At 41.9% G+C, this 71,723-nt stretch overlaps 2 protein-coding genes across 4 annotated transcripts in view; both read left to right on the top strand.

Annotated features, from left to right (window-relative positions):
- The window catches only part of LOC111139102 (solute carrier family 35 member D2), a 47,107-nt gene extending 43,134 nt beyond the window's left edge, over positions 1–3,973 (top strand). For all 3 annotated transcript variants that reach the window (XM_022491253.1, XM_022491251.1, XM_022491252.1), the window contains 3 exons: positions 1,874–1,952; positions 3,007–3,089; positions 3,763–3,973. In XM_022491253.1, the coding sequence (XP_022346961.1) occupies positions 1,874–1,952; positions 3,007–3,089; positions 3,763–3,898 (298 nt within the window). In that variant the 3' untranslated portion in view covers positions 3,899–3,973. The remainder of the gene's footprint in view (positions 1–1,873; positions 1,953–3,006; positions 3,090–3,762) is intronic.
- A 21,397-nt stretch (positions 3,974–25,370) lies between these two features.
- On the top strand, positions 25,371–66,047 carry LOC111139105 (hydroxysteroid 17-beta dehydrogenase 3). Its single transcript, XM_022491254.1, has 11 exons — positions 25,371–25,582; positions 28,911–28,957; positions 51,403–51,478; positions 53,155–53,262; positions 54,514–54,581; positions 55,876–55,911; positions 58,971–59,005; positions 60,090–60,171; positions 60,794–60,859; positions 62,242–62,391; positions 65,922–66,047. Exons 1-11 carry the CDS (start codon positions 25,429–25,431, stop codon positions 66,018–66,020), a joined length of 921 nt encoding a protein of 306 aa, XP_022346962.1. The 5' UTR covers positions 25,371–25,428; the 3' UTR covers positions 66,021–66,047.
- Positions 66,048–71,723: the final 5,676 nt, after the last annotated feature.

Raw genomic sequence — 71,723 nt, 5'->3', positions numbered from 1 at the left:
TCTTTAATCCCCATCAGCTGTTTCACCCATCCCTACACCCACCTCCCCTCTCGTAACCATCAGTTTGTTCTCTATTGTTAAGAGGCTGTTTCTTGGTTTGGTTCCCCCTTCTCCCTCTTTTGCTCACCTTCTTTGTTTTTTTAAATCCCACATACGAGTGAGATAATATGGTATTTGTCTTTGTCTAACAAAACTAAAAGGCAGCCTTTTGAATGAGAGAAGGTATTTGCAAATGATAGATCTGATAAAGGAGTAGTCTCCAAAATCTATAAAAACTTAGTAATAAAAAACCTTACAGTTTTGCTTTGCAGAAGCTCTTTATTTTGATGTAGTCCCAATAGTTCATTTTTGCTTTTATTTCCCTTGTCTCAGGAGACCTATCTGGAAAGATGTTGTTATGGCCAATGTCAAAGCAATTACTACGTGTGTTCTCTTCTAGGATTTTTATGGTTTCAAGTCTCACATTTAGGTCCTTCATCCATCTTGAGTATTCCTGTGTATGGTGAAAGTGGACCAGTTTCATTCTTTTGCACATTGCTGTCTAGTTTTCCCAGCACTGTTTGTTGAAGAGACTGTTTTTCCCTTGACTATTCTTGCTTCCTTTGTCAACAATTAATTGACCATATAATTGTGGGTTTCTTTATGGGTTTTCTATTCTGTTTTATTGGTCTATATGTCTGTTTTTGTGCCAGTACCATACTGTTTTGATTGCTACAACTTTGTAATATAACTTGAAGTCTAGAACTGTGATATCTCCAGCTTTATGGGATTGCTTTGGCTACTTAGGGTCTCTGGTGGTTCCATACAAATTTTAGGATTCTTTGTTCCAGTTCCGTGAAAAATGCTATGGATATTTTTATAGGGATTGCATTAAATGTGTAGATTGCTTTGTATGGACATTTTAACCACATTTGTTCTTCCAATCCACGAATATGGAGTGTCTTTCCATTTCTTTGTGCCATCTTCAATTTCTTTCACCAATGTTTTATAGTTTTCTCAGTATAGGTCTTTCACCTCTTTGGTTAAGTTTTTTCTTAGGTTTTGTATTATTTTTGGTGCATTGTAAATAGGGTTGTTGTTGTAATTTCTCTTTCTGCTGCTTCATTATTAGTGCATTGGAATGCAACAGATTTCTGTACATTGATTTTGTATCCTGCTGCTTTACTGAATTTGCTTATCAGTTCTCGCTGTTTTTTGGTGAAGTCTTTCAGGTCTTCTGTATATAGTATCGTGTCATCTGCAAACAGTGGAAGTTTGACTTCTTCCTTACCAGACTGGATGCCTTTTCTTTTTGTGTTCTGTTTACTGTGGAATCCATCAATTTCAGTCTCTTTTGTCCAAAGCCAGCAATCCCTCGCTGATTTTCCCTTCGACACACCAGTGGTTCTCAGTGGCTGCACATTCGTATTACCTGTTGGAGCTTCGATGCTGCGCCCAGCCAAGGGACCCACCTCAAAACAGCTGAGGGAGAACTGCCATCAGGCATCCTTGTGTGTTACAAAGTGTGCCTGGCGATTCTGATGCACCCCGAGGATTAAAGACCACTGCTGTGACATAGCTGTTAAAAGATTTCAGACCATTAAAAGAAACTCCCCATTCTTCCCGCCTTTACATGGAAACATAATGGGAAATGCACAGACAGAATGAAAAGAAGTCTTAAGGCAGAAAATTTGGCCAGTGCCCGACTGGGCCATTTTCCTATAGAAAGTTGGAATTATAATGGGGGTGTTTAAAGATGTAGGTTATAAACTCTTCATGGTATGTTTGTCTCCATTTGTTTGAAGTACTTGTGGGTCGGTGATACATAGACTTTTCTTAATCTGTTCTGCCCCGCAAGTCAGGCGCGCATCCAAGCGTTTCCTCCTTGTCCCAGGTTTCTGTTGATGTACTCCACAGTTCTATGCAGCTTTTACAATTCGGCCCTCACAACAGCAGTGGTTGGAGCCATCAAGGTAAGCAGGTGAAGCCTTGGGAAACGGGGAACTGGCCGTGAATCCAGTCTTCACGAGAGGAGCAGGGTTCGATTTTATGGTTGTAATGGGGGGCGGGGCCGGGGGGGGGTGGGGGGGTAGAGAAAGCGTGGAGATTTGTGACCCTCGCAGCTGTACCTGGGTCACCTCTTCTTAGATCTTCTCATCCCCTAATCCATGAACCAGAGAGAGGGCTTGCTAATTTAAAAAGGAGAGACAAATTACAACCTTTAATTCAAGGGTGGTCTCGGAGGGGAGGGTCTGAGAAAATGAAGTAAACAAAGCAGAAAAAAATTTCCAAATCTCTGTATTCACTAAGATGCCTTGTTAGGTGCCTTGTTTGTAAACGTGGTCCTGGGAGAACCTGTTGACTAGGAAAGGGAAGCCTTGTGAAGACCTGTTTTTAATGTAGATATATGCACAATGTATAAGGTACTAAACTCATGGACTGTATGTAGGTGTGTCTGTGTCTGTGCGTCTGAATACATACAGCAGTGAAGAGGAGGGCAGGGTGTTCTGTGCTGTCCCACAGTTGCTTTGATTTTCCAATCACACCAATAGAATGAGTTAGAAAGACTGTCCGCTCTAGCAGTAGACTGTCTGTTGGCCGCCCGGCCCCTCCTAGAATATACAGGGCAGGGCACTGCTTGGAATTTGCTGGATGTCTAATCCATGCAAGTTTAGGGTCCAGTATGATTAAAATTTACCAGCCAAAATTTATACTCTTTACCAGTGATGCTAAAGAGATGGGATCTGAAAAGCTGATTACAGCTCAACGCTTACATCTTTTTTTTTTTTCTTTTCCTGTGTATTAACTGTAAGGGGCATGAATGATGCAGTGTTCTGTAATTATCATGCCACGGAAAACCATATGTAATGGTTTTTTCTTCATTCATTCAACATTCTGTGAGCAGCTACTGTGTATGTCTCTGGGCAAAGTAACTAAAATATTTAGTCTTAGGTTTTACCATCTATATGTATTTTCCCCCTAAATCCTTCCCTTTTAAAATGACTAATCCTCTCTCTTTTTCTGCAGAATGTATCCATTGCCTACATTGGAATGTTAGTTGGTGGAGACTATATTTTCTCTATGTTAAACTTTGTAGGGTTAAATATTTGGTGAGTGGGATTTCTAAATGAACTCATTTTAGTAAAATATGAATTTTAAAAAGTGTGATTAATCTGTTGCAAGTGAAGGAACGGGAGGTGTTTTGACATTTTATTTTCTAAGATAATTTTACTTAAATCACTCCGTTCATCTGTTTTTATGACATGCTCCTTCATGTAGATCATGATGTGTGTGATGAAAATTCAGGGGGCTGAGATCCAAATTTAAGTCATACGTCTTTCTCAGAAAAACAAAACAAAACAAAACAAAAACAAAAAACGTCTAAGTTGTCTGCCTCCCTTTTGTGAAGTGGGCCTTCCTGAGGTCCTGCTCCGTCAAAGCACCATACATTAATGATATTGGGAGGAGGGGCTGAGACACTTTTGAAAGGCATTTTGGGGTTCTATGGAACACTGTCTTAGGATAACAGTGTAGTTTATTCAGTAATAAACAAATACTTATTTTCTCTCCAAAGTTTTGTATGGGATTGATCTCTTCTTTTTCTGCCTCCAAAGATTTCTAACCAAGAGGGTTTAATTCTCATCAAGCAAGCCACAAGCTAGGAGAAAAACAGGGGTCTCAATCACTCCTTTCTGGCTAGATCTATAAAGAGGTATATTTTGTACAGACCTGGGGATACTACCTGTGAGGTTTATTTATTTCCACTTTTTTTTCTCCTTTCAGCATGGCAGGGGGCTTGAGATACTCCTTTTTGACTCTGAGTGGCCAGTTGAACCCTAAACAACCCGTGGACGAAGAAAACATTCCTCAGGATTTGAAGAGTTACAATCTGAGGCAAGATTGCAGACCAGGACCATAGGCGGGGCGGGGTGCGGTGGGACTGGGGGGCAGGGCGGGGGGCAGGGCATCCCAGCTGTAGGAACCGGAAGCCAGACGTTCTGGTCAGGGACAACACTCAGCCACCTGGTGAAAGCACAGCAGAAGCGTCTGCCAACTGCGAAGAGAATCTACCTCACACGCTGCTGCACAGCGAGCCATCGCCAGCCCTCGGAAGCTTATTTGGGCAAAGCCTTACCATCTGAAAGCGAATCTTTCAGAGGAAACCATTGAGGAAAGGGACCTCAACCAAGGATTTTGGGCGGGCAGAGAACTGATTGGTCGGCCAGCCGCATCTCTGAGCTGCTGTCCCCCCCAGTACCATGTGCGTTTAAGAGGACGGAAATGGCCGACGGTGTGAGTCATTATTATCAGCACCTTGGCCTTAATTTCAAGGATCCCAGCCAAAGCAGAGTGCCATTAAGAACAGTTTTCTTTTCAGTTTAAACAAACATGTCCTTACTTTAATAAAATTAGCCCATCAACTACAAGTTAGTTGTTAGCTCTGATTTCATCATATATGTTGAGATCTTTTCCCGATCATCAAAGTAAAATAAAAATAATTTATAGGCAGGTGTCATACTGTGACATTATTTAGACAGGCAGAAAGACTCTACCTGAAGGGTGATATTCCTTTTAAGACTCATTCTGGAAACTATTACAAAATAACTCAATGGGAAAAACAACAACAACAACAAAACAAAAAACAAAACCCCAAAAAACTCTCCATGTGCCCTGCTCACATTTAAGTAGCTCATATTTCTCTCCCCATCTCCCCAGGTTTGTTCAGGGGCCTTTGAAATTCCAATCACCTTGATTTTAACCAAAGGTACATTTCATCATAGGTTCATCTGACCTCCCAGACCAGTGATGTGTGGGAAGGAGCCCTGAATGGATAAGCATTATTATTTTCATTTCCATCAAGGAATGGACTGGGGTGCCTGGCTGGCTCAGTTGGAAGAGCATATGACTCTCGATCTAAGGGTCATGAGTTTAAGCCCCACGCTGGGTATGGAGCCTACATAAAACAAAGAAATGGGCCATCCTTGTTGGGGTTGTGGTGTAGGGTAAGGCTCCAGTCTGGGCAACAGGAGCCTTGTAATCCCATCTCTACCACTACCCACCTGATACCTTCTCAGGTTACCTTGCTATTGTGACCTCCATTGTTTTAATCTGTAAAGTTGAACTGGATCTCCAAACCCTTGCTAGCTTTCACTTTCTAAGTTTCTAGAAGCTGAGACAGATGTGGGGCAGAGCAGCAAATGAAGGAGTGATTGTATTGATGCATTGTTTCCAATTATCTTTCAAAAAAATTTTGGCTACTCTAGATATCTAAGTGGAATTGCACAGTGTTTGTCTTTCGGTGCCTAGCTTACTTTACTTAGGGTAATGTCCTCAAAGTTCATCCTTGTAGTAGATGTTAGAATTTTCTTCCTTTTGAAGGCTGAATAATATTCCACCATATGGTTGGCTATACCACATTTGGGTTACCCATTCATCTATCAATGGACACTTGGCTATCTATGAATAACTCTGCTAAGAGCATGGGTGTACTCATGTGTCTTCGAGACCCTGCTTTCAATTCTTTTGGATATTAAAATTTGTTTCTTTTATGTTCAGAACACTTTTGACATCAAATGTGTGGAGTTTTTCCCTCCTATCAAGGAATTCTCCTACTCTCTGGACTCCAACTACATGTCCAACAATTCAATTCAATTCTAACTGCCTGGAGTTAGGGCAGACCCCACAGGTGAAGGGTTCAGTCCCATAAAACTGCTCCCCACTTCAGATGCCAATCCCAAGTCCCAGGTTGTGACCTATGCTTCTAACCAATTGGCCATGAATCAGGGGTTTGCACACTCCCTCCATCAGGTTGGATAATTTTCTGGAATGGCTCACAGAACTCAGGGAGAGTACTTAAGTCTCTGTAACTGGTTTCTTACAAAGAATACAGCTCTGCAACAGCCAGAAAGAAGAGATGCATAGGAAGAGGTATGTGGGAAGGATCTTGGAGCTTCCATGCCCTCTCTGGGCCTACCACCCTCCCACACACTGATGAGCTTGCCAGCCCCAAGCTCTCTAAACCCCACAGTCTGGGCATCCTTGCCATTTCCTATAGCAGCTGAATCATTTTACATTCGCGCAAGGGTTCCAGTTTCTCCACATCTTGTCTAACTTGTCATTTTCTGGGGGGGCTTTTTGTTTGTTTTGTTTTTGTGGTAGCCATTCTGATGGGTGTGAGATAATTGTGTCATTGGAGTTTTTTTTTTAATAATCATTTTTTAAATTTATTTTCAGCGTAACAGTATTCATTTTTTGTACCACACCCAGTGCTCCATGCAATCCGTGCCCTCTCTAATACCCACCACCTGGTTCCCCCAACCTCCCACCCCCCCACCTCTTCAAACCCCTCAGATTGTTTTTCAGAGTCCATAGTCTCTCATTGTTCACCTCTCCTTCCAATTGGAGTTTTGATTTGTATTTCCCTAATTCTTGGTGATGTTGGACATTTTTAATGTGCTTGTTGGCCATTCATATGTCTTTAGAGACGTGGCTTTCTAAATCTTTTGCCCATTTTTGAATTGGGTTGTGTGTTTTGTTGTTGAGTTCTAGGAGTCCTTCATTGGTTAACCTTACTTTGGAAAGACTTCTAGAGTGTGAGGTGGGGCCCCTGAGCTGTTGTGTCCACCTCCTCCTGCGTCTTGAGCATCAGTCCTGAAGCCCAGAGGCCAAAAATGCTAAGATTTGAAAACTGTGAACACCCACTTCTCATTTTCTCAGTGACAAAACAAAATGGCAGCACATTTTTGCTTTCTTCCAACAATTTTTTTCTGGTTTTTATTTTCTGAATCCTTGAAGATGATTTTGCGTTTTTCTACTCTTAATATGGTCAACCTTTGTTTGTTTTCATAGCCAGGATGCCTTGTTGGGGATTCTTACTTAGTTTTTTTTTTTCTTCTGCAATCACCCTGAATCTTTTCCTTGGACTTTTCTTACATGACCCTTTCTTTTTACCTTTCTGTTGAGACTTCTCCTGCTTCCGTGTGTGGCCAGCAGAGGGCACACGAAGAGCAGCCTGGCAGCATTTGCAGTTTCTAGAAGATCCCTAAAGACCCAGCTTCCTGCGCTGAGCGCTGAGATGGTGGTGGGAGATCCAATCTGGTTTTTGAATTAAGATTAGTTGAGGTAGCTGGGTGTGGAGAGGTGGTATGAAAGGGATTCATGAGATCAAGGAGGCTAATGAGGAAATGTAGCCTCATGCCTCAGGTCTCCAGATTTCTTTTTTTCTCACTAAAAGATATTGTAAAAGCCATCCTGGATAGGACAAAGAAATTAGTTTAATATCGTTGATGTCTGGCTTACTTCTGCCTATTGTATTGCAAATAACAGTGACACCATTTGTTAACTTGGACTTTTTCCTGATGTTTTAATATTTTCCCTGCATATCAAATGTATCTCAAATACATGGCCACTGGAGTTTTGGACAGCTGAGTTTCCTTAAAGAATTGAACTTAGTTTAGAGAAGAGTTATATATTATATATATAATGTATATATATACATATACACACAGTTAAATTTGCAGTATGTGTCCCTCAGGAAAATGGTGAAGTCAATAATATGTCAATAATTCCAGAGTGTTAAGTCAGTTCTTTTTTTTTTCCCCCACAATCGTTTGAATTTACTTTTCTCCTTTCTTTTCAACTTCATTGTTTTTCAGCTACGAAATAAGCTTAAAACCACAGGTTTGGGTGTACCCTCTGTGAGAGCACAGGTGTTTGTCTCAGCTCAGGGATAACATCTGGTCACAAAGCACACTCTGATGCTGGAGACCCTGGACAGTGCATCGTCTGCCGGGAGTAACTGGGCAGAGCCTGCCACAGATGCAGATGTTGCCTGGACAAGCTGTCCTAAGGATTGAGGAAGAGCAAGATCGAGGAGAGGGAGCAGATCGCTAGGGAGAAGAGTGCCCACACTCAGAAGCCACTCTTCATTGCCCTCCTTCATATTCTCAGTTACTTCTACAACTAACTGGTGAATACCATCAGTCTCGGCTTCTTGTTGTAAAACCTTCTCTGTGACTAGATTAGAGTCTGGAAATTTCAACCTCTTTTCCTTTGATTTGCCCCACTTCATCCAACAGGCTGTTGATTTCACCGATTAGGCACTGATTTTCTTTTCCAAACATTTGTATTTCTTCTGGGGATAATTCATTTCCCCTTGGCTGTCTCTCCGGGAGCCGGATTCAGGTTGTGCTTTGCTCAGAGTCTTGTTTGGACATTCCTCAGGGACAGATGACTGGTCCAGATCACACTCCTAGTATTGGGTTTTAGTCAGGCATTCATAGGCTTTAGGGGTCAGGGGAATGGGGATAGGGAAAGAATACGTCTTGATTTTCTCTAACCAAATTTAGCATTTTTCACTGGAAAATGTAGACAAAACCATGTATTAACTGTATTTCTGATTTTGTTGTCAGGATATTGAGATAAATATTGAATATTGAGAAAATATTGAGATATTTTCATGTCACTGTAGAGTTTCTGCAGAAAAATCATTTATGTCCCACTGAGGATTCTAAATGATTAGACCTTCCACTAGTTCTTGCTATTTAATATGTTCCCAAAGAAGCAGATGTTTAGTATATCATATTTAGAAAATACTGTGATAGGTTTTTTTTTTTGGTAATTGGTTTCCTTTATATTTTTATGCATTTTTAAGAAAAGATTTTATTTATTTATTTGTCAGAGAGAGAGAGAGAGATCACAAATAAGCAGAGAGGCAGAGAGGCAGGCAGGCTACCCGCCAAGCAGAGAGCCCGATGTGGGGCTCCATCCCAGGACCCTGAGATCATGACCTGAGCTGAAGGCAGAGGCTCAACCCACTGAGCCACTGAGTGAACCCAGGCTCCCCTATTTTTATGTATTTTATTTTAGGCATTTAAAACCACTATTTAGGGAAGGAAGTTGTAACCATCTGCAGGGGTCCGTGGCATGAAAAAAGGGAAGGAACCCCGAATTAGAGGGAAAGAGAAATTTCCAGATTAATGTTTTCCTCAGGAAGTTGTTCCATTATTGGCCTTTCTCCTTGTGGAGGTATGTTGCCTGAATGGGTGTGGATGCACCCGGAGCATTTTTTTGCATCTACCCCCTGGGGGGAGGGGTCATCCTTCAGCCAGTGGTGGCCAGCTGTCTGCAGGGCCAGAAAGAGGGAGAGCAAGAGAGAGCCATGAGGGAGATTGGCAACAGGCAGCTGGCTTCCCTGCCATAACTTCCTCATTCGAAGATCAGAACGAAGATGTGGATCCTCAACTGCGTCACAGTACAGAACCTTATTCTTCAAATTCTGTGACTGCTTGCCTGGAATGTAATGGTAAAAATCTGTGCAGAGGTGGGATGGCAGTGGGAGGAGCTTTGCAGACCCACTCTCCAGTGAAACATACAAAACTAGAGAAAATTATACAAAACAACCATTTAAGATCTCTGGAAATTATCACAGGGCATGTAGCAAATGAGGAAACATTGATTCAGGAACACCTAATAAACTTGGTAAGGAGAGTGTGGCCTTGGAGCCTTGACTCACCTCCATCCTCTTCCCTCCCTCAGCTCAGCTTGATGGAAGCTCCATCCCCAAGTTGGTGTGGCCAAAGAGATGGGGCTCCTCCTCCCAGCTCCTAGTCAAGAATTATCTGATTAGGAGGTGCAGGCCACCAATGTTTCTCATCTTCTCCAAGTCAGAGAGGCTCAATTCCCAGTGAGTGCTGCCTCCGTCTACAAATCCCCACCCATAGGACAGAGTCTCTACCCAGGTGTGCTAAGCCAAGAATCCTGGGTTCCCAGTCACCCTTGCCCCAACTTGATTTTAGAGCAGAGGTTTGACTGAAGCTGACAAGACCAGAGGCTACTGCCCTGGCTCGCATTCAGAGTAGTGGCTTAGAGAGTGTGCCCAGAAGAGGCAGTCTCTGCAGTAAAGAATGTGACCTTACACAAACAGATGTCTGGCCTTTGTTTTGGGCTTCTAGGCACTTCTATGCCCTTTGAGTATTATGTCTGATAGAAAGGTTATTGTTTGCCTGGTGTCTTCAGGTCATACTGGATAGCCTGACAGTGTGATTTAGGATGGAGGCTAGCCACAGTGGGAAGACCAATAAGGTGGTTTAGGGTGGGGACTGTGGGTGAGGCCCAGGGAGGCTGGCGACTGAGATGAGCCATCTTGGCAATCAATCATACCTATGTAATGGAACCCCAATAAAACTCAACACTGAGGCTTGGTTTGGCAATACTCCATGCATATTATCACACACTGATGCTAGGAAAGTCGAGTGTCCTGACTTCATGGAGAGAGAACAATTGAAATGCCACATTTGGTAGACTCCACTCTATGCTCTCTCTTAGTGCTTGTGGCTTTGGGATGGAATGCTATTGTGCAGTCTGGCTTTTTAGGGTGGCAGTTTCTTTTTCAGAAACTTTCCAGCGGATTGGGGACTTCTGTTTTGGGCAACTCTTCTAGACTGAGTTGTTCATGCCTTCCGGTCTCAAACTTACAGTATTGGCTTGAGGAGCAGGGAGCAGATAGTGTTACCATGTGTACAGTTTTGAACAGAATGGTCTAGTACTGCGTATTTTATCTAGGAAGCCAAATGAGGAAATTAGTGACATGTAGACGACTTGCATTTTCCAACTGTGATTTATTCTCCTGTTGTGAAGGCAACAGTTGTGTGAGGATGGCTTCTGGAATCAGATGGTCTGGATTTATGTCCTAGCTCTGTCAATTTAAAAAAACCAGATTTATTAGGGCACCTGGGTGGCTCAGTTGGTTAAGCAGCTACCTTTGGCTCAGGTTATAATTCTGGGGTCCTGGGATCCATCCCTGCGTTGGGATCCTTGCTCAACCAGGAGCCTGCTTCTCCTTCTCCCTCTGCCACTGTCCCCCAGTTCTTGCTCTCTTTCTCAAATAAATAAAAAAAATCTTTAAAAAAGATTTTAGTGAGGTATTATTTAAACATCATAAAATTCACCAATTGCAAGTGTATAATTTAATTTTTTTTTTGATAAATGTACAGAGTTGTGCCAGCATCACCAAATCCAGTTTGAGAATGTATCCTTCACCCCCAAAAGAGCCCTCATCCCATTTCTAGTCAATTTCCATTCCCACCCTCAGCCCTAGGCAACCACTAACCTGCTTTGTTCAGAATGCGTGGCAAGAAAAGTTGCCAGTGATTCCAGGACACCACTAGGGCATGAAGGGAGAGTGTGAGGTTTACTGCACCCTCAGGAGTACTGAGTAACAGCTTCAAGTTCAATTTACTTATTGACATGTATGTAGTATTTTATTCACTTAATTTTCATTTCTAATGATGCCAGGGGGTTAAATATTATTCCACACATTTGCATATTCATTGTGTTTCCTCTGTATTTAATTCTTTGCTTAAGTCTTTCACCGCAAGATGTTTTTTGACCTTTGGCCTCGACCTTGTATCCTGAATCTGAGGCCTCCTTTGGGCCCATATCTGGGCCAGGCCTTAAGCTTTTGCGTTTTTGATCCCAGTTTCAGAGGCCACTTCTCAAACTATTTGTCTCCATACTATGTGGAGTTGCTAGACATGTACAGCAGGGAAATTTTTCATTATTATTTATTGAGCCTTAAGAATACTGTATAGAGAACAGATGGGTTGTTATCAGAGGGGTGGGGGGCATGGGTGAAATGGATGAAGGGGGTCAAAAGGTACAAACTTCCAGCTATAAAATAAATAAGTCCTAGGATATAATGTACAGCACAGTGACTAGTTAGCAATAATGTACTGCATTTTGGAAAGTTGTTAAGTGTATAGGTCCTAAAAGCCCTTATCATGTGAAAAAAAATAACCAAAACATTTTGTAACTATATATGGTGATGGATTAACTAAACTTATTGTCGTGATCATTTTGGGTTGTACACAAATATCAAACCATTATGTCGTACACCTTAAACTACATAATGTTATATGCAAATTATACCTCAATAAAAAAATAAACATTTAAAAAATTTGCTGATTTAAGTATGTTTATGATAGCTTTCCAGCTTCAACAGTGTTTTTTTTTAAAGATTTACTTATTTTAGAGAGAGAGAAAGAGAGAGACTGTAGGGTGAGGAGGAGCAGAGGGAGAGGGCCAATGAGAATCCCAAGCAGACTCCACACTGAGCACAGAGCCCAGCATGGGACTCAACATCATGACCCATGAAATCACGACATGAGCCGAAATCATGAGTTGGATGCTTAACTGACTAAGCTACCGAGGCTCCCCTATACAGTTGTTTAAAAAAAAAAAAAAAAATATATATATATATATATATATGATAAAAAATTTTTAAAAGACTACAAAATGTGTTTAAAAGTTTTACACTGTATTTAATGTTTATTGCTATTACAATAACATCACTCATTTGGCTGCATTTCTTGAGTGGAGGTGATAACAACAGCAAATGTAGACTAGTAAAAACATTTCTACAACTGAAGAATTTGATTTTCAAATGCATGGAGGTACTCGTGTGAGTGGTAAAAGACAAATTAATTTAAAAGTTTTTCTGAATCCACAGTCAGATATTGGCATGTAATTCTTTAACTTACTAAATAGAGTTGAACATATGTGTGTGTGTGTGTGTGCGTGCGCGCGCACGCACGTGCGTGTGTGTATGAAAGATTTATTTATTTATTTAAAAGAGAGAGAGCAAGCAAGCAGTAGCAGGGGGAAGGGCAGAGGGAGAGAGAGCAAGTATCCTCAAGCAGACTCCTCGCTGAGCATGGAACCCAACGTAAGGCTCCAGCCCAGGACCCTGAGGTCCTGACCTGAACCAAAATCAAGAGCTGACCACTGAACCAACTGAGCCACCCAGGCACCCCTGAATATATTTTGTAATATTGAGAGGTAAAGGTGGGAACTTTGGTCTAAAATCAAGCACACAAGTGAGGTGCCACTTCCATTTTTTGGTAATATGGAAGGTTAATTTATCTACATCCATTAATTGTAGAATAAAATTTGTTTGAAATTGAAGTATAAATTACATGCAGTAAATCACACAGACTTTAAGTGTACAGTACAATGAGTTTTAATAATAGCGTACCCCCATGAAATACACATACTTATCAAAATACAGAATATCTTCATCAACCCAGAGAAGTTCCTTATGACCCTAACCAATTAATCCTGCATTTCTACTGAGAAACCAGTATCCTGATTTATTTTACTAATGATTAGATATGCCTGTACTTGAACTTCATGTAATTGGTATCATTTATATGAAGATAGCTTTCCAAGTAGATCTCAATAATCCCCACCTCCTTATTGTCACATCCTTGTGTGATCTCCCTTTGCATGGGGCTGGAATGCGGGTTTGCCTCTCAGGCATAGAACACAGCAGAAGAAATGTGATGTTCCTTCCAAGACTCCATTACAAGAGAGTGGATTCTTTCTCTCTCTGACTCTTCTCACTTGCCCAATCTGATGAAGCAAGCTGCCATGTTGTTGCAGAGGCCCATAGGCTAAGGAACAGCTGTAGATGTGAGTGTGTGAAAATAATTCTGGCAACAAAAAGAGTGAACTTGGAATGCATTTTTCTCAGCTGAGGCTTGATATGACTGCAGCCATGGCTTCACTCTGACGGCAGCCTGTGAAAGATCTTCAGTCAGAGACAACCAGCCAATCCATGCTTGCATTCCTAGCCCACAGAGCTGGCTATGTCTGGCTCTTTTTGGTCAACAAAACGTCTGATTTCGGTCTTGTGTTTTGAGGGGTAGAGGAAGATATATTCTTAAAAATCTTGTGAAAGCATCAAAAGCTATCAAGACAGCAAGATATTCTAGTATAGGTGTAAGATCAAGTCTAGAGAAGAATATTGCTCACTAAAAACACATTAGCCCTACATTTGCTAAATGGGCTGACTTCCAGCCTCCATAAAGATGAGCTCCCAAAAGACTTTTATATACTCAGGATGTAAGTGATCTGGAAGAATAGGGAAAATAATCAATAATATTGTAATAACTTTGTATGGCAACATGGTAACTACACTTACCAAGCACTGAGTAATGTATAAGTTGTTGAATCACTCTATCGTATGCTCAAAACTAATATGACATTGTGGGTAAACCATATTTCAATTAAAAAAGAAAGATAGGGGTGCCCGGGTGGCTCAGTTGTTTAAGTGTCCAACACTTGGTTTTGGCTCAAATCATAATCTCAGGGTCTTGAAGTACCTGGGTGTCTCAGTTGGTTAAGCATCTGCCTTTGGCTTGGGTCATGATCCCAGAGTCCTGGGATTGAGCCCCACACTGGGCTCTCTGCTTAGCATGGAGCGTGCTTCTCCCTCTCCCTCTGTCTGCTGCTCTGCTTGCTTGTGCTCTCTCTCTCTCTGTCAAATAAATAAATAAATTCTTTAAAAAAAAAAAATAATCTCAGGGTCTTGAGATCAACCCCCTGCTGGGCTCAGCGTGGAGTCTGTTTGAGATTCCCTCTCTCTCTCTCAAACAAACAAACAAATAAATAGATTCAAGACTTTCCTGAATGAACTTTTTATTGCAAATTTGACTTTGAAGCCATGTAAATGTTTTATACATTTATAGAACAAAGTTAAACCACAAAGAATTAAAAAAGATGCAATCTCTGAAAAAAATGAAAGAAAAAGAAGCCAATATGTTTACACTTCAGAGGACAAAGCCAATGTATTCAGAATCAAGATATTCAGTATCAGAGAAAAATAATTCAAATATAAAGTAAAAGATAGTAAGTAAAACTCATATACTCCTAACTTTGGCTCATGAAGTATATTCACATAAAAGAGTTTCCCAGTTTCACCCCAAAAATGGTTAGAAATAATGACAAATTTAGTAACAAAGAGTAATCTTGGTGTCCAGTCTATAGTCTCTAGACGTGGTTTTCCACTAATAGGAATCAGGCTCCTCTGAGAAAAGGCACATTCTGTGTCTGAAGCAGTATTTTATTCTGGAAAAACATAGACACGCAAACACTGTCAATTTTGTCCAAAAAACCCAAGGAGGTTTTTTTTTGCTTGTTTGTTTCTGATAGTCAGAAAAAAGAAAAGTGCATTTGTCAAGTACTTCTTATAGCCCAGATATTGATATATATATATATATGTGTGTGTGTGTGTGTGTGTGTGTGTGTATATACATACATACATATACATATTATATATAGAGAGAATATTATATAGAGAGGATATATATAATATAAAATTAATATATAATATATAAAATATATTTATGTATTATATATATTATATATACAGAATGCTGTATATATATTTTAAATTTAAAGTTTTTAGTCTTCATTTTATTTTTTTAATTTTTAAAAATTTTTATTTATTTGTTTTTTAAATTAATTAATTAATTTGACAGAAAGAGATCACAAGTAGGCAGGGAGGCAGGCAGAGAGAGAGAGAGAGGAGGAAGAAGGCTCCCTGCTGAGCAGAGAGCCCGATGCGGGGCTCGATCCCAGGACCCTGGGATCATGACCTGAGCCGAAGACAGAGGCTTCAATCCACCGAGCCACCCAGGCGCCCCTGTTTTATTTTTTTAAAGATTTTATTTCCTTATTTATTGATAGGGAGAGCTTGACTGGGGGAAGGGCCAGAAGGAGAGGAAGAATCTCAAGTGGACTCCACTCCAAGTGTGGAGCCTGAGGTGAGGTTTGATCTCATGACCCCAAGATCTTGAAATGACTGAGTCACCCAGGCATCCAGTCCTCATTTTACAGGCAAGCAAGCTAGGTCTCAGAGTGATTCTGTAACTTGCTCAGAGAAGGATCTCTGCCAATGGGAAGATCTGGAAAGTTTTAATAAAAGGAGTATCAACTCAGCTGTTTCTTAAAGGTTTGATGGAATTTTAATTCAAATTTATGATTTTTAGTTACAAAAGTTATACATGTTCATTGTGGAAATTTAAAAGGTATAAAAAAGCACAAAGATGCAATGAAAAAAATGAACCCTTAAATCCACCATCTCAAGACAAAAATATCATTAACATTTTGGTGAATATCCTTATATCTCTTTTTTGCTAATTGTCACATCTAAATGTACAATTGGGACTACACTGTTTAGTTACCTGCACTTCTATAGATGTTATTTCATTTAAACTTCACAGTAGCTCTGCAAAGTAAGAAGTATTAATCCCATTTTATTTTATTTATTTTTTTTTAAAGATTTTATTTATTTATTTGACAGATAGAGATCACAGGTATGCAGCAAGACAGGCAGAGAGAGAGGAGGAAGCAGGCTCCCCACTGAGCAGAGAGCCCAATTCGGGGCTCGATCCCAGGACCCTGGGATCATGACCTGAGCCGAAGGCAGAGGCTTTAACCCACTGAACCACCCAGGCGCTCCCTTAATCCCATTTTATAAGAATAACTTGAGGGGCAGAAAGTTCAGCCTGTCCAAGTCACATGGCAAAGCCAAAATGCACATCTGGAATGCCTTTCTCAGAGTCCATGCTTTCCTCCTACCTGCTTCCCAGACCATGAACTGTGCCATGGAGATGGCAGGGCATGGAAAGGAAAAGAATCACTGGGTGGGATTGGTCCTAATGTTGGATTTGGTGACCGCTTCTATCTATAAAGGAGAGAGAGAAATTTTCAGAGGACTCTAACACTTCCAGCCTGGATAGCTGAGAGAAAGTTGATCTCATAAATGATACTGATTTCATAATCTGTTTAATGATACATGTAATCTCTAGTAGGTAAAAAGTATTTCCTTGGGGTGCCCAGGTGCCTCAGTGGGTTGAAGTCTCTGCCTTCGGCTTGGGTCATGATTCCAGGATCCTGGGATCAAGCCCTGCATCGGGTTCCCTGCTCAGCGGAGAGCCTGCTTCTCTCTCTCCCCCTCTCCCTGCTGCTCCGCTTGCTTGTGCTCTCTTTCTACCTCTCTGTCAAATAAATAAATAAAATATTTAAAAAAAAAAGTATTTCCTCAACCCAGATTCATTTCTAACTCAGGGTTCTAGTAACCCTGTGATCCAGTGAAGTTTTATAAAATTTGTAATCACCAGTCATTCTGCTCTCAGGACACCTGGCCCTGTCTAAAAATTTTGGGAGAGTCAGCATAGAGGCTGGAACACCTCGTTTGTGCAAGCCAAGATTTACCCACACTGTGCTTTTCCATCATGGCTATTCCATCATGGCTATTCCGGGAACCATCCTGGAGCAGCTATCCTTGGTCTTTTCTCTACAAGACAAAGAAGGAGGAGTGGGCACACGTTTCCTGGGACACTTACGATCCTCAAACCCTTTGGAGGTCTGACAAATTCATCTTTTTTTTTTTAAATTTTTTTATTTTTAAAAGATTTTATTTATTTATTTGACAGAGAGAGATCACAAGTAGAGAGGCAGGCAGAGAGAGAGGGGGAAGCAGGCTCCCTGCTGAGCAGAGAGAACCCTATGCGGGGCTCAATCCCAGGACCCTGAGACCATGACCTGAGCCGAAGGCAGAGGATTTAACCCACTGAGCCACCCATGTGCCCCTGACAAATTCATCTTTGACCAAGAAAACAAGTGATTCCCTGGTCAAACAGCTCCACTTCAACTACTGGCTGGATACCTAACATCCAACTCCACCCTCCACATCCCCCAAGCCCAAGAGAATTTGTTTTGTTCCTTTTTTCTCTGATTTCCTAGATCTTACCACTTTCAGGAAATTCACTCTCAGGGAGCTAAGTTTTACACAATTGTTTGTTTGTTGTGTTTTCTCTGTAGGAAAGCTTGTTCTCCATTTCTCCATAACGCTCACCTCATGAGGATTAAACAAGATATGTAATCCTTGTAAAGTACATAATGCAGCATCTGATATACAAAGATCACTAAATATAGGGTGGCCTGAAGAAAAGGTAAGGAACGGGGAGTGCTATCAGCAAAGGCCATCTTATTTGCCCTAACTTTGGTTTACTCTCCATGCTATTTGTGCTTTCTTGGGGCAGCTTTATGAACAACTGACCCTTGAACTGAGAAGCTGCTCCTAATAAAAATCTTAGCTGAAAGTGATATGATCAACAAATGGCACAGTTTAGGGAGGAATGTCAGCTGAACTTGACAGTAGCTGGCATATCTTACTTTCCTCCCTGGGGCTCCTCTTCGCCCACAGAAACTCACTAGTCATCTGACATATAGGCAAACCTGGAATAGAGGGAGGGAATAGTCCTTGGGACAACCTTGATCAATAGGCATGAGGGCAAATGCACAAACACACTTTACTTCTGTACTTAAGGCAGAAGAGGTTGCTGTGCATGCTATGGTTTCTGAGAGCCTTCCCCAGGACGGAGCCTCAGCAGTGACCAGCCCAAGGACACGTCTGTGTCTTTCCCTCTTTCCTTTTTCAATCTCCTGTTCCCAACCTAAATACTCACTGGAATCACTTTCCAATATAAGTGTCTGCACAAGGCCTTCATATCAAGAAAAATGCAGGCTAAGACAATCTTGCTATTTATGTGTTGGTCTTTCCTTTCAGATTCTTTCAGTATTTATATATATGTTATATATATATTCATATTCATATATATGTGAAATTATCCATAGTCTTTTCTCTTCTTCATAGCTCCTTCAAATTAGAAAGTTTCTCTCTCTCTTTCTTTATTTCTTTCCCTTTCTCCTTCCTTCCTTCTTCCTTCCTTCCTTCCTATCTCGAGTACAGTTGACGTACAGTGTTAGACTAGTTTCAAGTGTACAACACAGTAATTCAACGACTCTATACTGTATGCTATGCTCACAAGTGTAGCTACCATCTATCGCCCTACAACACTATTACAGTACCATTGAATATATTCCGCATGTTGTGCCTTTTATCTTTGTGACTTATTCATTCCATAACTGGAAGCCTGTATCTCCCACTCTCCTTCACCCATTTTGGCCATCCCTCCATTCCTCTCCCCCTGGCAATCATCAGTTTGTTGTCTGTATTTATGGGTTTGTTTCTGCTTTTTGTTTGTTTATTCATTTTGTTTTTTTAGATTCCACGTATAAGTGAAATAATACAGTATTTGTCTTTCTTTGTCTGACTCATTTCACTTAACATAGTAACCTCTAGGTCCATCCATATTGTCCCAAATGGCAATTTTATGACTGTGTATTATTCTATTTTGTGTGTGTGTGCATGTGTGTGTATCCCACATCTTCCTTGTCTCACATCTTCCTTATCCATTCATCTATTGATGGACCAGGTTGCTTCCAGATTTTGGCTATTGTAAATAATGCTGCAGTAAATATTGGGATACATGCATCTTTTTGAATTAGTGCTTTTGGGGGGGGGGGGTTTGGGTAAATATCCAGTAGTGAAATCATTGGATCATATCAATATTTAATTTTTTGAGGCTCTTCCATACTGTCCTCCATAGCAGCTGGACCAATATATATTCCCACACAGAGCAAGAGGGTTCCTTTTTCTCCATGTCCTCACCAATGCTTGTTAGTTCTTGTCTTTTTGATTTTAGACATTCTGACATTTGTGAACTCATATCTCATTGTGGCTTTGATTTGCATGTCCCTGATGATTAACAATGTTGAGCATCTTTTCATTGTCTGTTAGCCATCTGTATGTCTTCCTTGAAAAAATGTTTGTTTGGATCCTTTGCCCATTTTTAAATTGGATTATTTGGGGTTTTTTCATTTTGGGTTGTGTAAGTTCTTTGTATATTTTGGATATTACCCTCTTTTAGATGTATCATTTGCAAATACCTTCTCTCATTCAGTAGGCTGCCTTTTTGTTTTTTTTGATGGTTTCTTTTACTGTGCAAAACCGTTTTATTTGGTGTAATCCAAATAGTTTATTTTTGCTTTTGTTTCCCTGTGGGAGGAGACATATCCAGAAAAATGTTGCTAAAGCCACCATCCAAGAGGTTACTACCTATGTTTTCTTCTAGGAGTTTTGTGGTTTCAGGTTTCACATTTAGGTCTCTACATTTGGAGTATATTTTTGTATGTGGTGTAGGAAAGTGGTCCAGTGTTATTCTTTCTCATGTAGTTGTTTAGTTTTACTGACACCATTTGTTGAAGAGACTGCCTTTTCCCCATTGTATATTATTGCCTCTTTTGTCATAGACTAATTGACCATATAACTCCTTTCTTGACCACTAATTGTCAAGACTGATGACCATAAGACTAATTGACCCAGAACACTAGTTCTGGGCTCTCTATTCTCTTCCATCGATCCTGTGTCTATTTTGTGCCAGTACCATATTGTTTTGATTACTACAGCTTTGTAGTATAGTTTGAAATCTGGAATTGTGACACGTTCAGCTGTGTTTTTCTCTCTCAGGATTGCTTTGGCTATTCAGGGTCTTTTGTGATTCTGTACTAATTTTAGTTTTATTTGTTCTAGTTCTGTGAAAACTGCTGTTGGTATTTTGATAGGGATTGCATTGAATCTATAGGTTGCTTTGGGTGGTATGGCCATTTGAACCCAAGATAGGAAGTTTCAATCATTATACCAAGGACCTCTTAGATTGCTCTTTCAGTGTATATGTTGCTCTAGCTTGGCCATGCTGATTATAACTGTTTCTGTATATGTAAGCAAAATCCAGAAATCACATCACTTGTTACAGAATTTTTCTTTGATTCACAAAGTTTACATTGACTCCTCTATAGCTGGTGGACACAAAATCTTAAATTTTTTTGAGCTGGAAAACTGTCCTTTGGAGGGTTACAATGAACTGTCACTTTGAAATATTTTTAGAGTGCAGACTGTATTTTAATTCTGGAAGTAACATTTTGATGAACCTTTTGGTAACGCTAATGCATCTATCACTCTCTGGTTCCCATTTTATTCATATATATGTGTATATATATACATGTATCTATGCAAATGCTTCAGACTGAGATTTTTTTGTTTGTTTTGTTTTTTTTTTTCAGACTGAGATGTTATATGGTCTGTTTTGGGATAAAAATTATTGACCTGCAACATTAATTTTTCCCCCTAAATGTAGATTTAAGTTGTTTTATAACTAAATATTTTTATTTGCCTTTGTGAAGGAGCAGAAATACAACAGGTTAGAGAAGCAACAAGATGGCAGAGTGACCAGCAGAAGAGGAGTATTGTTCCAGAGCCAGAGAATATAAAATTGCCTGGATAGATGGGGAGAATTTGGGGAATGGTTTTTTTAGGAGTTCCCAAGAATTACTTGAGGGAGGAAACCTAATGAAATACTGAACTCCTTGAGGGCAGTAAAAGAGAGACTTAGACTATTGTTATTTGGGCATTAATAACTTCTGAAGGCTGGAGAAGATGGGAACATTTTTTTAAATTTAAATTCAATTAGCCAATGTATTTCACACAGGATGATACCCTCCAGTTCCACCCATGTCAATGTAAATGGTAGGTATTCATCTTTCTGATGGCTAGTAGTATTCCATTGTATATATACACCACGTCTTTTTTATCTATTCATCTGTCAGACATCTTGGCTCTTTCCACAGTTTGGCTATTGTGGACATTGCTGCTATGAATATTGGGGTGCAGGTGTCCCTTCAGATCACTATGTTTGTAGAAGATGGGAACATTTTAATCACACATAATTCCTGGCACTTTTGCACATCTCTCTCCTCACGCCTTTTTTACTTTCTTTTAAAAAAGATTTAATTTACTTAAACTAAACGAAAACAAAAACATTTTACCCCTTTCTCCTATCCCTCAACCCCCGCTTCTGGGGGGTTATAAATATATATATTTATATTCCACATAGAAGAGAGATCTTACAGTATTTGTCTTTTTTTGTCTAAGTTATTTCATTTAGCATAATTCCCTTGAGGCCCATCTATTCTATTGTATTTAAGACTAAGTACCTGTGACTGCTTTTGCATTACAATGGTCAGGGTCTTTGCAACAGAGACCAGAGGGCCCACTAAGCCTAAAATCTTTACTATCTGGCTCCTTAAGGAAAAAGTTTGCACCCTTGCTTTAGATCTAATGGTTTAGAAGAAATAAAGGAGATAGAAGAACATTTTGAGTGACACCATGGCGATGTAATCAGTAGAATTCAAAGTATGAGACACTCTATAAGGTAAATGTAAAGTTTCGCAGGCGAGGTAAACACAACACCAGGCAAGGTGGGTGCAAAGCAAGATTTATTAAAGGCATCTCTGGCGAAGTTCCAGGGCTCAAAAGGGGAGCCAGGAAAATCGCGCCGGGAGGAGGTGGGCACCCTGGGACGAGGACTCCAGAAAGGAGAGTGGGGGAAGTCGCACTGAGAGGGAGTCGGGCAGGGGTCTTTTATTGGGCCAAGGTAGGGCATGGGCCCACATCCATATGTGGTAGGGTATTTGGTGATCGGAGGGTATGGGGTGAGGGGTCCTGATACTTCTGTTTCCTGCATAGGTATTGGGTTACCTATGGAGACGTGACCTGGGCATACATCCTTTTGGTGGGAGAGTCAAGGCTTTGGGTGGGGGGGCGCTGGAAGATGGTAGCCCTGGCGGTCATTTCTATTGTTCCTCCTGCATTCCCGGAGCCACTGACCCAACACTAAACAACTTAATTTCTTTAACAAATAAATGCTAATAAAATAATTTTTTTAAAAGAGAGAGGGAAACTTTAAGAGACACATCAACTTAATACAATGTGCAGGCCTTTAAGAAAAATCCTGATTCAAAAGTCAACTTAAAAATATGTATGAATGGGGCATCTGGGTGGCTCATTTGGTTAAGTGTCCAGCACTTGATTTCAGCTCAGGTCATGATCTCAGGGTTGTGAGACAGATCCCCATGTCAGGCTGAGCATGGAGCCTGCTTAACATTCTTTCCTCTCCCTCTGCCCCTCCTCTGCTCATACTCCTCTCTCTCTAACAAACAAACAAAGCTTAAAAATATGTACGAACAATCAGAGATGCTTAAGGATTGATTGAATTTTGATAGCATTAGAGAATTACTATTAATGGTTCAGTTATAATAATAGCACTGTTTTTATGTTATTCTTTTAAAGAGTCCTTGCTGTTATGGGGTGGGGAGGGTAAGAAAAGTGGGTATATGTGAAGTAACAATGGGCAGTGAAAGGATAGTTAATTTCCAGTACACAAAGCACACCAAATAAAGGGCATTTATTTAATATGTTGTAGTTACTTATATAATGTTATGGTTATCTGTAACATATGGGTAAATGGAAGTTCATCAACTTAGTCTCCAATTTTTGAACGTTTTTGATATTTTTCTTAATATAAACTTTTACAAGCACAAACATTTTAGGAGAAATTATAAAAATGTATTGAGAGAAATGAGGAAAGAGATGAAGAAGACCTAAAAGAAGATGTAGACCATGTTTATAGTTTAAAGACTCAATATTGGGGCACCTGGGTGGCTCAGTGGGTTAAAGCCTCTGCCTTCGGCTCAGGTCATGATTCCAGGGTCCTGGGATCGAGCCCTGCATCGGGCTCTCTGCTCAGCGGGGAGCCTGCTTCCACCTCTCTCTCTCTGCCTGCCTCTCTGCCTACTTGTGATCTCTGTCTGTCAAAATAAATAAATAAAATCTTTAAAAAAAATAAAATAAAGACTCAGTATTACAAAAATGTCAATTCTCTCCAAATTGACTCCCAGTAGAATTCACCTCAGGTTTGTCAGCATCCCAGTGGGGGTTTCCTGCCCCAGACAGCAATTCCCTGCTAATCTGTCTTATCCTCCTAACTCAGGCAACCCAGAGAACCTCTTCACCACCAGTTGGCTGCAATCCCACAGTCTCTAGTGAGGTCTGAAACCCAGCCTTGGATCCACATTTGTTTGTTCCTTGGATACCCTCCTTCAACCCTAGGGTCTTTTGAGTTCTTTTTTATGGTTTGTTAGTAGCTAACTTCCTATAAATAGTTAATCATTTTTGTACTTAATAGTGCCTGTCCAATTGCTGTGTGCTTTGTTGTCTTCTGGGTGGACTTGGCTGAAACACTAGTAGAACTGAAGTTGTATAACATGTAGGACCCAACAATTGTGTGTGTGTGTGTGTGTGTGACAGATGGAGGCAGAAAGAGAGAGAGAGAGAGAGAGAGAAAGAGAGGAACTTGTATATGTATGACAAAGTAGAAATACAAAAATATTCATAGCAGGGTTGGTCAGCATAATCTAAAACTGAAAATAAATCCAGTTATCTGTCAATAGGAGACAGACTGTTTGCAGTATGTGAAAAAGAGAGAGGAGCCACGGATATGTCCAAGATTTCTAACTTAAACAACTAAAAGATTAGAGCTGCTATTCCCTGAGACAGGAAAGTCTGTAAGAAGAGCAGGTTTTGACATTTAGAGATAGTATCAGAAGCCAGTTTTATACAAACTAAATTTAAGGTGCGTATTAGGCATTCGAATGGAGGTGTCAAGTGGGCAGTTGGATATGCAAGTCTGGATGACCCTGTCTGGGTGACGGTTGAAATTATACATTTGTAGGTCCTCAGCACACAGAGAGTGCTTGAAGTCAAGCGATTGGATAATGCCACCAAATGAGTGAGCGTGGAGAGGGAAAAGAAGAGGGCAAAGGGCTGAGCTTTGGGATAGTCTTCTTAGATGACTGCCACTGTCTCCTCACTCCACCTGCTTTGGTGGTCATGCCCACCCTTCATTCCCACTGCAAAAAGGTCATCTTTTCTTACCATCCACAGTGATCTTCTAAAAGCAGGATTCAGGTTATATGACTCTACGGTCTGAGCCTCTGCAGTGGCTTCCTGTTGCTTGTAGACTAAAGTCCAAACTCTTCACCATGAACCTCTGGCTCCTCCCATACCTCTATCTTACTTGACTGTTCTCTACAGACGGTTCCTTCCGCTATGTCGTGCTATTTATTCCTCAAATACATGGGTCTCTCTCAGGGCATTTGAGCTAGCTGTCCCTTCTGCCTGGATGGGGAAGCTCATCTTTGCAAGGCCAGCTCCTTCTCTTAATTCAACTTTCAGCTCAAAATGCCTCTTCTTCATAGAATCCCTTCCTGAACACACTCTTTAAAGTAATTGTCCACTAGCCCCTTGAACAGCACTTTTTCATGGCACTGATATCTGACATTATCTTATTTAGCGGCCCATTGTCTGTCTCCCCTACTAGAATCTCAGCTCCCCCATGGCAGTGATACGGTCTTGTTTAATATTATGTGTTCCCAAAGCCTTGAGCAACACTGCTACCTGGTAGAGAGTCAATAAATATTTGTTCAATAAATAAATGCAGGACTTACAGGATTTTGCATCCTTCTCAGCATCCTTTTTGTCTTCCAAATTTAGGGAGACAACCCAGTGTAGACAATTTTTCTTTGTCCAGGCTTTATCTTTCTTCATGTCCTCCTTTTATTTCTTCACCAGCTTCCCCAGGGTCACAAAAGGCTAATGGTGCTGTAAAAATATTAGGAAGAATACTTTCTTCCAAAGCCTGTGAATCGGAGGATTGTGTAAAGAAGTTACTCTAATCTAAATGTCTCTACACAGTGGAATGCAGCAGGTGACTCCAAAGGGTGACTGACGTGCCTCCGGAATAGCCACTCCCTCGGAGGTCTATGGAGGGGCCAGACCAGGTCTGAAATTGGTCTAGTGAAGTCATGGGGGTGGCTCTGGAACAGTTCTTCATTTTCGTAGGGCTGCTGGTGTGCCTGGTGTACCTGGTGAAGTGGGTGAGATTCTCCAGATATATTTTCTGGCACTTCTGGAAAGTTTTGCCGAAGTCTTTCTTGAAGTCAATGGGACAATGGGCAGGTAAAGACAGCTTTCCATCTCTTGTTTCTTGGTATGTCTCATTATGATACATATCTCAAAAGATAAATTGTGTTTTTTCCCCTTTTGAGAGCAAAGATGTAATTCCTTTGAGTGACTTTTATTTAGGTGCCTGGCAAGTATGAGCAAAACTGGAATTGTCTAAAAGACAAGCTGTGGGGCATGAGAAGAATTAACTGGAAGAATGCCACCCAATTCTTGCCTCTGTGCTTGTCCTCTTGTCCTTATTAGTTGGGTTCTCTCCTTTTTGGAATTTCTGGTGACACAAACAATATGTACTGCAGAAATTTCTGCATTCGTTTCTCCAGATTTTTGAAGGCTCAGAGTACTGCCATTTTGTGTAAGGATGAATCAAAATTCAGAAATACAAAGAATTTTACTTCACTTTAAAAAAAGAATTTCTCCAAGCCCTTTCATGAAGTGAGGGTATTACAAAATCAAGGTAACAAATGTCCCTATGGGAAGAAATGTTCGAGATGGTTATTAGATATGGAATTTGGGTCTGGTTTGTGTCCCATGTAGATTAATCACTGCTTACCAAAGGGATTTATCTTCTGGAACTACAACACAGAATGTCAGCCTGATGACTGGGTTTAAGGTGAAAAATATGAGGCTATGGTTTTAGCATCTCTTTGAATGACGTGCGAAGGTTACATGAAGAAATCCAAGAAATACAGTGACTTAAAAAAAAAAAAACCCACGGGGCGCCTGGGTGGCTCAGTGGGTTAGGGCCTCTGTGTTCGGCTCAGGTCATGATCTCAGGGGTCCTGGGATTGAGCCCCACATCGGGCTCTCTGCTCTGTGGGGAGCCTGCTTCCTCCTGCCTCTCTGCCTAGTTGTGATTTCTCTCTGTCAAAAAAAAAAAAAAAAAAAAAACCCACAAAAAACACAAAGAATTTAAACAGCTTTAAGAGTACCATGCCAGGCTAAATAGGAGAGATTATAAACAACCGGGCTTCCAGATAAAGTATAGGTTACAGAGTTAAATTTGAATTTTAGATAAAGAAGGAATGATTTTTTTAGTATATGACTTCCCAAATATTATACAGGACATACTTATACTAAAAAAGTATTTGTTGTTTTCTTGAAATTTAAATTTAGCTGAGCATGCTGTATCTTTAGTTGCTAAAGCCGGCAACTGTACAACCTTAGTAGCAGATATAAAAAAAAAATTGCCATGTGAAAGCTGTTTGGAATAAAAATGGGTTTTTAACTGTCGCATGTTACATTTGAAGAGTGTGTGTGTGTGTCTGCGAACCCACCTTCACTCTTGGGGCTGTATCTCCAGAAAACTTGCTAAATAGCTTGAACTTCAGCATTCTGGATCCAAATATCCTGCTCCACACAGATCCAAATGCTCACACACATGGCTGGGGGTGGGGTTGTTCTTAAATCTCCTTGGCTCCCATTTAAAAAAATGTAATCTTGGGACGCCTGAGTGGCTCAGTCGTTAGGCGGCTGCCTTCAGCTCAGGTCATGATCCCAGGGTTCTGGGATCGAGCCCCTCATCAGGCTCCCTGCTCAGCAGGAAGCCTGCTTCTCCCTCTCCCACTCCCCCTGCTTGTGTTTCCTCTCTCACTGTGGCAAATAAACCTGTCAAATAAACAAAAATCTTAAAAAAAAAGACCCCCCAAATGTAATCTTAACCTATTCTTTGAGTCAATATTGAATAGAATTATCACTAGCAAGATTAAGATGTCTTTGAGCCTAGGTAGATCTCTGGGAGAGCATATATTTCTGGTGGAGAGCCAGAAGAAAATCCAGTTACTAAAGACTAAAGTGTTTAACTCCTCGGAACTCTGTAGTTGATTAGGAAATTATGTCACTGGTGCATCTTCCTAGAATTGCAGCTCCCAAAATCAGATAGCTGGGTTTCAAACCCTGTTGTCATCATTCTTAGCAATGTGACCTTGACTGAGTTACTAACTTTTCTCTCCCTCTGCTTCTTCCTCTATAAACTGGGGAAAACAATGGTCCCTGCTTTATGAACTTGTTTTGAGTATTAAATGAGATAATGCATCTAAAACACTTGAAACAGTACATGGCCAAGAGTAAGCACTCAATAAAAACCAGCCATTTACTGATGTTATTACCTTGTCTATAGTACAGACCCTATACTGGGTGAGTTGGAAGATTCCCATAAGGGAGGGGAAGGTGAGGCAGAAGATGACCCTGAGCACAGCACTGGGAGGACCAAGGTAATATGCACGGATTCACCTAGGAGGAAAAACAAATAAGCAAGTGAACAAATAAAACTATCAGCAGTTATGAAAATGAGAGTGTCCTGGGGCAGTTAAGTGGCTCATTTGGTTAAGCAACTGACTTGATTTCAGCTCAGGTCATGATATTGGGGTCGTGAGATCAAGGAGCAAGTCGGGCTCCATGCTCAGTGTGGAGGCTGTTTGTCCCTCTCCCTCTGCCCCCCACCCCCTGCTCACACTCTTTTTCTCTCTCAAATAAGTAAATAAGTAAATAAATAAATAAAATCTTTAAAAAAAGATAATGAGAACGTTCTGCTAATGTGTTTCTGGAAGCTTGCACAGCTTGGCTCTTTTTCTCAATAAGCTAAATATATGTTCTATTCACACTTGGAAAGTGTACGCTCTGATCGTTGTGCAAAGGTAAATTGCAGATGCGTAAATGCTGAACTGTAGCATAATTTCAAATTGTGACATTTGCTCGAATGTGGTTTACTTTGGAGCTCAGTCATAAAATATGTGCGTTAACGTTGGATATAAAAGAACTAAGTCAATCTGATTTTTACATGTTAATCAATAGAGACCCTGACTGCAGATTCTTCAGGTCCCTTTATTTCATTGTATCCCTTTTTTGCATTTCTGTGTTTTCCTCTTTGTTAAGTTCCTTATCTTCCATGGACTTTGAGTGCTGCTGTCCTGTGGGGGTGGGATGGAAAGAGCGAAACACTCGACTTTTAGGAAGAATCTTGAAATGTCCTTACTGTGACAGTTGGGAGTGTGGGTTGAGAGATAATAGGGTACACTGTTTGGGGTCTGAATGAAATGTCCCTGGCTGAGGTTCTTTGTTTTGTTTTGGAGGCTATCCTCTCCAGCCTTACCAACCCCTCCAAAAAAAGTGCTTCTTTTGGAACATTGAATGAGGGGCGTCAGGGCTGGAAGCTCCAGGGTTGAGTGGAGTAGGGGACTGTATAGCAGGTCCCAGGCAGAAAGCCTGCAAAAACATGTAGCTGGTGGGACAGAGGCTTTAACCCACTGAGCCGCTCAGGCGCCCCGGGACAAAGAGTACTTTAAAGATTAATTGTGTCCTTTAAAAGCATTTCTGCTTTTTGCAGTGATCACTGGAGCAGGAGATGGGATTGGGAAAGCTTATTCATTTGAGGTAAGTTATGTTCTTGGAGAATTTCCCTTCCCCTTGTACTGAACAACCATGATCACATGACAGGGACTCCCAACGCTAAGTTTCTGGTTATAAAATCCATAGACATGAATTTATGAAGGCAACTATTTTTCTACAAAAAAGGAAATCATCATCTCACTCTATGGATGTCTTTCAAAAAAAACACAATGGTATTTAGAGGTGACAGCCATCCCTTAGGAGCTGTTTTAGGAATTTCTGGAGACACTGTTATTTTCTAGTGTAATTGTAACATAAAAGTTTATATGTTTAAGTACAATTAAAACTATAAACTCCTTACCTCATAGGTAGGGTATACACTGATTTTTAAAAGATTATTTGTGTAGGCAAGACATATTACCTACAACTGGCATCTCAAGAAGATTAATAGGCATTCTAAAATATTACATAAAGAGAGGATATGATAGAGCCGAGAGTCACTGGAATTCAATTAGTGTCTCTGAGTATTTCCTTCCAGGCTTTGTGTTTATCTGCAGATAGATAGATGTATGGGTAGTTAGAGTTTTTAAAAATGCACTTATGGCATGGATAGTTTTGTATGTTGCCATTGTTGTTATGATTATTATTCTTACAAAGTCCACGTTCATTCATGAAATATTGTTTCCTGGAATTTCTATTATTTTATTTCTTCATTATGTTGATTACACTGACCTCTAGAATCATACAACAGAAGAAAGAGAATCATCAAAATTATGAAAGGATGAAAAAAAATCAATAACGCTTAAATCTATAATGACAAGCACTTCAAATACAGAAGCTACATTCAATGACAGCCCATCCTCCTGTCCCCAAAGACCTGAGTCATGATAGCGCCAAACCATCTTGTGTGAAATGGACAGTGCAAGGTACATCAGAGGCACTCATTCAGGTCTGTCCCCTAACTTCCAATATAATTTCTTTGGTGTGGACATTGTGCTTCAACTCTTTTTTTGAGTTGAAGGGTCCTTTGCTCTTTTTTTTTTTTTTTTTAAGATTCTATTTATTTATTTGACAGAGAGAGTGAGAAAGCACAAGCAGGCAGAATGGGAGGGAGAGGGAGAAGCAGGCTCTCTGCTGAACAGGGAGCCTGACTCGGGGCTCAATCCCAGGACCCTGGGATCATTGACCTGAGTCAAAGGCAGACATTCAACGATATGAGCCACCCAGGTGCCCCAAGAGTTCTTTGCTCTTATCCTAATTTGTATATAGTAACTTTCTGACGACTGGTAGTGCCCAACATTCAGGAGATAGGTGGTCGTATTTGTGGCGGTTGGGGAGAACTCTCAGCAACCACTTTCCACAGCCTTGTGTCTTCCTCACCCAAAAATCAGAAGGAAAGCTCTTCTGGCTCTTTGCATTAGAACTATATCACCTTTTACATAACTATTTTCCACCTTAGACCAGGTTTCTAGAGAAGGCCTAATCCCTCATTCAAAAGATCCATGGCCTTAACCTTACCAAGGTACTAAGGTTCTCTGGATTGCCTTGAAATCCAGATTCTTTCTTCATGATTTTCCAGATTCTTTCTTCAAATTCAGGCTGACCTGACCTACTAAGGGTCCCCTGATGGCTTAAGACTCAGACATTTTTCTTTCTACTTAGAGGAGACATTGTGAAAACTTAGCTATCCGTTTCTTTACTGCTTCCAAAAGCGATGGCCTATAGGTCAGGAACTCTGGGTTCCTTCCCTTGCTCTGGTACCCACTGTCTGGAGATTTTGGACAAGTTGCCCATCCTCTCTGGGCTTTTGTGTCTTTACCAGTGCAAAAGATATCTCCCAACTTCTAAATTGTTTCTGTTCTAGGGGCGCCTGGGTGGCTCAGTGGGTTAAGCCGCTGCCTTCGGCTCAGGTCATGATCCCAGGTCCTGGGTTCAAGCCCCACATCGGGCTTTCTGCTCAGCAGGGAGCCTGCTTCCTCCTCTCTCTCTGCCTGCCTCTCTGCCTACTTGTGATTTCTCTCTGTCAAATAAATAAATAAAATCTTTAAAAAAAAGGGGATTTCAGAAAACTTACATACTTAGCCCCTGTCCTCAAAGACTTCATAATCTTATTTGCAAATGGAGTATGCATCCTCTTGATAAGACAACAGAGTATGGGTTAAGAGCAAAATGTGGGGGCGCCTGGGTGGCTCAATTGTTAAGCATCTGCCTTGGGCTCAGGTCATGATCCCAGGGTCCTGGTTCAAGCCCCACATCGGGCTTTCTGCTCAGCAGGGAGCCTGCTTCCTCCTCTCTCTCTGCCTGCCTCTCTGCCTACTTGTGATTTCTCTCTGTCAAATAAATAAATAAAATCTTTAAAAAAAAAATAAATTGTTTCTGTTCTAATTCTTGCTTTGCTCTTTCTCATAGAATTTTTTTCTTCATTTCCTCTTGTTCTTTTCTAGGTCTGTGTTCAACATGTTTCTGGGTCCCTTACTTCCCCTTCATTCAGGCTCTTTACCTTCCAGAGAGTCTGTTCTGGTCTGCTTGCTAACTGCTTCTCCAAGGAAAACAGTTCAGAGTGAGATGCTGCAGACCAACTGACCTAGAGGTTAAGAGCCCAAGGTCGGGAATCAATCAGACATCTGTGCATTCAAACCCTACCGCAGAGTTCTCACATTGATAAACCTGGTAAGGCTTTTGTAAGGGTTTAATGGGATGAGGCAGGCAAAATGCTTTGCCTGGAGTAAGCGCTCCAGGGTTAGCCACTATTATTACTGGATGTTTAAACTGTTCTTCTTTTTCCTATATACTGCTTTTTTTGAGAGGGACAATGTATTGTACTTACCCATATTTGTACTCTTTCCTTTATTCTTTCTTTCCCCCTGATGCTCCAAGGTCATTTCTTTTGTCATATCCTTTCTGTTTAGAGAACTACTTTTAGCTATTCTTTTAGGGTAGGTCTCTTTGTTTTCCTTCATCAGAGAATGTCTTGATTTCCCTTTCATTCCTGAAGGATAATTTTGCTGGGTATAGGATTTAGCGCTGGCAGTCCTTTGCTTTTTGCACTTGAGAAATGTATGGTTTTCTTCTCGCCTCTCTGGTTTCTGATCAGTCTGGTGTAATTTGAATTGCTTTTTCCCTGATAAGGTATTTCTCTCTCTCACGGCTTTCAGGACTTTTCCACTTTCTAGTTTTCAGAAGTTTAGTTATGATGTTTCTTGGAGTGGATTTCTTTAGGTTTATCTTATTTGAGTTTTGCTCAGCCTCTTGAATTAATTCACTATTCTTTGAATACTTTATCTGCCCAGGCTGCTTCTCTTTTTCTGGGACTCCAGTCACATGGATGTAAGCTCTTTCTTACAGTCTCATGGGTTTCTGAGATGCTGTTAATTTTCTTCATTGTATTTTTTTCTATTGTTTAGAGTGGGTAATTTCTATTGTTTTATCTTTAAATTCACTGATTCTTTCATTGATGCCCTCCCTTTTGCTACTGAGCCCATCCATTGAGTTTTTAATTTCTTTTCTTTTTCAGTCCTAAAGTTTCCATTTGGTTCTCCTTTATAACTTCTATTTCTTTACTGAAATTTTCTTTTTGCATTTGTTTTAAAAATGTTTGTAATTGCTTGTCAAATCATTCTTAGGATGGCTGCTTTAAAATCCTAGTCCAAGGGACGCCTGGGTGGCTTGGTCAGTTTAGCATCTGCCTTTGGCTTGGGTCCTGGGATTGAGTCCTGCATCAGGCTCCCTGCTCTGCTGGGAGTCTGCTTGTCCCTCTGCCTGCCCCTCCCTCTGCTAACTCTCTCTCTGACAAACAAAATCTTAAAAAAAAAAAAAATCTTCATCCAAGAACCCTAACATTGGTGTCATCTTAATGTGGGTATCTATTGATTGTTTTTAACTCACTCAAATTGAGATCTTCCTGGTTCTTGGTATGATGAGGAACTTTTGAATTGTGGTCATTTTTGGTTTTCTCTTATGAGGGTCTGGATCTTATTTAAATCTGTTTTGGGTCTGTACCCTGCTTCAGCAGAAGGAGGAGGGGGTGCCAGCTGGTTCCTACCAGCTAAGGTAGAAGCCCAGGCTTTCTACTTGGCCTCCATTGGTGGGTATTGCCTCCTTGGTACTGCTGCATGGGGCTGGGAGTGACAGCTCCGGACTGGGCCCCTCAGAGTGGGGAGGCAAGAGTGCCTCCCTACTGCTCCCTAGAAGGCTGCCCGTGGTACTTGGAGGAGGTGGCTTCACCACCACTAGCATGGTAGTGAAAGTCCTGACCCTCCTCGAGGCTTCCTCTTTTTCCATCCCAGGGGATGGGGGAGGGGAGGGAAGGGAAAGCTCACCTTGGTACTGATAGGTGGAAGCAGAAGTTCAGGTCTGCTGAGATGGGAGGAGGAGGCTGGGATGATTGTTCTGCCTCCCTATTCAGACTTCCCGGATGCCAGCCTGGCTGGGGTCTCACAGGATGGAAGTCTCAGCTCCTGACTCAGCCTTTATGGATGAAGGTGGGTTGGGACCATAGGTTTTTTTTTTTTGTTTTGTTTTTTGTTTTTTAAGCTGTTTACCTGCAGTAAAGCACTTGTTTTCTGTACTTTTCTGCCTTGTTAAGCTGTTTCTTTTCTGGTCCTTTGGTTAGAGAGAGCAGACTTTTGTTGGGACTTTGTATGTCTGTACCTGTGGTGTTTCTGAATTGCCAGCTTTTCCACCAATAAGTCTGGGGTATATGAGGGAAAAGGAAAACCCAGGAACTCACCACTGTGCTGTTTCTTGGGTCTTGGCCCCTACCTCATCTTCTCCCTATCTTTTAGAGTCATTTAGTTGCATATCATGGTAGGAATGGGGAAAAGTACTTCTTCATCTTTCTGGGAGCCTATTTTATATTTCATTTTATCTTAATCTGTATTCATATGTGGTGTGGCAAGAGTCGCTTTGCCTCCTGCTAAGGGAATTTCAAGTAGTATTGGAAGAAGGTGGAAAACAATTGTGGTGAGGGGTGGGCTGTGGGAGGAATCACGAGAGGGGTCCACTCTTCCCTCCCTGTGAAGCCACTGCTTCACCCTGTCTTCACACCAGTTTTGTTCCTTCAGCACCTGAATTTCTTTTATTCACTGCCATACAGAGGAGGCCTTGTTTTCCCTTGTGTTCCCACCACCTGTTACAGATTAGCAGTCGCAAGCCTCTTCCCTGAGGCAGGCCATAACATAAAGAGGGAAACAGGGCACATTCATCTCTGAAGCAGCCCTTCTGTAGGACGGTGCCACAGTGCATTCTGGGAAAGGGAGTGCTTCTGTAGCTTAACTCCCTAAAGGAAAAGAGGCAAAACCTGTGTATGGAGCCTGTCAGCCAGGACATTCTAGAAATAAAATTGAGCCCTGCTCAAGTAGACAAAGGGAACAATGCTAGCCCAGACAAGTGTTTTCTGCACCACCCCCTCCTGGCCCAGACCACTTCACATAGAACCTTTAAAATGTCTGTGGCTCTTGAGAGGAATGGCAAAACTCAGGAGAGGCTGGAAGCCCACCAGGAAGCAAGCATCCTTTGTGCTGAAGATGTAAATTGCTTTCCATTTAATGGACAATCTTCTCTTCAGGAGGCTGATGAAGTGAATTATGAGACAAAGGTGCTTCATTCTTTGACCACCATTTTGATGGATTCCAAGGCTCAAAATGAGTGTTTGGAGGTTCCTGTGGGGAGTGTTTTTCATAGGGAGAGAGAGGGGAAAACTCTGGTATATCACTGGCAGGGTCAGTCTTGAAATAGGACAGTCCTGATTTTTTATTTTTTAATCTTTTTATCTTCCATTTATTTTTAAAAAATTAAATAGACTTGGGATGCCTGGGTGGCTCAGTTGGTTAAGCAGCTGCCTTCAGCTCAGGTCATGATCCCAGCGTCCTGGGATCGAGTCCTACATCGGGCTCCTTGCTTGGCAGGGAGCCTGCTTCTCCCTCTGCCTCTGCCTGCCACTCTGTCTACCTGTGCTCACTCTCGCTCCTCTCTCTCTCTGACAAATAAATGAATAAAATCTTAAAAAAAAAAATTAAATAGACTTAATTTTTTTTAGAACAGTTTGAGGTTGACCACAAAATTGAGTGGAAGGCACAGAGAGTTCCCATATCCCTTCTACCCCCAAACATGTGTAGCCCCACACTATCGACATCCCCCTCTAGAGTAATATTTGTTACGATTGATGAACCTACACTAACACTTCATCACCACCCACAGCCCATAGTTTAAGTTTACTTCACGGTTCACTCCTATTGGCTTGATTTTTCTGCAGTGGTTTTTTTTTTTTTTAGAGGAAGGCATGAGACATGCGCCAGCTGAAGATGTTTTTGTTTTAGAGAACCTTCCTCCACTTTCCCCTCCTTTTCTCAGTCTGGCCTGAGATTGGATGGAGATTTATCTAGAGTCACTCAAAATCGACATCATAGTCCTTGAGAGATTTTCTGTGGTTTTTAGGAGCTTTTAAATAATAGTTGTGTTCCAGTCGAACCATCAGTGAACATACTTTTTTGTGTGTCATGGTTAAATGTCCTAGGTTGTTGACTATTGAAAGGGAACAACAGATGCAGAGGATCACCCTTAATTACTTTTTGTATGTCTGGATATTGGTTGACTATTTTTTATAAAGTGAAACCTCACTCTAGAGATTCTAGGCCAGGGGTGGGGCTTGTGAGAATCCTTTATGGCTGAAGATCACCAATTAAAATGAATGTAGATTTATTTTTAAAATACTTTAGCAGAGATGATATGCTAGCATGTAGGTCAGTTGGTGTTCTATTTTAAACAGCTTCTTGAGATTTGACTCACAAATCATAAAATCCACCTGTTTTAAGTATATAATTCAGGGATTTTTAGTAAATCCACCAAGTGTTCATCCTCATCACCATCCAGCTGTAGAGCATTTCCAACCCCCTAGTAAGATTCTAGTAAGAGCAATCTTACTAGATTGCTCTTAAGTGTAATCTTACACTTAATTCCCTATTCCTATCCCAGCCCTGGACTGCTATTGATCTTTCTGAACATTTTGTCCAAATGCTACCCCACAATATGCAGTCCTTTTTGACTGACTTCTTTCACTTAGCATAATGTTTTGGAGTTCCACCAGTGTTGTAATGTTGTAGTGTCGGCAGTGTTTCCCTTTTTATTGCAGAACAGTATTCCATTGTATGGATGTACCCAATTTATTCACTTGCCAGTTGGATGAAGCATAGGTGTTCCCATTTTTTGGCTATGTTGATCTTTCTCAACTTACAATGGGGTTATATCCCTATAACCCCATTGTAAGTTGAGAATATCATAAGGATTTAATATGCATAAGGATTTTAATATGCATAAGGATATGCATTTAACATACCTAACCTACCGAACATCACAGCTTAGCCTAGCCTACCTTAAATGTGTTCGGAACACTTACATTAGCCTGTAGTTGAGCAAAATCACCTGACGAAAAGCGTATTTTATAATAAAAATTGACTACCTCACGTAATTAATGGAATGCTGCACTGAAAGTGAAATGCAGAATGGCTGTGTGGGTACAGAATGGTTGTCAGTGTTACAGGTCCTTCACCATCTCCTGATCACTGGCTGAGGGGAGCTGTGGCTACTGCCTAGTAAATGAGAGAGGATCCTGCCGCCTTTCACTAGCCCTGGAAAAGATCAAAATTCAAAGTTCAGAGTATGAAAAAACAAAACAAAACAAAAACCCACAAAAAACCCCAAAGTTCAGAGTATGGTTTCTCCTGAATGTGTATCACTTTTGCACCATTGTGAAGTCGATAAATCCTAAGTCAAACCATTGTAAGTCAGAGACCATCTGTCTAATAACACCGCTGTGAGCATCATATGCCAGTTTCAGTGTGAATATACGTTTCCCTTTCTCTTGGACAGATTACCCAGGAGTGGAATTGCCGGGTTGTATGGCAACTTTATGTTTAAGTTAGGTGAGTCTTAGTCCACATTTCTGCAGTGGTTGGTTGTCCGTGAAAGCTAATACCCAGAGGTGCTGTGTGTTGGGTTTCTTCTTGCCTCTCCAGACCCACTATCTGCCCTTCCTCATCCTGCTCTGTGCCCAGGAGGCTGAGCTGCCCGGACAGGCTCAGCTCGACTCTGGTTTTTGGTGGGTTGGACCACTGGGAGCCACTGGCAACAGATAAGAGGCACGGAGGAGAGTGGGGTTCTTTTCCGGCTGTCTCCCTGTGGGTCTAAGGGACTGGTTGTGTCCCTCACTTGCAGGTATAACTCTGTTAGGTGGTCCTTTCCACACAGCTGCCTTTTCCAGCTCTGGCCACTGTTCATTCCCCAGCCCTTTGGAGCACGCAGGTGACAGAGGCTCTGCTATTCTTAGCCCCAGAGTCCTGTCCTTTCCTTATACCGTACCCATACATTGCAAAACATCCTTTTATTAAACTCTCCCCAAGTTACCCAATTTGGCTGTGCTGTTTCTAGCCAGAAATTCTAGATTCTAGCCAAATCCAGTGTTCAGTTAATTTTTAAAGATGCTAAATCAGAGTTCATCAACATCTATGCTTCAGTTAACTGGACTTTCGTTAGATGGTCTTCCCTTAGCCTAACAGATGTTATAAATAATTTCCTGAAGAAATGTAGTTCAAGATGTGTGGATTGGCTTGAAATCTTGTACAGTCGCTTCTACCCTTGTAGGAACAAAACTGTCAGATCTGTGAGTGCCGCAGAGTAGCCCTTGGCCTTGAACTGATTTAGTCTCCTGTCCTACTGCTTCGTGGAGGATTCCTGACCCCACTAGAGGGCTGACCATGTCCTGCCTTTATCATACTTTCCTGGGAGGACTTCCTTACAGAGGGCCTAAGGGACAGAGAGCTGGGACTCCACAAACCTGTAAAAACAGGTTCATGACTATTTTGGTGCCAGATTACTAGTAAATCTTTCTATCTGGCAGGGTTTGGTTGCAGACTTGCTTGCATTTTGAAACACACCATCTGCTGACGGGGTTGTGGGGGATGAGAGCTGTAGCATTAAATGACCTCTAATTGTTGTAGGCTACAAGAAAAATCCCAATAATTACAAACACCCAAGTAGGCTTAGGTCAAAGACATCAAAATTTACTGCCTTCCAGGGTTCTAGGCATTCAGGGTTTCCAGTGGGTGCTTCCTGGTCATAGGCAGGGTTCCCTAAGGGAGCAGGTGCAGCTCCTCTGGCCGGTACAAAAAGCAGCCAAACTAACCCCAAACTGGGCCAGCCTCTCTGGCTTCCCAATTGGCTTCCGGCCCAGCTGAGCACCACACAGCACCCGCCTACTCCACACACATCTCCCTCTCCCTCCTTAACCCCGAGCAACCACTAATTTGGTCCCCATTTCTATAATTTTGTTATTTCAAGAAAGTTCTATAAATGGAATCATACACTCTGGAACCTATTTGGATTGACTTTCTTTTTTTTTTTTCCCACTCAGCCCAGTTCTCTAGAGATCTGTCTGGGCGGGTTCTCGTATTGAGAGTCTGTTCAATTTTATGGCTGAGTAGTATTCCATGGCATGAATGACCACTGGTTAGTGGATGTCCAGCCAGTCATCCACTAAAGGGCATTTAGGTTAGGTAGCTTCCAGTTGGGGGCAATACAAGTAAAACCGTTATAAACATTTGTATATAAGTTTGTGTGTGAAGAGAAGTTTCTATTTTTCTGGGATAAATGTTCCAGAGAGCAATTTCTGGGGGTGTGATATTTGCATAATTAGTTGGTTGGTTTGTTTTTCTTTAAGAAAACTATCCTAACTATCTCCAGAGTGACTTTGCCCTTCCTACCAGCAGTGGATGAGTCATTCATTTTCTTCACATGGTCTCTGGCATTTGGTGTTGTCACTCTTTTTTATTGTAGCTGTTCTGATAGGTGGGTATTGAGGTCTCACTGTAGTTTTAATTTGCCTTTCTCTGATGGCTAATGATGTTTATGTACTTTTTTTTTTTAAATTTAAAGAGATGTAAAGAAGAAAGCAGCAAAAATTCCATCATCTACTTTCTGTTTCTCTGATGTATGTATTCTTAACTGTTAATGTCCAGAGAATACTTGAAACAAAATGCATGACTAAAGATTGTGTGGTTTCATTCCTCCACCTCTGGGCGGTTCCACTGGTGCTCCCCAACGTCTGGGACTGTGCAGCTGCGCGTGCTGCTCAGCTCCCAGCTCTGAGCTCTGGTGTGACCAGGGCACCGTGCTTCTCCCATCAGTGTTCTTGGCAGCGACAGGTAATGGCATGGAGTTGGCCCTTGGATTAAAATCACTTCGCCAGGGACGGCTGGGTGGCTCAGTCAGTTAAGCTGCTGCCTTCGGCTCAGGTCATGATCTCAGCATCCTGGGATGGAGTCCCGCATAGGGCTCCTTGCTCAGCAGGGAGCCTGCTTCTCTCTCTGCCTCTGCCTGCCACTCTGCCTGCTTGTGCATTCTCTCTCTTTCTCTCTCTCTGACAAATAAATAAATAAATAAAATCTTAAAAAAAATAATAAGAAAATAAAATCACTTTGCCAGTTCTGCCTCAGACCAACCAAAAAAAAAAAAAAAATAACTGCTTTGTCCTATTTTTGAGTATCATTGCATGTTTACCTGGCAACTTATGGGGTGCTTTGTCTTTTCAGTGAGGAAATTCTTCTTCCTAATGTGTCAATTCCTCTCCTCTAAAGTACTCCTGTTGCACTCTCACCTTATTCCCCTTGACATTGCCTTCAGTGAAAATAGCAGCTTTGAATTAGTTTTATGTTCCCCTGGTCCTTGTTACCCTGAGGCTTGAACTCAGCCCTATAATTTCTGATCCAGCTTTGACTATGCCATGTTATTGTAGTGTGTGTGTGCGCGAGACAGAGAGAGAGATAGAGGTGTACGTAATCCATAGACTTGATTACAAAAAGTCATAAAATGAGTAATGTGTCCCTTATCACTCACGTTAAGAATGAGAACATCCCCAGTGTCCTTAAAGCCCGCTATCCGGTCACACATGTCTTGTTATGTGTTCCCCCTCTGTTATCCCCAAGACAGACGCATGATCATGAACATCGTGTTAACAATTTTCTGACTAAAAAAAAAAAAGTCGTATTACACGTGCACGTATCCCTAAACAACATATTGGTTGCAGTGTTTGTTTTGAACCTAATGTCAATGGATTCATTTGTCCTCTGTAATCTGTTTCTTATTGGTCAATATTATGCTTTTGAAACTCATCCATGCTGATGTGTGCAGAGCACAGTTCATTCATTTTCAGTATTGCGTAATATTCTGTGACATACATATATCCCGGTTTAGTTATACTTCGCTTTTTGGACGGACATTTCAGTAGTTTCTGTTTTTGCTGGTATGAACACTTTGTCCATGCCTCCTGAAGGTCTTGTGCAAGAGTTGAGAACATGCCCTGGGGCAGAATTGCTGGTGCATAGGTTATACATTGTCAACATTACTAGATAATGCCAACTAGCTTCCAAAGTTTTGGTGTCAAAGTTTTATTGACCTCATAAACTGAATGGGGGAATTTTACCTTTTTTTTAATATTTGAAAAAGATTGTGCAATTTAGGCATTATCCTTTTTGGGGGGGCTATTTGATAGAACTTATCTGTAAAACCATCTGTCACTAGAGTTTTCTTTGTGGTACAATTTAAAGTACTCATTTATACCATTATCAGCATCACCTGACTATTATTATTGTTATTATTTTTAGTGGTTGTAGAACTATTTGAATTTTATAATTTTTTTCTTGAATTAGTTTTGGAAATTTATATTTTTCTTGAAATATATTCATTTCACCTAAGTTTTAAAATGTATTGGCATAATTTTTTTGTAGCCTTCTCTTCCTATGTTTGAAAAAATGAAAACAGAAAAGGAATTGAGTCCAAGGTTGTCATCTGGTTCACAAAATAACAGAATGTTTAGAAAGTAAGCAGAAGTATCGAGAGGTTAGGCAGTGAGGGACACAGCCAGGTTACCCCATAAAGCAAGTTACACCAGGGCATTTACTCTCTCCCCACTTTCTCTTCATTTTCTGGAATTCCAATTACTCAGCTGTCATTTATATTTTTTTTCTGGAACTCCTATTATTCAGATCCTGAAATCATCCTGTACTTGTCTCTTTATTTCTCACAATTTCCATTTTGCCTCTGCTTTCCTTTCTGCAAAAGGATTTCATTAATTCTGTCCTCTGTTTTATGGAACTTTTCACTTTTTGCTATTTGCTTTTTTTTTTTTTTTTTTAAGATTTTATTGATTTATTCAACAGAGAGAGAGAGAGAGATCACAAGTAGGCAGAGAAGCAGGCAGAGAGAGAGGGGGAAGCAGGCTCCCTGCTGTGCAGAGAGCCTGATGTGGGGCTCGATCCCAGGACCCTGAGATCATGACCCGAGCTGAAGGTAGAGGCTTAACCCACTGAGCCACCCAGGCGCCCCTGCTATTTGCTTTTGAAATTTCAAATTTCTAAGAAATTAAGAATGAAAATTGTTTTTAAGAGATTAAAAATTGTTTCCATTTCTGAGCGCTTGTTTGCGTTTTGTTTGCACCTTTGTAGAGCTACCTGTCCTTTGTATAGAGTAACAGCTTTTCTTAACCGTCTGGGAGATATATATATATATATATATATATATATATATATATTTTTTTTTTTTTTTTCCCCCCCCCTGCTTTCAAAAAACTGTTTTCTCCTTCCAGGTTGCTTTTTTTGTTGTTGTTGTTTTCTTTTCTCCTGTTTGGCTCTCTATCTTTTATGTTAGCAGCTTTCCACAGATACTCCTTGGTCTGTCTGGGTTGGAGAGCTGGCTCAAGGGGATGAGAACTCTACCCGGACTGTCTGAGCGTGGGGTGGGTCTGGGCGCTGAGTGTGTGGGGCTCGTGCTGTGTTCTGGGGAGCCCCAGGCCAGTGTCTTGATGTGGCTGAGATTCCCCAGAGAAGAGCTAACCTCCTGCCTAAAAAGGCCTGGCTCTCATCTTTCTGGATTCAGAACTGGCAGGGGCATAATTTGTGTGGCTTCTTGCTCTCAGAGAAGAATCCCCGTCTTTAACCTGTGGAATGGAAATGGGCACCTGGGGTTCTAACTGCTTCCCCAACAGCTCTTACCCAAACTCCCCCATGTAGCTCCCCCTTTACCCCAGGTTTGGTGCTGGCACTGCCTGAGATTTTGGAGGATTTTAATAGTATACATTTTCCCAGTTCTCAGCTTACCCATTTGCTGGTGTAAGACTTGGGATCCTGCCCATACTCTCTAGGAACCAAAAATTTGGGGTTGCTCTTGTCTCTTATTATTCCCTGTGCATTTACGTTTTTCCTGAAGAAAGTTGTTTCCCATTTAATGGGATTTCAGGAGGTAGCAAAATTAACTATTTTGTTCTGTTTTCTCTCTTAACCCCTTTTCTGTATTTTAAATTTCAGTTGGATCTCTAATTAGGCCCACCTTTTCATTCCTAATATTGCTTACGGTTTACTTGTGACTTCTCTCTTTTTTCTTGATTAATTTTGCTGGAGATTTGCCAGTTTCATCAGTTTGGTTTTTTTTTAAAGACTCAACTTTAGAAAGAATGTGACCTGCAATTATTTAGCGTATTAACATGTCTATTACATCAAGTGTATTATTTGTGTAGATTCAATAGTCTATATCCTTACCAAATGTGTGGGTATATTATCCAGCAATTACCAAAATGAGAAATTAAAATATCCTATTCTGATGGTGTATTTTTCAACACTCCTTGCACCTTTCCTAAGGCTATTTTATTAGTAATCCAGGATTAGAATTGCTACATCTTTTTGATGACCTGAACTTTTTACTAGTCTTTATTTTTAGTAACAGTGACATGCTTCAGTGCCTGTTTTGATTGACATTAATAAAGCCATGCCTTTTTTCTTTTTGGTTGGTATTCACCTTATGTTTCTCCTTTTAGTTTCAACCTTTCTGTGACCTTATGTTTTAGGTGTATTTCTTGAAAATTTCATAAAATGAGATTTAAAAACTCTGCTCTGATATTCTTTGTCTTTATGAGAACACAGTAGTCTAGTCATTTCTGAAATCTTGTAGATATTAGGGTTATAGTCTAACTGTTGTGGCCCTTTAGCCAAGTAACTCAAAGGATCAACCAGTATTTTTTATCTTCAGTGCTGTAAAAACACAATTCTCAAACAAAGTGCATGGTAGCACTTGTTAAAGTTTTATTCGACTTAGTAAGGAAGGATCCAGTAGGAACCCAAATTGCTGATTGCAGAGTGTTTGAGAAATAAGAATTTAAATAGTCAGTTGGAAAGGAATGCATGATAATATTGCCAAGTTAGGTATCAGATGGTCTAACTTTCTACAGGGTTGAAATGTATGACAGTTATGGCCTGTCACCTCTGGGTTAGTTTCCCTGTCAGACTATGAAGTCCTGACAAGTCCTCTGTCCCTAACTTTACTGTGTGCTGTCTGTACCTTCTTTGGCTAAGGACTGTTAAATTTCTGTAACAGCAAAGCCCCAAAGCATCAGACGAGGCCAAGTCTTCTTAGAAAACATTCTAGGGTGATCTTAAAAAAAAAAAAAAAAGAAAATTTGGGGCACCTGGGTGGCTCAGTGTTAACTGACTGCTTTCTGCTCAGGTCATGATCCCAGGGTTTTGGGAACAAGCCCCACATCAGGCTCCATGCTCAGCAGGGAGCCTGTTTCTCCCTCTGCCTGCTTCTCCCCCTGCTCCCTCTCTCAAATAAATAAGTCAAATCTTTAAAAAAAAAGAAAAATCAAGCCATCATCATTTTGATTGTTTTTAAGTTTGAGATGAAGTTTTCTTTCACAGTTTAACGTGGAAATACAAAATTCTTTGTCAGAAAGTGTGCAAATGGGTTTATTCATTGATAAGGTCAGGTGTAACCTTAGCTAAAAAATAAACTAGAATGGCCAAAGGTAGCTGTAAAATAAACTTTTATAAACAAGAAATTAACTTTGGTAGCATGGGTATTGTAAAACTCAGAACTGGTATAATTAATAAGTAACAGATGGTTGGGAGATGGCACACAAACTACACTTATTTCCATGAAAATATAGGTCTATCCAGGCAGGTGTGCTCTAGTGTTTTTTATTTTCCTTCCTTCTCTGTTCCTTCCTCCACTCCCTTTTTATTCTTCTTCCTTCTCTTCTTTTTTTTTTTTTACAGTAGGATTATATATATATATATATATATATAATCATATATATATATAATACATATATATATATAATTGATGTGTAGTTGACATGTATGTCACATTTTGTTAGTTTCAGGTGTATGACACAATGATTAGACAATTTTATCCATTACTCAGTGCTCACCACAGTAAGTGTAGTTGCCCTCTGTCACCATGAGAAGTTATTACAATATTATTCCCTATTCCCAATATTAGTCCCTATTCCCTATTATTCCCTATATTCCCTATGCCGTACTTTCCATCCCTGTGACTTAATTATTTTATAACTGGAAGTTTGTATACCTCTTAATCTTCACTTGTTTCACCCATCTCCTATGTTTACTGCAGCATTATTTACAGTAGCCAAGATGTGGAAACAATGTAAGTGTCCGCTAAGGGATGAATGGATAAAGAAGATATGGTATGTATACACAATGGAATGAAATCCTGCAATTCTCAACAATATGGATGGACCGAGAGGCTTTTATGCTAAGTGAAATAAGCCAGACAGGAAAAAACAAAAACAGAAACAGATGCCATGTGATTTTATTTATATGTGGAACCTAAATAACAAAACAAACAAACAAAACAAAAACCAGAAATAGACTCTTTCGTATTTGTTAATCAGGGACACAGAAGACTGAATTGCTGTCATCAATCTGTATGTGGTCCCTCTCTCAGTTTCTTTTCTTTCATTCCCATCTGCCATTTCTCTTCCTCCCACATACAAACTTGTGGTTTGATGTATATTCTTTTCCTTATAAGTGTTTTTATGAAATGTTTACTGTTTTGTGAATACTTTTTCATATATGGAAATGCTTTACTAATCCACATACAGAACTGGTTGTTCTGTATTTAGTTTGGAAAAAAAAAAAGGCTGTTCTTGTTTTTGTAATTTACTTTTCAAAAAGATATGAATTTTTTTAATTAACATATAATGTATTATTTGCCCCAGGGGTACAGGTTTGTGAATCATCAGGCTTACACATTTCACAGCACTCACCATAGCACATACCCTCCCCAGTGTCCATAACCCAACCACCCTATCCCTACCCCCCCAACCCTCCCAGCAACCTTCAGTTTGTTTCATGTGTTTGTGTCATTGTCTGACACCCTCCCAATCCCATCTTGTTTCATTTTTATCCCCTCCCGACTCCCCACGGACCTGCCACCCTGCCTCTCAAATTCCTCACATCAGAGAGATCATATGATGATTGTCTTTCTCTGAATGACTTATTTTGCTTAGCATAATGCCCTCTAGTTCCATCCATGTTGTTGCAAATGGCAAGATTTGGGGGTTTTTTGGATGGCTGCATAGTATTCCATTATATATCTATATCTATCTATCTATCTCACATCTTCTTTATCCATTCATCTGTGGATGGGCATCTACGTTCTTTCCATTGTTTGGCTATTGTGTACATTGCTGCTATAAACATTGGGGTGCACATGCACCTTTGGATCCCTACATTTGTATCTTTAGTGTAAATACCCAGTAGTGTGATTGCTGATTCATAGGGAAGCTCTGTTTTCAACTTTTTGAGGAAACTCCATACTGTTTCCCAGAGTAGCTGCACCAGCTTGAATTCCCACCAACAGTGTAGGAGGGTTCCCCTTTCTCTGCATCCTTGCCAACATCTGTCATTTCCTGACTTGTTAATTTTAGCCATTCTGACTGGTGTCAGGTGGTATCTCACTGTGGTTTTGATTTGTAGTTTCCTGATGCCAGGTGTTATGGAGCACTTTTTCATGTGTCTGTTGGCCATTTGGATGTAAAAGACATGAATTTGTCTTTGCTATAGTATAATGAAGTTCAGTTCTCAGTTGCCCAATATTAGGCAAAGCTGTGGAGGCCTTGTATTGAGCCAGTGGAGCCAGTGGATAGGAAAGGGATGGCTGGGACTGAGGTGAGGCATGTGTGGTGACCATGAACCAGAGAGTGAGGCCCTCCTTAAATTTTACACCGAGGTCCTTTGCTTGCCTCGTTTCAGTTTGAGCCCTTGGAAAACACCTAGATCCCTGAGTCGTTGCATGGAGGGAGCTGGTCTGGACTGTCTGGTTCTCTGCAGAAGACATGGTGTGAGGAAAAACAAACCTCTTTTGTATTGTGCCACTGAGATTCGGGGCTATTTTGTCTCTCCAGCTTTGCCTATCCTGTCTTGCTTACTACAAAGCAAGAACAAAAATAAGGGAAACACTGTGAATAGAAAAACTAAAACAAGATAGCCAGAGCCAATGTAGTAAATTTGTAGTCTCAATAAACGTGACTTGGTTATATTTCCTGATAAATGACAGACACTCAGAAAGAGCTAAAAAAAAAAAAAATCCAATGTTAGGTACAGTAAGGTTGAAGGTAAAGGGATGGAAAAACATATCTTAGGAAAATGCAAAAAGAAAGGAAATGAGTGGGAGCAATATCAGTATTAGACAAAATAAAATTCAAGGTAATAAAAGAAAAATGGTCATATCAATAAGCTACGTATTATTCATATTGAGCCTATTCTATTTCTGACAATATAACTTCAAATACTGAAAGTAGAAACTGATTGAAAGAGAAATATTTGATGAATTTGCAACCACTGTGGGAGATTTCCATGACTCTTTCAGAAACAGCAGTATTCAGTGTGACCAGTATTTGAGATAAGTGTTCTTGGCAGGGCTCATGGGACACACTCATGATCACAGTTTCCCTTTGTCTCTTTGAACCTGTCCCATAGCTCTGGTTCTTTCTCTGCCTCTGGTCCCGCTACTTCGCTGATCTGTCTTAGGTAAAACAAAGTCTTCTGGTCATTTCCAGATGCGAACATGTTTTCAGGAATTGTGTAGACAGATTAACATGACTTTGATATAAAAATGGGACAAAGGTATGTAAGAGAATTGGGATCTAAATTAAGTATTAAGAATTAGAACCCAGCCATTTAAAAAAGAAGGGATTTGGCAAAAAGGAATAGATGAAAATGTTCTCAATTGATTAAAAATAACTTTCAGAAATAATGGGAAACCTCATACTTTGTGCTGAGAAACATTTTAAGTGTTCTCAGTATGGTAGAGAACAGACCATATATTTGCTTAAGGAGATATTAGCCAAGATAATGAGACTAAAATTATGCAAATATTAGAGAGGAAGGGACAAAACTATGCCTTGTAGAAAATATCATTGTCTTTGGTGAAAGGCCACGCATTGATGAAGAAACTATTACAATGAATAAAAGAATTCACTTGGCTTGGTGGCTGGGCAGAGTTCCTAATCACAAAGAGAAACCTCAGTTCCAGCCCTACCTTTTCTATCCACTGGCTCCACTGGCTCAACACAAGGCCTCCACAGCTTTGCCAAGTATTGGGCAACTGAGAATTGAACTTCATTATACTATAGCAAAGACAAATTCTTGTCTTTTACATCCAGATGGCCATGAAAAAGTGCTCCACAACACTTGGCATCAGAAAACTACAAATCAAAACCACAGTTTTGACACCAGTCAGAAAGGCACTTCTAGTGAGTTTTTTCATTTGATTCTCAGAACAATTTAATGAAGTATGTCTATTGGTGCCCTCTTTTTGCTAATGAGGAAAGTCTGGTTTGGGTAACTTGTACTCACAGGTTTAAGTGGTGGAAACAGGAATTAAACCTAGGTATTTCATTCTAGAGTTTCTTCTGCTTTCCATAATAACTTAATCCATGGAAACAACAAATAAATGTAAAGTATCTGCAGCAACACCTAAATGTCCTCCCAGATCCCTACTCTTTTTTCCACAGTGGAGCATCATAGCTGGAGGAGGCTGGGCAGCTGGGGCATTTCCCAAACTGCCTTCCACCTACGTGGGGCCATGTGACCAAACTGGCCAATGGTATCAAGCAGAAATGATGTGTGTCACTTCTTGGTCAAGGTGGTTAAAGGAGGGGATATATCTTCTCTATCTTCTCTTAGTCTTTGCACTGACTAGAACTGAACACCTGAAACAGTCTTAGAAACCTAGTGTTGAAGATGGCAAAGACTTTCTCAGCCATGGGACCTGAACAAATATGTGAAATAGAGTTTACTACATAAGACAACCAACAAATTCATTGTGTGAAACCACTGAAATTTTGGATTTCTTTGTGATGTAAGCTAATGTTATGCTAACTAATGCAAACTAACAAGAAATGTCTAAGATGTATATGAAGAAACTTCTGAAAGTTCTTAGAAGCGCACATAAGTTTGGGAGACATAGATACCAAATTTATGGATGAGACAACTGATTACTGTAAAGATTGTAAGATCATAAAACATTATTTTCCCCACCTATCCCTAATTTCTATATACTACTTGACTAGACAATTTTATCATTTGTTTGGAAAGTTAAAATAAGAAAATAAAACAAACACATTTTATTTTATTTTATTTTTTTTAAGATTTTATTTATTTATTTGACAGAGAGACATTGAGAGAGAGCATGAGAGAGGAGAAGGTCAGAGGGAGAAGCAGACTCCCCATGGAGCAGGGAGCCCAATGTGGGACTCGATCCCAGGACTCTGGGATCATGACCTGAGCTGAAGGCAGTTGCCTAACCAACTGAGCCACTCAGGCGCCCAAAACAAACACATTTTAAAGAGAATAATAATAACTGATAGGAATGTCCTGTTCCACATATCAAATATCAAAGCCTATTATAAGACTGTGATTAAATCACAAGTGGCCCTGGAACAGAAATTGGCCAGTAAGTCAGTGAAACAGACCAGGTAGATCATAAACAGATCCATTTACATGTAAGAACTTGGCATATGACCAAGTTAACATTTAAAATCAAGAAGGGATGGAAAAATAGAAAAATGTTGTGTAAAAATTTGCCACCCATCTTGAAAAAAATAATGCTGGGTGATTTCACTCTTGCGTTAGTCTCAAAACAAAACAAAACAAAACAAAAACAAACAAACAAACAAACAAGAAAGATAAAAACACCATAAAGGGTTGTAGGAAAATATACTTATATCTTTGGAGTTAGGGACGTTCAGAAAGGAAATTTTTCAGAAGCCTTCGCAAATACCCACAAACTCAATAACATGAAAATTAATATATAATGTATGACCAAGGTGCCATAAAGAAAGGAGAAAATACTTGCTAAATATATAGTAGGCAAATAATGAATACCCAGAATATATTAAAAAACCACAAGACCCCTACAAATTTATAAGGAAATGACAACCCAGTAGAAGAAGGGGCAAAGTGTATACATGTAACTCACAGAAACCTACAAAAAAGTGCTCAGTCCCACTGATAATTGGAAAAATACAAATTAAAACAATATAGGGATATAATTCCTTGACCACTATGTTGGGAAAAGTTGAAAAGGTTGCTAATAAAAAATACTGGCCAGGGGCGCCTGGGTGGCTCAGTGGGTTAAGCTGCTGCCTTCGGCTCAGGTCATGATCCCAGGTCCTGGGTTCAAGCCCCACATCGGGCTTTCTGCTCAACAGGGAGACTGCTTCCTCCTCTCTCTCTGCCTGCCTCTCTGCCTACTTGTGATTTCTCTCTGTCAAATAAATAAATAAAATCTTAAAAAAAAAATACTGGCCAGAGTGTGAAGAAATTGCTATGGTGGTATTTTTGGTGGTAGGCTTTATTTTAAGGGAGTTATTTTGGCAACACTGTGAAATTTAAAAAGCAGACACTTTTTGATACAATAATTCCACTTCTTCTTCCCTATCTACTCTAGGAATGAATTCACTTGTATACATAAAGAGCTCTATAGGAGGGAGTTTATAGTAGCAATATTGGTAAAAGGAAAACTTGAAATTAACTCAAGTGCTCACCCAAAAGTGAACTACAGGACACTAGGAAGCAATAAAAAAAGGATCAAGTGGCTCAAATTGGACTGATACAGAGATAGACGTGATATTTAGAAATAAGACACACTATTAAGGCAAAAATACAGTATTTACGATGCCATTTAGGAAGGGTGAAAGGAAAAAATCCCCGACAAAACGGAGGTGTCTTTCTCTATCTACTGTATGCCCGTAGATGCAGGGGAAAAGGCAAGAGGGTCAACACCAAACTGAAGACGGCAGGAGCCTGGGGCCTTAGGGAAGTAGGACCCAGGGGCCGCAGGGTCATATTTTACAAGGGGCTTCTACTTGAGTATGTCACAGTATCATTTACTAAGTTAAAATAGAAAAAGATGTAAATGCTGTTGCTTCAACCCTGAACGTTTTTATTTGGTTGGTTTGGGTGGGAATTGGTGTTTTCTCTGACATCCCCCTGGATGATTTGGAAACCCTTGATTGAAGATTGAGCTATTGGCTACTGGAGATTGCATATGGTCTTTAATTCAGCTTTTTATGTGTTTTCTGTCATATATAATTATGTATTGAAATAAGAACATGGTGCTCGCTTCTGCAGCACGTACGTCTGGGACGACACGGAGATTAGCAAGGGTCTGCACAAGGATGACATGCAGATTCATGAAACATTCCATATATTTGTTAAGATGGCAGATTTTATGTTATATGCATTTTATAACAATTTTTAAAAAATGGAAGTATAAATCACTTAATTAAAACCACAGAGAAAGGTTTTGCTTAACGGGTCCCTTGGTCACTCACTCGAACGTCATCAGTCTCTGGTGAAACAAGGGCTGGTTTTTCCTTTTGTCTTCAGGGAAAACTCTAGCTTTTCTCACCGTGGCAGTTTCAGGTGTGAGGAGTCTCGGCCTGCCTGTGACAGGCACAGCGAGGTTGCCTGTTGCCTGTGTCATGTTGACACGCAGCTCTCGGCACGCTGCCACTCAGCCCCCTGCTACCAAGCCCCCTGTGTTGAGGCACTACCCACTCTGAACGAGAGCTCTTTCCTGATCTCTGCAAAGCCTCGGTTTACCCTCTGGTTCCTTATTCTACTTTTTTGTCCTGCTGGACGCCAGACAACAGAGAGGGCTCAGGCCCATGACCATGCCCGAGAGAAGTGAACCACGAGAAGAAGGTCCTTGTGAGTAGGAAGGAGCTCAAAACTTCCTGCAGAAATACTGCTTTGCAACAGGGGGAGCTGCCCTAGAGTTGTTATCTAAACTGTGGTATAACATCTTCCACATGTTGAATTCCAGCACACATTTGACCCCAGACGTTTCTGAGGAGAGGGCTTTCAGATTGCGGGTCTGTAGACAAAAGCCAGTTAGACTAGTTCTTGGCACCTAATGAACACAAAAATTAAATTACTATTGTCATGTCACCTATAGGTTGGCCCAGTGTGGTGGTTTCGCTCATAAGCCAGAAAACCTTTGTCACATTTAGACCCAGGAGAAGCAAGCACACCATGCTATGACCATGGGAGAGCGATGCTCCAACTCACCTTTAAAACAAGCCTTCCCGATCTTCTTATCATCTTTCTCCTTTCTGGTTTTCCCACCCTCGCTCCCAGCTAGCAAGACGAGGACTCAACGTTGTGCTCATCAGCCGGACACTTAAGAAACTACAGGCCGCTGCCGCAGAGATTGGTGAGTGACCCCCAGGAATCAGGGAGACGTTTGTGGAGCCCACCAACCAAGTCTGCTTTGTCCTGCCTGGAGGGGCTCCATCAGCATTCCTAAGGCTGGCTGTTCCGGGGGCCTGGGGCATCGGCCCCTCTGTGGGGAGCTCATTAGACAAAGTTAAGTGCAGGACATAAGACACTATAGTGCAGCAGGGATTCCTTGGGCTAGGAGAAGGAGGAACAGACTCATGAACACATAAGTCCACGACCTCCTTTGGCCTGTTGCCTTCGTCTCCAGAGTTAGTTTGCTGACCCAGAGGTCCCAGCCGCTTTGTTGCTTCTGCTCCTCCCTTCAAAAGCAGGATCTGTTTGGGACTTCATTTCCCTATGCCTGTGCCCTGTTGCTTGCAGGAAAGTGAGGGATGAGGCTGACTGGTGGTTGTCAGAGTTTTTAAAACAGATTTGATCCACGTGCGGCTGTGCAGGTTGTACATGGTACAACTCTATGAGGCAGCATTTTTATTGCAATGTTTTATTATTATGACTCACTGTGAAGTGTTCTTAGTTAATAATAATCGTATCCCTCTTTGGGTAATTTATCTTAATAATTAATAATTAATTTAGTAATTTGGAATCTCCTTAATGCAAAGGAAGGCGTCTTCAGTTATGAAGACTTGTAAGGACTGAGACAGACTGTCAGGGAATGGCATTGTGTCCTTGGGGGAGATTTGGGACAGGAGACGGATGTGGGAGGTGTGGGGCTGGAGGCCCAGTGTCCTTCAAGTAATGAATCCTGCCTTTGTTCCATGTCCGGCTATCAAAAGTACTCTGATAGGGACTAAGACATTCTTCAGTGTTTCCCCCATAATGATGCTAAGATGGGCTTTTTTGTCCTTTTGAAAACCAAGAAGTGTCTTTGGACTGAAAGCACCTCCCACTCCCCAAACTAAGCCTCAAGATCACTTCTCCTAGAAATATTCAGTTTAACCCCAAAGCTGAGCAGGCAGAAGTTGGTGAAGACCTGTTGCTTTTATACCCATGGCAAGCTTCTGCACAAGGCCAAGTCTACATGGAACAACAGACAGCATGGACGTGGAGGGAACAGGGTGTGGGTGTCTTTGGGCAAGCTAGCCTCTCTGAGCCTTAGTTTCTTCCTCTTGAAAATGGGCGTAATATCTACTTTACAAGGTTGTAGAGAAGACTGAAAAATGTACTGTGTATGTAAATGCTTTGTAAATGCTAAAGTGTTAGACAAACACAAAGGATTGCTCTGTCTAAGCCACGGGGACCCGACACTGAACAGAGAAAACATCACACTATAGATTTACAACCTCTAGACTGGGGGTCTCATGCCTGAGCACGGAGCAGGGTCACTGGGAGGGCATGTAACAACAGATCCCTGGGCCCTAGTTTCAGGGTTTCTGGTTCAGTAGGTCTGGGGTGGAGCCTGAGGATTCATGTTTCTAGTTCAAGTTCAAGTTCACAATGATGCTGTTGCTGGGGCCTATGGACCCCACTTTGAGAATCACTGCATTACCTTTATTTTGGTGCATGCACTTGTCATCGTAGTAACTCTTAGAAACACCAGACACCACCACTCACAAATCTTTTAGCCCATGAAGGGAGCATTGGAGAAGTCCTTAAGCAAGGGGCGGATTTGGATTCCTGTTCATTCAAGAGTAACTGTTGTCTCCAACGCAGAGTGCACTACAGGGAGCAGCGTGAAGATAATACAAGCAGACTTTACCAAAGACAACATCTACGAGTATATTAGAGAAAAACTTAAAGGCTTGGAAATTGGAATTTTAGGTAAGTAAATTGCAGAATGCAAAGCTGATTGTGAGATATCAGTGAAGTGATGATCTCAGTGACACTTGGTTTTTCTGTGGTAAACTTGAACTTAACCCAGGACTGTCTTTTAAGCTGTAGCATTCAACAGACTATTATAGCTCAATTCTTCAGGAGCCAAAATTTATTTATGGCTCTGGAATGCATGAAATGAACATATTTCAACCTTCCCAACCATATTTATAATGTGAAAATGGATTTTTTCCCCCACTGACATGGACATTAGATAGGAGGAGTCTCAGAAACACCTTCCTAAAGAATTAGTTTAGCAAATAGACGTTGCTGTGATTGATTGATGAAATACTGAGTCAGCATGGTTCTTTGAGAATTGACTCTGGTATTCTGGAAACAAGATAATAATAATGATAATATTTAACTTTTTTTCTGTGATAAGATATTTTATAACATACAGAGCACAGTATAAGTCTTGTACTTAGAAGGAAGGTTTGATTTCTAAATTTCCTGTTGAATTTTAAAAACAATTATATTTTTTACCAATAAAAGGGTAAACCACATTATTGCAGAAAAACCAAAAAGAATACATAAGCACATAAAGGAGTTATAAATTTCTTTTATTTTTTATTTATTTGTCAGAGAGAGAGAGAGAACACAAGCAGGGGGAGTGGCAGGCAGAGGAAAAAGCAGGCTCCGTGTTGAGCAAGGAGCCCGATGTGGGACTGGATCCCAGGACCCTGGGATCCTGACCTGAGCTGAAGGCAGTCACTTAACCGACTGAGTCACCCAGGCACCCCAAGATTTATAAATCTCTTAAAATCCCAATAGCCTGCGATAACGTTTTGATATATATCCTTCCAGACACATATACACAAATGTTCCACACGGGAATGAAATCTACATACTGTTTTGTAACTTTTTTTAAAAAACCATACACCACAAAGGTTTCCCCCATGTCTTTAAACTGCTAGGCAGTCGCAGGGTTGAGTAAGCGTGTGGCATTCCACCAGATGGCTGCCCGGCAACCTTCCTGATATGCTCCCTATTATAGGACAATTGTTTTCCCCTCCCATTTCCTCACTGTTAGGAAATCATGTTGCAAAGAAGGGCCTTGTCTATACATTTTTTTCTGTATGTGTTTTCTTATGAAAACTTCCCGAGAAAAGGAACTTCTGGGGTTGAATATGAACATGTTTAATGCTTTTAAGAAACTTTTGCTACTGGCTCTTCTGACATCTTTTTATTTTGCTCTATCAGTCAACAATGTCGGAATGCTTCCAAACCTTCTCCCGAGCCACTTCCTTGATACACCAGATGAGATCCAGGTAGGCCTGGGCTCTTCCTGTGGACGATGTCCTCTCAGTGTGGACTGGGCCCCCGGGCTGCATCATCACTAGGGCCTGGGAAGGAGAGCCTGAGAAGGTGTCCCTGGAAAACAGTCAGGCTGAAATTCTGTATCCCACATGGATGTCTGTGGCTTCTCTGTTTACATTAGTGCTTGATATGCAGGCGAAGGCACCATCTTTCATGACCATCTCTGGAATATAGACATCTTCCTTCTTCTGTGCATATCAGAACTTACCTGCCCACTGTCCCATTCTTTTGGGGGTTCTGTGTTCTGTTTTAATCTTTTGGGGCTTGGTGTCAGCTCACAAATTTGCATCTGTGGTTGTAAGTGGGAGAAGGCCACTTCTTTGGCTTTCTTGTCTTCCCAAGTCATAAGATTTCTTTCAGCTCCCAGCGTGGGGAAGGTCTGTGATACAAACTGCGTGTGGAGATGTTGCAAGTGTGGCAAACTTGATGGACCCATGGCTGCCACTGTGGGGTGTGAGTGCACTTAGTGTGCATTTAACAGTCCTTGAAAGCACTATTGGCAGACTCTTCTCCAGGCCCTGACTTTTGAAATCATGGAGTTATTATACCCATTCTAAACAGGCTGCCATGCTGTTCCCCTGGTCCTATTTAAACCCCAAGTCTTCTGCGTGGACCAATAACACCACCCTGCTTGGCACATCCTTGCAAAATTCCCCTCCTCGCCCGATGTCTAACCCCTTCTAACTCCCTGTTCCTGGTACAAGTCTGTGTCTCTCCATTAAGAAGCCTCCGTGCTTGCTTTTCTTTCCCTTTTTATGTCTACATTAGTGCTGGTTTCTATCTGTCTCTCCTTTCCTTTCCGTCTGTCCTGGGTGATTCCAGTAGTTTCTCTCTCTGGCATCTTGTAGGCCAGAACCTCTACTTTATATGACTGTTCACCTTTCTATTCTCTGTGTTATTGTCTTTTGGGCCCACATAGGCTAACCTTGCTTCCTCCATGTTTTCCTTTGAAATACCATGTTTTGAAGGAAAATCCCCCAATTTTGAAGGAATTAATTTGCTTCTATTCAAGATCACATTCTTCTAGAATCCCAGGGGCTATCAGATGTTTACCCTTTGCTGGGGGCACTGTGCAAACACACACTTGGGCCCACTTTGTCCCCTGCTTCCGAGATCAGACGAGATCGGGTACATTCAGGATGGTATGGCTATAGACCACTTTGTCCACTTCTTAAGCACTGACTGCTTCTCAAGAGAATTTCTCCAATCCTCTGGCTAATTCGTGTTTGTGATTATTTATTACAGAATGTCATCCATTGTAACATCACCTCAGTAGTGAAGGTAAGTAGCCAATATACGTGCAAAATGCCTTAAGATTGTAGTAGCTGTTGAAATCTGGCAACTTGGTAGAATTTTTTTCTTCCCTGCAGATGACTTTGACATTGAACTGCACTTGATTGAGAAGCCGGTAGTGGTCTTTTAATTACCTTACTCTGTTTTCATCAAGAAAATACAGTGATAAATTTATTCTCCAGAGTATCTGGATCTTATTTTTGCTTCCAGTTTTGTCACATGTCGCAACATACCAGGCTTGATGACACTGAAAGTTATTCAGGATAACAAGGCAACTTGAAAAAAAACAAATACATTCCTCTGGTTTCAGTCTTTGTTAGTAATGGAAAGCTCACTCGGTTTGGAAAAATGACAGAAGGCCTGGTTTGGATTTTCTGGACTTTTGATGTTCAATAAATATTTGTTGAAGGGAAACTCAAGTTTGTGTGTATTCTGATCTCATCTCCACCACTAGTTAGTTGGGCAGTGTTGCTGCGTAACTCCCTTGAGTTTCAGGTTCTTCATCTGCTATTGAAAGAGTGTTGAATTTAAAAAAAAAAAAAGATTTTATTTATTTATTTGACAGAGAGACAGTGAGAAAGGGAACATAAGCAGGGGGAGAGGGAGGGGGAGAAACAGGCTTCTTGCTGAGGATGGAGCCCAATGCGGGGCTCCATCCATAGGACCCTGGGATCAGGACCTGAGCCAAAGGCAGACGTTTAACGACTGAGCTACCCAGGCATCTCGAAAGAGTGTTGGATTAAGGGATGTGTCAGGTGCCATTCAGAACTCAGGTTCTTTGATTCGAGTCAAGTGTATCAACATTTATAGGTATGATTATTACAAAAGGGTTCTATATTGTGCCTTTGAATGAATAAGACAAAGGCACCCCCTCTGGGCAGACAATTTGGAAAAAGGTGCTGCTTAGGATAAATGAGGCTTTTGGGTGAACACAATGTTTCCCTTTCCTTTGAATGGGGAGAGACATTCCAACTGCCTGTGAGTGAACCCTGAGCTTTCAGCTTACAGTGACTCCCACAGCTGGACACCTTGTTCAGTATACAAAATTCACAACTGTGCATGGCTGTCCTTGTGACCACTCTGATTCACAGTAGTGAATCAGGTATGATCCCTGGTTTGGTGGTGCTGGGACCCCAGTTAGGGAGCAGTAGGTCTCATTTTTGTAGCTTGGCCTGGCAGAAGAGGGCTGGTTTCCCAAAGGAAAACAGGATGCTATCAAAACAAGGAGGGAGATGGGTGCTGAACAAACCACGTAAAATTATTTTTAGGTGGGTAAGTTGAATTGATCGTTGGTCATTCTTCTGTAAGAATATTGGTATTGTATAGTTTCCTGCTCAGCTTTTATTGGTGCATACATTCTTTTTGTGCTGAGCGATCGATAGTTTTTTAAAACCCCAGCTGATGTAATTATAAGTTTTATATGTCCAACTGTTGTCTGCTGCCTTACCACTGAAAATTTTCCTGTTATTTTACACATAGATCTTTCAGGCTTGATCCATTTGGTCACAGGGTTTCCCAAATGTATTTGACAACCCTCTGACCCTTTAGCAGAGAATTGCTTTGACTTGTTAAAAATTTCTTTTATATATATATTGGTAGGCACAAATTTCCTTAAATAGTGAAGAAGACTAATTGAAGATTAGCTTTCTAAGTACATTATGTCTCAGCTGGCCATGCTGGTTGGAACCATGACTAGTATCTCTTAGTTACCGCAAAGGAGCCATCTGGAAATAGTAGAGTTCTCTGTCAAGGGCCGAGATGCAGGAATGAGTTTGTGGGCAAAGGGAAGTTTGGGTAAGAGAATAAATTTTGGAAGCTTTGAGACAGAGAGAGACACACAAAGTCCAGTGTTATCTCTCTGTTGGGATCATTTGTCAGATAAGACTAGGGAATTCAATTGGGAGGTTTTGAGGAAATGCTGGTGCTGTCCAACCACGCTCCCATAGTGCCCTTCATGAGGTGGGCGGAACCAAGGGAAGGTAATGGCAGGGTCTACTCCTTATGCTTTTCCTCCTCCCTCTAAACCCAGTATTTCAGGAGGTAGACTCCTGCCAGTCCATCCCCCACTGCTGCTCCAAGGCAGTGGAAACATTATCTGGAGGTCCCCAGGTTTGGGCTTAAGGGCCTGGCCCATGATATAGGGGCAATGGCGGGGACAGAGCCCACTTTAGGGCACTCCTGCAGGACCCCCAGACAACACAGAAAAATAGGTAAAATTTATCTTCTGGTCTTTAGCCTCCTTTATTTTTCTGCCCTCCCCATGTGTTTGGATCCTTTCTCCTCAAACCTGCTCCTGAGACAAGGCCTGATGCTGCTCACTTGTCATTTTGAGAACATTTTGCTCTGTGCATTTGCCTCTTCCTTAATTCTTCAAAGGGGTGCTTTGTAATTATGAATGAAATGCTCTCTTAATGGGCTATTTAAGTTCCAGAATTGGTCGGGAAGACGTCTTCTGGGGCCAGCAAATTGGGACAGGGAAAGCACTTCTCCACACTGCTGTCATTCCAACAGATAGACAGACATGGTCTGTCTACAGAGCTATTTCACAGACCGCCTGCAAGCTGCTTATGTGGCTGCGGTTGGATTGAAATGTCTAGCCCGTGCCTTGTATGTGTATTGTTCGTGGACACTGGGTAGACTTCCTGATGTCCCCCCACTTGAAACTCATGGGTGAGGTTTATGATGGCCAACCCGCTTATACCTGTCTCCCAGAATGAAGAGTATCTGGGGAACCTCAGTGGTGATCTCATGGCCAGAAGCCAATTTCCATAATTTTTCACTGCCCTCATTTTCCAGGAAGATGTTCACTTTATGGGGGGAAGAAACCAGAGACCTCTAATAGTTTGCTGTTTGTCTAGATCACCTTTAGTTTTAGTCAGACTCTAGTGTTGTCAGAATTACCTCTGACAAGTGTCAGCAGAATTTCAAGGCCACCTGAGAGATTAAGCTCATTTTCTGGCTTCCTCCAGGACCTGCTTCCCTAAGCCCCACCCACTGGATACTGAGCTCCTTTGTCAGAGGGCTTAACTCTACCCCTTCTCTTATAGATGACACAGCTAATTCTGAAACACATGGAATCAAGGTAAGGTCTTCTTTTGAAAAAGCACAGAACAGCGCAGCCTCCCTGGCCTGGCGGTTAGCTGACTTGGGGACTTGGGATGGGGTAAAGGGGGTGGGTGGATAGGCTTCATCTGTCTGCGGCTTTAACCAATGGTAAAACTCCATGAAGGACATGGAGATTGCAGGAGAAATTGTAACTTTCTGGACCAGATACACAACAGATACGTGTATTTGAAGGTCAAGTGTAGCATCTACTGGAGAAAGAGAAGAGCCATTTCAGCACACATTTTATTAAAAACATTAACTCATGTTGAACATAAAAGAAACTTCAGAGGTTGGCCTGAGATCAAGGCCATCTCTTGTTATTACTCAAATTTAGTAGTAAAAATCACCACCTATCAGTGTCTCTGTTTAGACCACGGTTTTATTATCCTATTACAACACCCCTTAGGGAAATGAATTTTCTCACGTGGTATTCATTAAATGCGAATGGTTGATAGTTTTATCTTCCCTAGAGGAAGAAGGGGCTTAGCCTTATGGTCTAATTTGCAGTTGCTTGGTTTTTCCAGATTGAACTCTTCTATTTGGGAAGGATTAAAGTTACCAAATTTCAAAAGGATTAAGTAAGGACCCTGGAGACTCATATGAGGGTTCCTGTGTGAGCAGAGGATGGACTATCAAATTCTGCCCAAGACAGGATTCTGCATTTGACATCTGTCCCAGTGTGGGTCATCTTTAGAAGTTAAAAGGGACCTTGAGCTCATGTGGTCACATTTGATAAAGAAGGGCTCCTTGCCCCTTGAGTCATGTCTGAACTGCATTGGTCCTCGGCATTTTGGAGGGGACCTCTGTTGAAGCAGAACCCCTGTTTCCAGTCACCAGCCCTTGATGTCAACTGACTGCTGAGTCATTGCTTGGTGTCATGATCCAGGCCGTGGGGAAGCGCCACTCACAGTTCTGGGGAGCAGAACTTGTCTTGCACGTGGAAGCCTAGAGAGGATGGACTTTTCCAGTGAAATCACAGGAGCCCCTTTGCTTTCTCTTTCTCTTGTGGTGTGGGCCATCAGGCAAAAGATCATTCAGAACTTTACTTCTTTGTGTTTTAGGCAGAAAGGCCTTATCTTGAACATTTCTTCCGGGGTGGCCCTCTTTCCCTGGCCTCTCTACTCCATGTATTCAGCTTCCAAGGTGAGTGACAACACGTGGCCCAAGCTTCCTTCTCCTTCTTTCTGTTGTTTCTCCCACTTGGCATTTTCCTCTGATCATCTGGCAAGCTGATGGACAGATTGTCCAGGGCCCGTCACCAGATGTTTGGGTGCAGATTAGAAAAAGGCACAATCCCTGGGCTGATGGAACCCTGCAGCAATACAGTGGGACAGGGGCAGGCCCCATGGGACTCCAGGCCCCACTTGTCTCCTTGTCCCGGAGCCCTGCTCTCTCGCTGCCAGCTAGTAACACCGGAGATTTCTTCTGTCCTAGGGGCCTGGCCAGATGTCTCTATGCCCTAGTCCTAAAAACAAACCCTCAGAGGAGAGGATGTTCCCAGGCCAGGAGACAAGGGAGAGCTCTCCCTGGGTAGGGTCACCTGTATGCTGTGGCCCTTGGCGTGTATTGATCCCAAAATGTATGTTCCTGTTCATCAAGGGAGCTTTGCCCAGGCCAAGAAACAAAGTCCTAACTCCCATCAGACAAAATGCTGCATTTTAAGGTCAAATAAGTAGGCTCCCTGCAGTGCCCTTTGAAAGCTGAGTAAGTTGCCTCCATGACAAAGCAGGCTCTCCCCTTAGGTGTGTTCTCCTTCTTGCTCCAGGCTTTTGTGTGCACATTTTCCAAGGCACTGCAAGCAGAATATGAAAGGAAAGGAGTCATCATCCAGGTGAGGTCCACCGCTCTGGGTCCTTGGCACAGGAACTGTGGTGCCCCAGGGAGCTGGGGTCTCTGCCTCCTGCAGATCTGGCTGGGCAGACATGGCCAGGAGGGAGTGGCTGGAGGACACCCCGGGAGTTCCTGGGACCATCACAGAGGCAACTGAGCCACGCTTGTGCTGCCTGCTGCTGTCCTCACCCATGCCCTGGAGAAGGAACTGGGGCAGGGTGAGTGGGCCCTGCCCCAGGACAGAAATTGGGGTCTTGTCTAACCACCCTTTACTTGCTGACCCAGGTACAGGAGAAAGGCTTAGGTGGGAGGAATTGTGGAGAAGAAACAAAAGAAAACTGAGCAATTGATCCGAGTGGGAACGAGGCAGTGGGTAGAGGTTGGGGGTACTTTGGGAGCTGGTCATCTGTGATGGGCCACGAAGACCCCACGCAGTGGTTCTTGAGCAGCTGGGGAAGAGGTACTTGGCTTCCTCTTTCACCTGGCAAGGCCCATGGTCATCATGGAGATGACCTTGTCCCAACTGTCAGCCGGGCTGGGTTGTCACAGCCATTGGTAGTCTCAAGGTGTCAGTGACATGCATGGGCTTGGTTCGGCAGCATCGTTAGAGCGAAGTGCTTTCCGGAACCTGGAGTAAACAATTTGCAGACATTTTTTGTTCCTGTTTGGGAAGAAGTTTTATGATCTATTATTGGGAATAAAAAAGGCACACTCACAGCTAAATCTTTAAAATGATAGCTGTACATACTGATGGTGTCGGCTCTGCAGGCCGCAGTGTGTAACTGCTTATTTTTCTTAGCACAACAGGAAAGATGATCAGGAATGTGTCACTCCTGGCTCCTCACTGAAGTGTGAAAGTGGGAATCCAAAGAGCTTTAAATGGCTCCAGCTTTGGCTGTATGTATTAGAAAGAAGCTTCTCACTTAAAGTTGCCAGATAAAATACAGGACGTCCAGTTCCATTTGAATTTCAGACAATAACTTTTTTTTTTTTTTTTTTTAGTATCAGTATATCCCATGCAATACTTGGGACATATTATACTGAAGTTTTTTTCCCTTGATTATCTGGATTTCACTTTTAACTGTCCTGCATTTTTATTGTTAGTCTGGCCACCGTGTTCTAAGAGAGAATTCATGTCCTCAGTCATCCTGTGTACATTTGAACCAGCTGATGTTCTGCGTTAGTGATAAACCAGAAACCAGTTTTTCTGATTCACAGCTCTGTGCCAGTTCTCTGCCTTTCCAGTGCTCTGTTGTCAGCGGAGATCCTGTGACTCCTTGTGGAAGAGCAGAGCTGGAAAACAAAGGGAGAGTTAGACGAGAGGTTCACTTCTCATGGGTAGACGGATGGCTCCTGTGTTATGGCCTTTATTCCCCATTGTAGGTGCTGACCCCATACGCTGTTTCAACCCCAATGACGAAGCATCTACACACCAACATGGTAACCAAGACTGCTGATGAGTTTGTTCAAGAATCACTGAATTATGTCACTATTGGAGACGAAACCTGTGGCTGCCTCACCCACGAACTCTTGGTAACTGAGGGCTTCTTTCTCGAGGTGCTGGTGGTCCCCGGCAGAGCTCTTCTTTGCTACTGGAGCAGCCAGCCCTGTCCTCTCATGAATTATGTCACATGAATTATGTCATGTGAATCATGAGAAGGAGCGCACTGTCAGAGGCCGTTCAGCTAAGCAGTCACATAGTTAGCTAGAAATATGTGGCAATGGGGGAAAGCTGCAGGCCTGAGGGCTCAGCCCAGAGATAATCCCCAGATGGACAGATATCACCCTTGGCTCACCCTCACCTCTTTCCTCAGAAAGGAAGGCGGCTTCCTGAGCTCTCGGGAAGGGCAGACCAAAGACCCAGGGAACTTCCCTGGGTGGGGCTGGGGCTGGGTGCTGTGGGTCTTCTCTGGTTCCCTGTGTTGAGAAATGTTTTAATACCTGGCTCTCCAGGAAAAAACCCCAAACACTTTGATTTGTAGGGTTTGCTGATTTCCATGGTTTAAATACTCCCCTCGTGCCTGATTGGAAGCTCCCATTGTGTTGTCACTGCCCCTGAATTTAGACATGTGCATAGTTGGTTCCTGAGAGCAAGTACAAGCTGGTTCTAGCACAACACAGACTCCGTCGAATCTGGAAGTAAGATTCAGTGGCATAGGCTCGAGGAATTCTTGGCATCCCTGGGCTTCTTTTAGAAGCAGCCACAGGCATGAAACAAAGGTAGAATTGACTTTTGCGCGCTGATACACAAACACAGTCAGGGTGGTTCTGTTTCCAGTGTCACCAAAAATTTCTAGACATATTTACTTTCCCTTCATATGTCAACTTTCTCCTTGGCCTCATGGGCCTTTCTGTCATGGGAATTAGGTTTCTCCCCTCTCTCTTTCTCTCTCAGGTGCTAGAAGGAATACACAAAATCTTCCCAAGCATTCAGTTACCCCCTGAGACTTCTGGTGACCCTACAAGAGACACTGGTTGTCTTGGAGGATCACTTGCTATTTTTACTGTAGAACCTCAACAATGTGCAGAATCACCAACTTAACACACACTACAAAGGGGACATGCAGGAAGAACATAAGATCTTGATTTTGCCTGTTGCTGATCTGGTCTTTCTCCAAGTTACTACTTGCCGCATGGCAGGAAAACAAATTAATGGGAAGTCCATTGAGTTTTTATTGAGTTTGATCTAGGAATCTAAACTGGATGTTGAGGAAACGTGCTTTTTGTCCATTAGTTAAAGCATTGAGCCTTTCTGGGAGCATGGCTTTCTCCTGCCTCTCTCACTAAGATGATATCGGGGGGAAAACTGTTCACGATCTCCTGCTGGTCCTTAAGTGTGGTTGTTGCTCCACATCTACCTGGTGCCTCTTGCACCTGTGCTCTGGGACCAATGACCCTTTCTATCCATTTGACTTGGCCAGTGAACTCCCAGGTACTGAGGACTTCAGAGCCCTGAATCTCTGCTACTTCCCCCATGTAGCCACAGGCCCATGCGCCATCTGGATCTCTGGTTCATAAAGGCCCTTTTGCTCTCTCTGCTGTATCAGCATCAACATGGACTTGACTGATGCTGGAAAGCGAAATGTCAGCTCCTCTCTTGCCACACTGAGATAATGTTCTGGGGTTGCACTCCCAAAGAATGGGGGCAATATTCTCCTTTGCCCTCAGTGCTCCCCTAACTTATTTGTCACATGTTCATATTCTTCACCTGAATTCCCTGGGCTCCCCGCCCTCCACCCAGCCTAGGCCCACATATAGAAGGACACACATCCTCTAGGATGTTGATGTCGTAAATGGAACCCATCAGCATTTAGAAAATGTTTTCTTGAGAACATAGCCCGTCTTGCAAGGTTATCGTCTTGCTCCACAAAGCAATTCTGGATGTCGAAAGTTGGAAAAAATTTTTGCCTTTTCTCTTTTGATTTCTTATGTGTCAAATTAAATCTCTTGTGGCAAATGGATGCCAAGAACAGACGAGGCAAGAGAGTGTTTGTGTCTACTGAAGCAAAAGAGAAAGCAATAGAGAACACACAAGTCATTAAAGCCATTAAGGCCAATTTGAAGTTTGCTGGAATTTAGAAAAATCATTGAATCTGAAGTTTGAGCAATCAGATAGAATTGGCTGGTAAACAAGCAAAACTTCTGTTACAAAAAAGGCAAAACAAAGAGAGCATGCTCTTCACTCCCGGGGAGTTTTAGAACAGCAACTGGGCCTGGAACAGAGCCTCTGATGTAGAGTCCTTGTGGTTCTTGGGGTTACTGCTCTTAATCCTCCTAATCATCTTCTAAGACAGGTCATTTGGTTCCTGTTTTACAGTTGAGGAAACTGAAAATCAGAGCTAGATCAGATGCCCAAGGCCACTTGCCTGGTAATGGTGAAGCTAGGGTTTAAGTCCCCATTTGTCCAATGCCATGCTTTTCCTGGTTTCTTCCACACCATCCTTCTAGGTTGGGAGGAGGTAGATAACAATGGAGACGGAAGAAGGGAACTTCTACAACATTTTCTAGGGCCCTGGAATTTAAATTTATTTTCTTTATGGCTGACTTCACTACGTCAAAACATTTAGCTTAAGGCTAATGAAAGGGCTTGATTTTGCTGTGATATTAAAAAGCTCTAAAGGGGAGAAAAATGAAATTCCTAAGGAAAAAGTTGTATTCACTCATTGACTTGGCTAGTGGATGAAGGGTTCTATTTGTTCTCCCAGAAGCCATCTTTGGTCCCTTGCTTTGAAATATCTCAATGAGCACAATAGTCTGAGAATCTGAGCTGTCTGAAGAATGGGAACACTCCCCGGAAAGGTCACATTTCCCTCTGGTTGAAATCCTGTTGTTCGGTGGGGAGTGGGTAGGCCAAGGAATGTTGGAGGCACAGGATTACACCATGGACAAACTGATTATTTCCAGGGCCCAGACGGACGTCTTGCAGGACATGGATATGGTTTGAAGGCAAGAGGTCTTCCAATGCCTATGCCTACTGCCTGATGTGTGCATCCAACTAAGCCTTCCTGCCTTGACTTGAGGCTCCCCTCTATGACTCCCCCCAACTCTGCTGTGCTAAGCAAACATTCAGTGTTGGTGATTTATACTTTGCTGTGTCTGGCTTTTGTTCATGGACTCATCGACGCATTTGTGTATCTGCCTACTATGACTCAGGCATGGTGCCAGGTGGTAAAAGCATTTCTGATTGTTTTCTGGAATCTCATTTTAGTAGAACCTTGGTAGAAAGAACACAAAGACACTGGGAGACTGAGCGCTAGGACGAGGAAGTGCGCTTGAAAAGAAGGAGAAAGGCGGGTAGGGTGTTAATGCAGGACAGAGTTCTCTTAATTTAGATTTCCTCAGGGCTGGTTCTACAAGTGACCATTTTGGTTTCTGAGAAAACTTGTTTGCTGAGAAAGGGTCATAAGACCTTGAAATTTTAGCACAGGTGTAAAAGATTTTGCGATTTAAGTTCAGCAGTCAGAAAAATATTTTTAAAAGATGATGAATATACACTGAGATGTTTCCTTCTAACATGCTTGCTCGTCTTTCAACCCCAATATCCATGTTTTTGTCTATTGAAGCGGAGCATCCTGAGCCTGGTCCCGTCGTGGGTTTTGTACAGCAGTGCATTCCAGAAGAAATACATGGAGTACCTCAAGCACAATTCCAACATCAAATAGTCCAAGTGAGCTAACATGCCAGCACCACACCCCTGAAGCTGGAGAGGCTGTCACAAATACAGTCCCCAAATACAACTGTTTTGTGTTTTTCTTTGTTGTTGTTGTTGTTGTTGTTTTGTGTGTGTGTTTCTTTCTTTCTTTCTTTTTTTTTTTTTTTTTTTGCCATTTTACTTGGGCCTAGAGATCTTTGGGAAAGCGGTGGTGTAAACACATGTTTTGTGCAATAGGGTTTTCAGGCTTTGTGTGTGACAAGATGAAGGTGTCTATAGGGGAAACTGGAAGAATGTCTATGTGGGATTATAATACAAATGTGGTGAGAAGAAAGCCTTCGATATCGTGAATATTGAGAAAAATTATACATGAGGCTCCTTTTCTAGCTATGACAAAGAATGTTAAAAGTTACTAACTTTACCAAGACTGCTATAGTTTGGAGCACTAAGACGGGGCTCCTCGGAGACCCGGGAAGCTCTAGGGGAAGGTGTGGGGGCAACAGCTACATCAGGCCAGTTTCTAAGGCCTCCCATTTCAACGAATGCAGAACCAGCTTTCTCTAGTTTATTTCTATTCGAGGTCCTATGTCAGCGTGTGTTCGTGGAAATAAAACAGAACACTGTACATTGATAAAAATGGCTGAAAAGCCATTGCTCCCGTGCAGGAATTGATATCTGCAAAAATAAGATTTTTTTTTAGGTCTCTATGTTTTGGGGTACTGGGTGGAGGGCTTCCCTTGTCAACACAGAGAGGGTGGTGTGTTGGGGGGACTACTAGCCTTCAGCTCTGGAGGGAGTCGGAGAAGGAGCATGTGTTTTGGCTGGCCTTGGTCAGTCTACCATGGGCTTCCCCCAAGATATCGCCATGCTCTAGGCACTGCAGGTGCTTGGTGGCACTCTTCTTTTCTGAGATCATTGGCATTTATGGTGTGAGAGAAGAATTTATGTACTGCTGCCCTAGTTATACAAGGAGTCGGGAGATTTGGCTGGAGTTTATGGAGCATTTTGATGTTTGGAGGGAAGCACAGGGTAGATAGAACATTTAAAACCTCGGTAAGCTTGGAAAATCATGGGCTGAAATGAAACCTGCTCTGGGGAAAAGACTGGGAAAAATTCATTCTAAGGTATGGGTATCTACTTCAATTATCTCAGTTATGAGTAACAATAATAACTACAGTACAGAATGTTTTTATGGTACCCATTGGTATTGGTTATTTACCCGTTGTCCTCTGTCCTAAGCCCCCGAATTTCATACTCTGATTGTTGATGTTGGGCTGGGAAATTTCCAACGCTTATGCCAGCTGGCTTTGTGTTCGATTCTTCCCATGGCGGTCAAATTTGGGAGCGTAAAAGAAGGCGAGGGCTGAGGGAAACTCCTTCCTGTTTGGATTCTTGTTACCATGCCTCTGCGGAGGGGATGGCATTAGCCAGACTCAGCACCTACATGGAAGCTGGACGTTAGCACTAGTCCCACAGTGCCCCCTTTAGGGAACTGAGCATTAAAACCATACAGAGGCTTCCCCTTGGAACACCCAGTTGCTAGAAACCCCACCTCCTCTGCTGGTTCTACCAGCCCTGCTGTTACTGATAACTGAATTACTAAGTATCCGTCCTCTTTTTGTTCTTTCAGCCTTCTGCTGTGTTGTTACCAATTACTTCTACTAAATCCCTTCTCTGTGAAATACTCAGTGTGCTTTATCCTGACTGAGACTACGCTCAGCTGATTACCTTGCCTGATCTGGGATGCAGGCTAGATGGGTGGACTTTTTTTTTTTTTTGATAATGAAGAATCAGAAACTCTTTATCAATCAGGGTCCCCATAGGAAACAGAAGGCATGATTGAGCAATTGGAGAAATTATTTGCAAATATGTGGGGAAGGTGTAGGGAAGTCATCAGGGATGTCAGGAAGTCATCTCATCCCCCAAAGCCTGAGGGGGCTGGGAAGGGATCAATTATAGACCCCATGAGAGAGACAGAGAAAGGGAGGTGGTGGTTGGGGAAGGAGGGGAAGAAGAAGAGGGAATGGAGAAAGAACAGGATAAGGAACACTGTTTCAGAGGAGCTGTGACCTCTAGCTGACAGATGCTGCCAGACTTTGGCCACCCCATAGAGAGGGAGAGAGGAATAGGAACTGCGATATTGTGATTTATAATAAGAAATATTAGGTCATCCCCATTCCCATTCCTTGGAATTTCCCAGGTGATAAGAGCAATAAGTTAGCCATTTGTTGTTCATAACAAGCCCCTTTCAACCACAGTTGAGTTTATGTCAATGAGGTGACTTTTGGAAAGCCCCTAAGGATGGAAGCTGGTTGCCAGGGGAACTGACCATGTGATTAGAAGGTTGGAACTTGCAGTCTTATTCCTCAACCTTTGGGGAGGGTAGAGAGGCTGGAGGTTGAGTTCAATCACCAATGACCACTAATTTGATCAATTATGCCTGTGTAATGAAGGCTTTATAGACTATGGGGTTTGGAGAGCTTCCAGGTTGGTGAATAGGTGCTAAGAGGGCAGCGTGCCTGGAGAGGGCACGGAAGCTCCACATCTCTTCCCATATACCTTGCCCTATGCATCTCTTACATCTAGCTGTTCTTGAGTTGTATTCTTTTACAATAAACTGGTGATCTAGCGAGCAAACTGTTGCTTTCAGTTCTGTGAGCCATTCCAGCAAATGACTGAACCTGGGCAGGTGTCGTGGGGACTTTCAATTTATAGCCAGTAAAGTGATCAGAAGCTCAGGTGACAACCTGCTGGCACCTAAAGTGGGGGAAGTCTTGTAGGACAGCCTTTAACCTGTGGGATCTGATGCTCTTCTCAGGTAAAGAGTGTCAGAATTGAGTTTAAATTGTAGGACACCCAGCTGGTGTCTGAAAATTGCTTGGTGTGGGGAAATCTCTCCACATATTTGATGACCAGTGTTATTGAAAGTAGAGTGTTGAGAGGAGGAACAGTAGTGTTTTTCCTTTGCAGGACCAGGTACCTCAATTTCATTCTTCTGCTGTCCTCTGGGTCTCTTGCTGGTGCTTCCCATTGGTCACATCTAACTGGAAGCTAGTTCACTGATGTAATTCACAAGGTTCGTCTCCTGAGACACCAGGTCAGAGGGTGGGGGAAGAACAGAGATTGGATTTGGAGGGGAGGGTTACAACACAAATCCATATATTAAGTGCTTTTCTCAAAGTCATGCCATTAATAGTTGGTACCTCCTGAATGGGGACCCTGGGTTTCTGCCTATATTCAACTCTATGTTTCAAAAGGGGTAATATTTGAAACCCAAAGAACAAGTATCTTATTGTGGAATTCAAGATTTCAGCAAAGTAGAAGCTATCTTACAGACATTAAAGCCCAATCTGCTTAAATGTGAGACAAGGTTGCTAGCTGTTCCAGTTATTGTTGCTGTGTAACAAGATATTCCCCAAATTAGTGGTATAAAAGAACAACCATTTTCTTGTGCTCACAAATTTTGTGGGTCAGAAAGGGTAAAGTGGGGTATTTTGTTTTGCTCCATGATATCTGGGGGCTAAGTTGGGAACACTCAGAGGCTGGAACAAGAATGAGAATCCCAGAGAGAACTGGAGGAAGCCATACTGTCTTATAAGACTAGCTTTGAATTTCTCATGCCATTATTCTCAAGCCCTTCCAGACTCGGTGGGAGGGAACACAAGGCTCACCTTCTGATGGAAGAAGTACCTAAATATTGCTGTGGCCATATTTGGAAAATACAATGACTCATGCTAATTAATCTTACAATAAGTGTTTGTTCTAGCATGGATCATAGGGAATTAGTAGGCATTTCAACTGTTGAAGGAGCAGCTTATAAAACTGTAGACACTATGTTTCTAAACCTTCACATCCAATCTTCGTAAATTTGCCTTTAGGGAGTCACTTTCACAACCAGCAGCTTAGGTGAGCAAAGGAATGTGCTTTAGCGTACACAACCTGGGGCAGATTTGAGATAGAGTTTTTAGTTGTGTAATATGTGGGTTCATCCAACGTATTAATCCTGGATTGATTTTTTTTTTAAAGATTTTATTTATTTATTTGACAGACAGAGATCACAAGTAGGCAGAGAGGCAGACAGAGAGAGAGGAAGGGAAGCAGGCTCCCTGCTGAGCAGAGAACCCGATGCGGGACTCGATCCTAGGACCCTGAGATCATGACCTGAGCCGAAGGCAGCGGCTTAACCCACTGAGCCACCCAGGCGCCCAATCCTGGATTGATTTGAATGATTATTTGTCTAGCAAGCTTTTTGAGTGCCTTTATTATATTTTTTTAAAAAGATTTGTTTCTTTATTATTTGGAGGGGAGGGGCAGAGAGAGAGAATCTCCAGCAGACTTCCCTGCTGAGTGTGGAACCTGATGCTGGCTTGATCTCACAACCCTGAGATCAGGACTGAAATTAAGAGTTAAACACTTAGGGGCACCTGGGTGACTCGGTGGGTTGGGCCTCTGCCTTCAGTTCGGGTCATGGTCCCGGGTTCCTGGGATCGAGCCCCGCATTGGGCTCTCTGCTCGGCGGGGAGCCTGCTTCCCTTTCTCTCTCTGCTTGCCTCTTTGCCTGCTCATGATTTCTCTCTCTGTCGAATAAATGAATACAATATTAAAAAAAAAAAAAAAAGGGTTAGACACTTAACCAACTGAGCCACCCAGCTGCCCCAAGGGCCTTTAACTTAAGGGAAGAGTTTCTCAAAGTAAAGGCCCCAGGGTGTTGAATTGAAGTGAGGGTAGAAAAACTCTGTATTTAATCTTTATCCCAGTAACCACCAGCACTAGAAACTAGTTGACATTTGTTGAATACTAATAATGAGTCAGGGACTATATAAATTTTCATGACAACTTAGAAAGTAGGAACTATTATTAATATTACCTTCAGTTTACAGTTGAGGAAATGAAGGCACAGAAAAGTGGAGTCATGCCCACAGGTTCACTTAACCAGTGAGCGGCAGAGCTGGGTTTTGAACATGGGTCATCTTCCAGGAGATGGTAGAGCCCCGCCGGCCGGGGATGAGATTCTTTAATTGGGCTTAAGATCAAGGAGTGAGCACTATTCCCTCAACACTGTGTTTTTCACTGTCATGTGGTGAAGAGAGGAGAGCAATCAGGCTTTGCAGCCAAGCCCACGCACCTCAATTTCAACACTGACCACTTGCCAAACTTACCATCGTCTGGGAATCATTTGGGAAGAGGGAGGCTTGCCAGATATCTCTGAACTTTTGTTTCCGCTGAGCAGTACCGGGCTCTTGTCTCTCGCCTGATTCTTCTTTTTGTATGGACGGCTTGGAACCTCAAGGAACGGCATCAACAGCTGGTCATTTTGATAGAAGGATTCGCTCTGTGTTCTTCCAGCCTTCCATCTGTGCTACCTCCCAGGATGCCAAAGTCTGGAGAATCCCTCTGACAACACTTGGAGCAAGAGAATGAAGTGATTATGGGCTGCTGCTCTGAAAAAAACTTGGGAGCTGTTGCTGGGGCAGCTCCCTGGGGTGTCATCCTTGCCTTGCTCTTTTGGGATGGGAACCAGAATGTTCCACTTCAAACACACTCCGTTAGCCAACGCTTGCCAGAGAAAACTGAAGACGGTCAAACCAGGGTCAGCATGATTTTAATCAAGTTTGTCTGCTTCTATGCCAAAGAATGATGTTTGTTCTCACTGTAGTTTATCCACTTTGTTTAGGGCTCAGTCTGGCCTGACTTGCTACTGCCCTCTAATGGG

The sequence above is a fragment of the Enhydra lutris genome, unplaced genomic scaffold (genome assembly GCF_002288905.1).
Source record: "Enhydra lutris kenyoni isolate GAN:26980312 unplaced genomic scaffold, ASM228890v2 scaffoldscaffold95, whole genome shotgun sequence".
Taxonomy (NCBI): domain Eukaryota; kingdom Metazoa; phylum Chordata; class Mammalia; order Carnivora; family Mustelidae; genus Enhydra; species Enhydra lutris.
This window is presented reverse-complemented; position numbering and strand designations above follow the sequence as displayed.

Excerpts from the sequence above, each read along its gene's own strand:
- LOC111139105 (XM_022491254.1), top strand. The coding sequence starts at position 25,429 with ATGGGGGTGGCTCTGGAACAGTTCTTCATTTTCGTAGGGCTGCTGGTG. Across the intron at positions 60,172-60,793 it reads CCATGTATTCAGCTTCCAAG|GCTTTTGTGTGCACATTTTC; the intron begins GTGAGTGACAAC and ends TTCTTGCTCCAG. Across the intron at positions 60,860-62,241 it reads GGAAAGGAGTCATCATCCAG|GTGCTGACCCCATACGCTGT; the intron begins GTGAGGTCCACC and ends TCCCCATTGTAG.